The 71,566-nt window shown below is 42.0% G+C and overlaps 4 protein-coding genes across 4 annotated transcripts; 2 read left to right on the top strand and 2 right to left on the bottom strand.

Moving 5' to 3' along the window:
• The first annotated feature begins 41,324 nt into the window (after nucleotides 1–41,324).
• lrfn1 (leucine rich repeat and fibronectin type III domain containing 1) lies at nucleotides 41,325–48,388 on the top strand. The gene is made up of 2 exons (XM_062385210.1): nucleotides 41,325–42,700; nucleotides 45,267–48,388. The coding sequence occupies exons 1-2, from the start codon at nucleotides 41,325–41,327 to the stop codon at nucleotides 46,165–46,167; spliced, it is 2,277 nt and encodes a 758-aa protein (XP_062241194.1). The 3' UTR covers nucleotides 46,168–48,388.
• Nucleotides 48,389–50,648: 2,260 nt separating this feature from the next.
• Nucleotides 50,649–54,458, bottom strand: nkapd1 (NKAP domain containing 1). The gene is made up of 7 exons (XM_062386775.1): nucleotides 54,363–54,458; nucleotides 53,915–54,268; nucleotides 53,729–53,827; nucleotides 52,421–52,509; nucleotides 52,125–52,265; nucleotides 51,982–52,035; nucleotides 50,649–51,630 (listed from the first exon to the last, which is right to left on the bottom strand). The coding sequence occupies exons 3-7, from the start codon at nucleotides 53,795–53,797 to the stop codon at nucleotides 51,174–51,176; spliced, it is 810 nt and encodes a 269-aa protein (XP_062242759.1). The 5' UTR covers nucleotides 53,798–53,827; nucleotides 53,915–54,268; nucleotides 54,363–54,458; the 3' UTR covers nucleotides 50,649–51,173.
• A 3,488-nt stretch (nucleotides 54,459–57,946) lies between these two features.
• dixdc1a (DIX domain containing 1a) lies at nucleotides 57,947–68,068 on the top strand. The gene is made up of 16 exons (XM_062386847.1): nucleotides 57,947–58,090; nucleotides 58,358–58,544; nucleotides 61,932–62,089; nucleotides 62,200–62,345; nucleotides 63,827–63,916; nucleotides 64,198–64,251; nucleotides 64,351–64,401; nucleotides 64,657–64,761; nucleotides 64,878–64,931; nucleotides 65,025–65,117; nucleotides 65,842–65,919; nucleotides 66,398–66,559; nucleotides 66,664–66,730; nucleotides 66,901–67,009; nucleotides 67,163–67,271; nucleotides 67,517–68,068. The coding sequence occupies exons 2-16, from the start codon at nucleotides 58,522–58,524 to the stop codon at nucleotides 67,598–67,600; spliced, it is 1,383 nt and encodes a 460-aa protein (XP_062242831.1). The 5' UTR covers nucleotides 57,947–58,090; nucleotides 58,358–58,521; the 3' UTR covers nucleotides 67,601–68,068.
• Nucleotides 67,784–70,629, bottom strand: pih1d2 (PIH1 domain containing 2). Its single transcript, XM_062386848.1, has 5 exons — nucleotides 70,392–70,629; nucleotides 69,492–69,618; nucleotides 69,148–69,381; nucleotides 68,747–69,021; nucleotides 67,784–68,600 (listed from the first exon to the last, which is right to left on the bottom strand). Exons 1-5 carry the CDS (start codon nucleotides 70,572–70,574, stop codon nucleotides 68,466–68,468), a joined length of 954 nt encoding a protein of 317 aa, XP_062242832.1. The 5' UTR covers nucleotides 70,575–70,629; the 3' UTR covers nucleotides 67,784–68,465.
• Between the last annotated feature and the right edge of the window lie 937 nt (nucleotides 70,630–71,566).

Raw genomic sequence — 71,566 nt, 5'->3', positions numbered from 1 at the left:
ACACTGGCTCTAGTGCTATCTTATCTGCGGTGTAACACATCGAGAATAACTTATTACAACCATGAATATTTCAAGATCTTTTCTTGTAAGAGTTTAAGCAGCGGCGGAGGAAGATGCTTTACTTATGTAAGCAGAAGGATACTGCAGTATAAAGTACAAGTAAAATGCGTGCATTCAAAATCGCACAACTATGAAAATGCGTGCACTGTGCTGTATGAGGTGTGACCACTTACTTGTATTGTTTTATTATTTAATGATGCTTCTGCGAAATAATGATTAAGTATTAGTCGTAAGCTAAATATTAAATACTTTCCACTGGGTTTTTTTAACTTTTGCTGAAAATAACTAATCCTACAATAAAAAAATATCCTTTTGAACATTCCTTACAAACAGGCACAGGTACAGTTGTACTAGAACATTGTGTGCTTGTGCATCGACGTGCACGGACGCCATTTCAAAGGGTTCATGACGGACATGAAGAAACGGCAGATGTGGCAGCCAGCAGTGCTGATATTGGAAAGGATGGTTTTCAGGTGGCTGGAGTTTACACAATGTGGCAGCGTGAGAAAGACATTGATTTTTCCTGCTTCAAACTATTAGTCCTGCAAGATGCTTCTGTGCACAGGGCGATATGTCTGGCTGCAGTATCGCAAGAGGAAGCAGAAATCGTCCGTATGAGATAGTTTATCAATTGGTGTAGAAATAGAAAGTTACTAATCCATAGTATGAGCAACAAAACATCTAAAGATTGTGTACGTGCATTAGTTATTATTTATTTCCACTGAGAGATACACAAAGCGAGAGACCACGCTTCTTTTGTTTTAAAGGAGCCAGCAGGATACTATTAGTGAAGATGAGGCTGTGATGAAGAGCTGGTTGTTAAGATTCTTTGATGCAGATTCATTTAGGTGTTTTCGATTAAGCCTTCAGAACCTCAGTCACAGAATAATTTTGGTGTGTGAAGTTAAATCAAACACAAGTCGCTGACGTGAGCATGAGATCACTAATCGTATTCGTCATATACAAGAAGGGGACTCTGGTCTTTTTCTTGCTGGGAAATTAAGTGCAGGCAATAGGTTTGACAGCTGTGACATTTTAGTACCGGGTCCAGGTGACAGTATTCTCTCACGAGTTGGTCCTGGAAGAGCAGCTTCACATAGAGAGCCTGCACAGAAGGGAGGGTAGACTGGTTAAAGTGATTGTTGTTTCCATCATATGTCTGTCTAACGTGTTGAATTCATATGGAGTTGTTTTAGGTCTGTGAAAAATGTGTAGAAAGCTCAATAGGAACCGAGCAACGAGGAAACTGCTGCAGACAGGAAGCGTGTGAGAACAGGGGATGAAGAAGATTTCAATTTGAACACTTCCTCTGTATTCGGAGAGAAAAGTGAAAGGGAAGAAAGGAAGTGATTTGCACATTCAGATGTTTTTTCATTAGATGTCCTCCTGCTCCGACTAAACAGATGTAAATTGGTGTATTTGTTATTTCCTTTGTGCAGAATCAAAGATGTCAATGCAGATCAGTCAAAACAAATCCTGTCTGTCTGTGTGACCCTCTCATCACAGAAATTATGAGGTTAACAGAAAAAAAACTAAAATATATTTGATGATGGTCGTGTGAGATTGCAGCAGGTAAATAAATAGTTATGTAATTTAATTAGCGCTGCTGCTTTGCGATGCTGCTGAAATGCTTATTTAACAGTTCTCCTTCCCTGAAGTTGGACAAAGGCTTCATTTGCATTACCTCAGGTTGTGAAAATACTCAGTGTTTTCTATATAGAATAAGATCATTACCATAATGCTTAAAACAAGTTAACGAGCCCCAAGGAAGGTATTTAATAAATGATTAATCATAATGAGCAATGGAGAGGATATGTGTGAAAATTTTACTTCAAAATGTATTACTTTTTATTCAACTCGCTAAGATTTCAGTCCTTCAGTGATTTTCATTTAACTTTCATGTCCCGAAGTAAATATTTTCCTCATGTTATCTTACGGCAGTAAGAAGTCCAATCAATTGACACAAGTCTAATATCTCACAAAAATGGGAAACACTCACAGATTAACGAATTTTCCTGCCGGCCCAACGAAATATGGATTTTCCACTCATTCTGAACGAGACTCTCTTCATCCAAAATAGCTGTTTGGATGTTTTTTTGTCTGCATCTGTTGCTTTTCTCAAGGCGCTATAATTAAACAGGAGGAGGCCGCAACACTTCTTTATTCTGTGTCAGTTTGAGGAATGGCTGCTGCTCGACGCACTGTGTCAGAGTCGGAACAACAGCTACATTTCACACAGCGGAATCCCAGTTTCTCGGAGAGTGTCTACGTGAGGATTCTTGAATTCATTTCCATTCCAAAAATAAAGTCTGTGGAAAATTTGCTCAACAGCATCACACTGTGATTTCCATTCATCTAAGAAGTATCAAATCTGACAATCAACACTTATTGAGACACATTACAGCTGACAAAACCTTTTGAAATGCTCAGATCCCTCCTCCCAGTAATAAACTTAAACCCTGACACCAACAATTACAGATAAACGCATTAGAAACTAGGGGTTAACATCAAAGAACCTTGAACTTAATTCAATTGGTTTCCCAACATTTTCGGAGCCGCACTCCATCACAAGATCAGTAATCATTTTGAATTATGGATTAAACTGACATATTTTTTATTTACTCTCCTCGTGTCACCGCCCAGGTTTACACCCACAGCACATCCCCTTAATCTGACAACGTCCTGGGGATGACTCTCATGTATCATCATTACGGGCCCAGGCACTTTGTCAGAGTTTGCAGTCCAGTGAAAAGGTACAAAGGGGGGGCAGAAAATAGATCTGTTTGATGAGCAAGAGATTATGATGGAGAGGTGAGCAAACATCTCTCCTCATTCGCTGCCCACGTGTGCAGAGCAGCAACACTCACCGTCTCACACACAGATCAGCAAATTGCCGCCTGATCCCAAAGACAAGCTGCAAATGGGACATAATCCTCATGGATCTTTGTTTTAAAACTACAGTGAATGTGAATCAAGCCTCTGTTCAGAAAACAAGCCTGAGACCTGTGTTTCCGGAAATAATCACATGAATTTAATGAAAATGAATCAGCATATTCAATTTACATATATTCCTTATTTATAGTTCCATCATATGTGCTTAAGAGGCTATTCACGTACACTTACATTCCAAAGAGAGGCTTTCTTTCACGCTCCTGTGTGTCTGAATTATCGGAGCATCAGCCGCCTCTTTCAGCTCGACTGCCATTGTTGTAATAAGACCTGGAAAGTCTGACATTAAGATTGCCACTGTGCTCTGTGAGTCAAGAGATCTCCCTGGATGGTTCTGCTTCAGCTCCGGTCCGCTTTACGGGTTGGTGTTGTTGTTGTTCTTTGGAACTTTGAGGGAGGTGTGTGCAAAGATGCTGATGACTCTCAAGTGCAATAACATGTTTTATTGTAATATACCTGAACTGATTGAAAAAGCAGAGAGTGCATCGCTCTGCCAACGTTATCTCACCATGTTAAACTCTTATTTGGGTTCCTGTCTTCAATTTGTGTTATTACTTGTAAAGGTTTATATCCTCTAATGTTTTGCTCTAACTCAAAATAATTTAGCCCTACAGTTGAAACAATGCTGATCGACACAGTGTAAAGTTTTTTATTAAGGATTAATGCAAAGCGTCTATATATATATATATATATATATGTTTTCACATATATTTCATAAATAACCCTTTTATGTGTATGTATCTGTATGTAAGTAGGACAGTAAGAAGCTGTTTGGAATTTCCCAAGGCGACATGCAGCTTATTTTGTTCTACTATAAATATTCCATACGTTTGAGTTGAGCTGCTGAGGAAACATGATCATGTACGTACATTTATCAAAAGAAAAAACTAATTATCTCAGTTCAATCCAATTAGAGTCTTTGTAACTTTAGGCACAGATCTAAAAATATAAATTACTGGGATTTCTTTTGATTATTTATTAGATATGGATTTATTATTTACGAAATGTTTCGATTTCAAGGCTATGAAACCTTTGAATTGACCTTTATCCTGGACGGACATCGCAGATACGACTGTTTCTGCTGATCTTAACCTCAGTGTGAGAACGAGGTCTGTGTTCAGTGTAGTGGCTTATCTTTTATAAGAAGATTAAAGACTGTCAGGTTGTGAGTGGGTGACAGTTAAACAAGGACATACTGTGTATATCCTTGATGTTTTCAGTTACATCCATAGTCTCATTATCCTCATGTCAACTTCTAACAATATATTATCACAAGACTGCTCCCGCAAACATAGTAATTACATAGAAATGACATGGAAACAGAAATTTCAGCATTGTATAAATTCCTTGGATCATTGCACATCTACTCTATTTTTCAGTTTATTTGGAGGATTATTGTTTGTACATGTTGCACATATTTTTGCAAGTAGGTAAAACAGAGAATTAAAGCCTCATTATTTCAGCTGGAGCAGGAAACTGCTGGAACTGGGCGGCACTGGAAGGGGTTAGTTGTTGAAGTAATAAGGAGGCAGGATGCTGCATTTTCACACTAACCTGCACTTAGCATGTTGTGGTTTGTTTCCCCCACTGTGGCTCACGAGAACCTGCTTTAATTAACATGAGTTTGATGTAAATATGTCAGGTTCAGTGAAAAGGCTAATTATCCTCTCTATAGTCGCTGGTCACGTGGCGGTTGCACACAAACAAGCCGACACAACACGATCAAGGACGCAGATAGAACCTATTAAATCCATCAGGGACCCACGGGAGCACATGCACCAATCAGACTGTCACAACAAGCGACGACATTACTCCCCACACAGGACTGTAGTATTTTGTGAATGACGTGGCAGACACAGTAATGGCAGAACGGGGCACTGTAAGGTTCCCTGCTCTGTTTGGATCTGGGCTGTTAATAGCTACTCTGTCTCTGTTTTGTTCAGGTTTGTCCAACAAGGCCAACTTAAATAGTCATTTGAGCCTGCAGCCGTTGACTCACACAGAAATGCAATATGTTGTCATACTCAGAGGAAGGTGTGGCAGCGGCAGGGGGAGAAAAAAAACAATCTGCACCAAGCAGTTACATTTTGCTTTCCTTTTACTTATACGGGCTGTATTTTTTTCTATCCTGTATTATTTATTTTTTTGCAGTGTGTTGGCCTTTTCCTGCAGAAGAGATAATAAATGTGTTGTGCCGTGCTGCTGGAGTTTCAGTAAGAAAAAAGGCGAACAGCCTCTCAGTATGAAGTCTTTTACACGAGTGCCACGTTTTAACGGTTCACGCTGTGAGTTTCTCTGGAGAAGTGTGTCAGTGAGACCTGGCGTCTCTGGAGAAGTGTGTCAGTGAGACCTGGCGTCTCTGGAGAAGTGTGTCAGTGAGACCTGGCGTCTCTGGAGAAGTGTGTCAGTGAGACCTGGCGTCTCTGGAGAAGTGTGTCAGTGAGACCTAGCGTCTCTGGAGACAGACGTCGTGGGACGTCCCAGGCTGCAGGAAGACGAGAGTCCTCAGATAGAGGGCGCACTAAAATGCAGCTTTTCCTGCTGTCTCATTCCAACACCCACAACTGCTGTTTTTTTTTTTATTTATTATTTATATCTAAGCAGCTCAGGCGGCAGTCAGCGGCATCAATTAGAGCTACATGTCAGCAGTTTGATACATCAGATAAGATAATTCGAATAAAGATGAAAAACGCGGGGGAGCAGGATGAGGACTTGAAACGGAGCAAAACTGAAGCTCACAACTGACACCATGTTCCCTCAGTTCGAAATGAATCTCCCCTGATTGTGCAGCACAACAAGAGGGGCTATCAATTATTCAGGTGCTCCCCGATGGCTGCGCATTTACAGCCGCTCACGAGCTTCTGACTGGACAGATTCTCCTGCCCATATTCCTCAGTGATCTGCCCGTGTTTTAAAATGGCAGCAAAATGCATGTGACCTCCGAGTAGGACTTTGCCTTCACTCCTAATGCTTAATTTATTCATTAACCTGCAGCCTCTATTGGGTACATGCTGCAAAGCCCCCCCCCCCTCCCAGCCGTAAATACTGTAGGATATCAAAATGAATGTGAAGGGGAGCAAACACAGAGGATTATAACGGCTCTATGCAAATAACAAGGTGAAATATGTCTCCGTCCTCATGGCAGTGCCAGAGCAGCAAGGAAATGGGCGAGAGAGGAATGAGAGAACGCAGTAGTCAGATAATAACACCATTTGCTGTATCAAAGCCCATGAAGGACATTTCTCTCTCCCGACAACCCGACTTGTCATCTTTCCTCTGCTGCTGTTCCTTCACTTGGGGGGGGGGGGGGGGGGGGGTTGCTGTAGCGTGTGGCGGAGAGGGGAGATGGCTGAGTGACCGCTCTGTGGAGCGTCGCTGCTTGCAACTCCACATCAAGCTGTGGATACTGTTCAAGGGCTCAGTCAAGTTTTTGCAAATATATGTTCATGACATTGGAGAGTGGCACACAACAGTAGATTCTTGCAGGGCGTCAGTCTGTCTCTGGAGATCGTGCCGTTTGTTTTCAGTTTCCAACAGGCAGTCAGTGTTGTTTCATGTTTGTCATGTTCATTCCATATCTTAAAGTAGAATAGCTCCATCGAGGCCCCACTGTCCCCTAATGAAACCATATTTAAATTCACAACACTCTTATTTTTACATAACACTAATCTCATTTGGCTGACGCTTTTATCCAAAGCGACCTACAATAAGTGCGTTGAACGATGAGGGCACAAACCCAGAACAACAAGAATCAATTTGGATCTGCACCAACTTGCACACACTCATAAACATCAGTTGCCTATTATGCCATAGGTTCCATAAATCATGTTCTGAGAAATCAACGAAAATGATGAAAAACATTTATGTCATCTCGCAATGTTGAACAAAAGAGGGAAAGAAATCCTGAATCCTGCCCGCTGATCCAGATCTGCACCGAAATTGAAAAGGGGATTTCTTGAAACCACTTACTTCCTCCAAGGTTTAATGCCTCCAGTCGTGTTTTTGGATACTCCTTTTAACTAACAAACAATGAAAACACAATCATGCACAACATAGTAATTGAATATATACATCCCCTCAACTTAATGAAGTGCTCATTCCAACCCAAACTCTTATTTTCCCTCTAAACCCAACCCATCGTTTTTTGTGCCTAAACCAAACGTAAACCAGAGCCAGTGTTGTCACATCATAAAAACTGATTTATTTTTTCCACAGAGATTTGTGACAGATTCGGAAGATTAATGCTGATGCCCGCTGATCGAGGCGTCGCATCAGAGAAACACTTCTTTATGTTTGTATCTCGAGGGCACGGACAAGTGACACACTTTGTCATTTAATTTGAACGACTTGTTTGGAATTGCCTTCGGACGGACAAGAGAGACAAGAGAGGAGACGATGGAGCCTGTTCTCCGACTTAATGTCATTGATAAGTGATTTCTGATTACACTGTGTTAGAGCTGTATAAGTTACTGCCGACTCAAACTGAATATCTTACTGCTGCCTGGCTTTGGTTGTGAGGAAGCCAAAGGAAACGCACACATTAGCTTTAAGACTCTTCATTAAAAAAACTGCATCTAGATAAGAACAGTCATTTTCATAATTATTGACAGCGGACACATTTTTTTGAGTCGTCGAAGAAGAAGATAACGAACCCCCCCCCCCCCCCGCTGTGATCTGCTGTTGACTGGAGGAGAAAACTACCAACGACATCTGCAGCAAGAAATTAGATCATGTTTCTGTTGATGGAGGACGTCTGATAACTGCCCGACTCCTTCATTAACATGGAGCGAGACTGTTTCGGCTGCAGCTTCAGATAAAACTGAACGTCTCCTGCTCACAAATCTGAAAAAAAATGTTGCACAGTGAAATGTCGTAAATCTCTTTTTAAGATGCTGTTCCTCCTCCGTGACACACAAGAGAAAAAAACTCGTTTTAAACAGAAAACTTTCCTCATTTAAAATTCGCCCATTTCTTATCAGCTTCGCAATATCACAGCGAGACACAGACTCGGGAATATGATCTCTAATGAAACAAAAATGAGATCCCCCTCCTACTCTAAACATAATGTGCCGCAGTATAAGTCATTTACTCGTTCACATATTCTGCACTTGACAGTTATGTGCACACCATTCGAAGGCAGACGAGAGAATAGGTTTTTTTTTTAACGTTGATTGTCTATTTGATCATTTGCTGAGTGTGATGTCATCGAGGGACTTAAAGACATAATTCGAGGTCAAGTCCGCTCAGTTTGAACAGAGACGCTGCCCAAATACATTTATGAATATCTCCTTTAATTGCTTTCTCACTTTGAATATGCTAAATTCTCTCCTTTGAATCCCTAATGAGAAATGTACCCTTATTTTATTTTTTTTCACACTGACCTTTTGCATGAGAAGATTCGAGGCAGGACAATCCGAAACGTCTCATCACCGAGTGGACAGTGAAACATGTTTTTGAAAATGCCGCTGAAATTGAAATGACCTTATCCGTTGAATATTTATCAACATTGCCTATCCTAACTAAGTGTTTGTCAACAAAACTTGTCAGCACGTTATGATGGGAGTTTGTCTGAGTCATTGATCATTAGTCGCAGACCATTTCCCGTTCCAGGACGTGCGTGTCCTGGCGAAGCGAGCGGCCGCTGCTTACAGAGCAGAACCAGTTTCCAGCATCAGGGTGCCACCGTGATTAAATTCCTCAGCCGGCGCTCGTTCCCCTGTGTCCTCTCCCTTTTTGCCAAATAAATTGGAGTGAGCTGACCTTTAATCAGATATGCACGGCAAACTTGAGTGTTTAAGCTCGGAGAACCAGACATGTTAACTTCAATTAATCAAGTGAATGCCATTACAGCAGGTTGCGTGTACGTGACGGTTCACTGCACTGTCTCCATATTTTTACTCATCATCACTCCGAGGCATTGCTTTCCGACGGTTTCCGAGCGGACGTGGGCCGATCACTGGCCCCCTGCGCCGCTGTCACGCTCTGCTCTGCACTACTCGTCTGTGTGTATGTGCGGACTTCTCTGCTTCTCTGTCGTCACGTGTTATCCTCAGTTAGGGTTTTGCGTACAACAACAGTACGGTTGGCCGATATTGATTTGCAAGACTCCACAGATGCAAAAACAGCCAGAATTTTAATGCTGCATATATATTTTCAAACAGTACAAAAAAAAGAAATCCAAAAGTACAGAGACCCTTCTTTCTTTTGAAGGCTTTGAAACAAGTGAACTTCAATTCTTGATGGTCTGTGCACCGGTGCATTTCAGGATTTGGTCGAGCATTTCACGGAAACATAACTCCCCGAACACGACCAACTGATAATAATCTGAAGTGTACTAAAGGAAATGGGAATTTCCACTTCACCTGGATCGCACGAATCAGACAATGTTTTTTTTAGTCCTGAATATTTTTCTACCAACCTCAAAGAGGAGAAGAGGAGCGAGCCCTCAACTGTACGACTTTAGATCTGTTGCCTCCATAAGCAACAAACGATTCAATCCTCCTGTTTGGTTCTTACAAGTTTATTGTTCAAACTTGAAAAAGCTGTGAGTTTTTAAAGATGAGTGATTGAGGCTTCATTAGCGTATTAAATCATTGTGAGATAAAAGTAAATAAACCAAGTTGAGAAAATGTTTCTCCAAATGTTCTCCATCTGCTGTAATCTGCAAGAAGGGGATTCCCACAAAATCTCATGAATCAATGATAAAAGGCGTCGCCTGGCAGCTAACAAAGAAAATGTGTCCGCAGAGGTTTTGTTAGTCAATAAATCATTTTAGAAATTTAAGAACAGATGCCAAATATCTCGGCTCATTTAGAATAAGATGATTTTCTACATTGTTGTTTTTACTATTGTGTTCGGGCAAAACAGGACATGAGAAGATGTCACTGTGGTTTATGTGAGATTGCGATGTGATACTTTGACTGTTTTATGACATCATATATACTTGAACAATTCTGAATTAGTGCAGCCGGCTTGATTGAAACTTATTTCCAGCCCTCTATTGAACACAGTGACAAGTGATGCTATAACAGGGTTTCGTGGCAGGTTCTTCGGAACGGAAGCTCAACCGCAATTCCAATGGGACATAATTAAAAAAACACAAAAAGAAAACATGATCAGTGCAAGTCAATAAAGTTCCAAGACTAAGTAAATAGGCAGAAATTATTTTATAGAATGGCAAGTAAGACGGTCAGGGTAAAGTAGAAGCTAATTGCAATCACTGTGACAGTCTGAAAATGTGATTTATTTTGTTATTTTTTAGGAGCTGATAGTTTTACCCACCAAAGCTCCTCACAGTCTTGAGGGGAAAAGTTAAAAATATGTATCATCAGTGGAAAAACTAAGGAAGCTCTACTCTAACATCACTTAATTGGGGCAACTGTGATCCTGCCTCTCTGATCGCCCGACTGCAGATGTGTATCTGCTGTTATGAGATGTGGTGACGAAAATGAGATGTAATAAAAGCACGAAGAACTTTCTATTCTTTACGGTTGGATGAGACCATATTTTCTCGGTACTTATAGCAGACGGAACAGCTCCTGACATCATGAGACGCTTATGAACAGACATAACAGGGATATCCAGAAAGGCTGCAGATGTTTTTTATCATTTTTTTTATAGTCGGATTAATAGAGCTGAGTAGATGGAAGTCAGCGATCATAGATTCATTATCATTAGCTTGCAGCTTAGTGATGTATCTCAGTTTGGAGATGTGACCCTATTTCTGGAAGCAAATCATTGAGGTGAGCCTCCTGCTGTAATTGGAACAGAGGATTCGCATGTAATCGTTTCCTTACAGATGAGATATGAACCTCTTTTTGTTTTTTATTTTTTAACGTTCTATCAGTGCGTTGTAAAGGTTTCGACTCGTGGGTGCTCACCGGGGGAAATGGATATCTTGTTTTGCAAATAATTTCTCATGCATGAAGAGTAAGGTGTACCTGGGAGTGTAGATAGAGGGGGTGTTCAGGGGGTGGAGGCAATTCACTTGTAGCTGAATGGTTTGAATCCGTTTGTTGCAAATGTTATCGAGCAATTTGGATCGGCCTCCGTCGCGTATCGACAGAACTTTCTCTCGGAATAATTCAATTACAGCAGGAGCCTTATCGCCGACGTGTTTTTCACCTTGATTTAAAGGCTCTTTTGTAATGAGCATTTAATCAAGAAAGAAGCTGAAATCAATCCACGGAAAAAACTAAATCCATGAAATAAAGTGGAGAGGAATGCGAGGCCTCTAACGGAAGGAAAAGATCCATCAGTAAGTTATGGTCTGAACCATCTGAAGCGTGGGTAACCGTGACATAAGCCCGTCTTTTTCGAGGAGCTCAAGCACGATGGCCTGGTCCGTGGTGTCAACTGGCTCACGGAGATCAGAGAGAAACAGAGCAGTCACGAGCACGGGCGGCGACGACGGGAGCTCGAGGGGAAAAACAACTTTGGGCCTTGGAATGTCTCAAAACCCCATTTAACCTTCTCCACACATTTTCATTCAAAGCACGGAGCCGTTCGGAGAAATGGCATTTTCAGACCATTGGCGAAATAAACATTTCAAATATGTAAAAAGAAGACTGCTGTATATTAATCTATAACATACTGCGCATCTTGAGATTAAGAGGAAGATTTACTCCAGGTTATTCAATACTGATTGGCTGCTCAACTCCAAGGGGAAGAGCTCCGTATTGACTCACATTTAAGACGGTCATATTTCCTCATTGCGCTCTGATCTCTCTGAAGGCCTGGCAGTGAACGATTGACATGTTCGTACTTCATGCTCTGGATATTATTCATGGGAATGCAGAGTATGTTTGGAGACGTCCATTTTAACATTTTATCAAGTCCCAGCATCTCACTTGAGGTGACTTGTTCCGCCCCACACGGCTCCATATCCATTATAGATGGGCGGGCTCAGCCGGGCCGACAGTATACATATGTTTACAGATGTGAAATGCAACATGTCACTGAGAGGCCTTTAAAAAAATACCCATCTGAATTGGATGGATCCCGAACACCTTGTTTGTAACGTTGTAACATTATTCTCATGAATATATCAATAATAAATGCAGAGATACATGTATAGAGTCAAAAACAGGACCATGAGGAATCTTATACTATTTGTTAAAGGTGTTGGTGAGAAAATCATTCAATTAACTTCTTAACTAAATCCACACTTTTTGCAAATCATTGTACTAACTGCAATTATTTTTTGTAATTAGTTAATATACATAAAACTTTGCAATTGATGAGAATTCAGGTTTCAAATTTATTGGATGAACAACGAAGGGTGGGCGGAGGGAAGAGTCATGTATTTGAAAGAAAACCAAAAATCCTTAATTCCCTATATCTGCTGAGGAGGCTGAATAAAACTTGTTTTTCTGAAGACAGCTCGAGCCTGAGTGTGAGATAGTGTTGTTGTGTGAGGTGAAAACAGAAATGACCGTGGAGTACATGAAAGTCGTCCCCCATTTAAACCCTGTTTAAAGTGAAAGTTCCCTTTGATTGTGGGGTTCAAATCCCTGCCGGGCAGTGAGGTGTTGCTGGTCTTTCACTTTTGGGCACACAGCTTCAAATGTGATAAATAGTTAATGTATTGAGGCTGGAGGTTCTCAGTATTTGTTTTAAGGGGCTGGGGAGGATTTTTACACTTCCAAGATAGTCAGCGAGACTTTGTGGAAAACTCTATTTTTTTTTCATCTTAAGGTCTTTTATTGAAAAGTTTGAGCTCATGCAGGATTCTGCAGGATGCACAAGTCAGGCAGGAGTTTATTTACCTAAATGTAATATGAACACATTTAAAAGTCAGCAGGTGAATGTATAGAAGCTATTTCTGTCCTGTTATGAACCGGAAAATGAAGGTGCTGGCAAACACTGAAGAAAAAACGAAACCCTGTCTCTCAATACGATGGAACTTATTTTGTATAAAGATTGTGTTTTTAGTTCAAGTTAAGACTGCAAGTGCCTAAAAAACAAAATGAAGTTGCTACAAAGAAACATGAAGGGGGAGGCTTGTATGAAAAAATGGGCACATCAGAAGACACCAGAAGACACCAGATTAAACCAGATTAAACCAGATTAAAGGTAACACGCCGATAGATTCTCAGATTAATTCACAAAGTTACTTGAGAGTTTGCGGCCATGCTAGTGGTTCTATGAGGCTAATAACAGTGCTTTGAGCTCAAGGCTAACCCCAGCATGCTAACGCTCACAGTGATGTTAACGTGCTAATGACAAGCAGATGATGCTCAGTGTCATTGTCGAGTTTACAGCTTGTTAATTTATGTTAATTAACTTTAAATACAATCTAAATCTGAGGCGGATGGGAATGAGATTAGTTCAACAGGTGTTTCGACTCTGACAGAATGAATAGCCCTCTCTTCACCCTCCACTTCCAGACATGAAGGAGAACCTGTGGCCGCCCTCAGTGGTCGTTAAGAACTCTAAAGGTGTCTGGGCTACTGTAAAGAACCTGTTGGACCCGCTCCTGATCTTAATATAAGGTATTTTAATATAAAGGGTCCATTCTAGGGTAAAGAAAACAGCAGTTTGCATAATTTAGATGAAACACGCTAACGAAAACATCACTGGGTTTATTTTATATTCAATTTCTGCCTCAATCCTACACACCGGACCTTTTTGATGTCATTTCAGGATACAGGAAACAAACAGGAGGAAGATCACAACCCATAAGTAATGACAACGTTCCAATGTCACTGCTGCACAGTCTGAATGACAAAGTAAAACACCCGGGTTGTGTTAGCAGGAGGGAAGCTTTTGTTATTTTCTGATCGAGTCGAGCTCATGTTGGTTTTGAAGCCTCTCAAATCCCAGAGTTCTATCCATCGAGTGAATTTCTCCTTCACCTTCTTAACCTCCCCCGACAACAGGGCTCTCTCCAAACAGTCACTCTGTTTGTTCCATCGTCTGCCACTTCCACTACCAGGGGAAACGAGTTCTCCTCTCTTCCTGGTGTAGTTCAGCACTCTAAATCGAGGTTTCGTTTCCCCCAGGAGATTTGGTACCCGGTGGCATCAAGGTTTATAGCGAGCTAATCCAAAAGCAGATGGTGTCATTTGTAGAGTCAATTGTCAACGGGAATTCAATTCTGCAACTTAAACATTTACCTCTTGATAATAAGAAGTTGTCTTTTGCCGACGACGACAGCAAACATCACCGATGTAAAAAAAAGCACATCACAACTTCTGTAGCTAATGCGTTTCCCAGTGTTCTTGTAGTGCTGCTATGTTTATTTAATTTGTGTTACAAAAAAGCGACTAAGGAAAAATAAACTAAATACATTTTTGGGGGATTCTGCACCAGCGAGAGCGAACCGAGGAAATCAGATCTCCTCCCTGTAATCTTCTTTTGACATATTGCAAACGATATCATCAACGCTCTCCCTTCCTGTTTGGTCTCTTCATCCCGACGTGCCTCGACAGACAAATCCTGCCACGGTTTTGCAATAAATTCAGGAACGTAACACGATATCACAAAAGCGCGAGTATTTACCAGCCTGGAGAGAATTGGGATGTTTTCACGAGGGGAAGGAAATGAAGAGTTTCTTGTTTTTTTTTAACCTGTTTTGTTGATGACTGCTGCACCGCCACCTCCACAACCTGTCAAAGTGACAGCTCTGGCAGCGCTCGGGCCCAACGCTGACATTATTTGGAGATGGTAAATAAGGAAGAAATATCTGGCGAACTAAGAATGATTCATAGTTAGTCCCAGCTCCTGTTTCCAGACGACTTGTCACATTCATTTAGCAAATTGTGCTCGTGCTCGGGGCTCTGCAAAACGGTTTGTCCCTCCCACCTTATGGAGGAGAGGGCGTAGTAAGAATAATAAAAGCTTTTTTCTCTCCCCAGCTTTAAAATCTGTTGACTTAGAACCCCCCCAGAATCATTGATCCCTATGAAGGGATTATGCAGCAAAGGTGCCAATACTTTTATTGCACATTTTTCCAGGGTATGTAATTAATTGTAAAAAATTTCAACCAGCTCAAGGCAGCTCCATTACTCCCTCATAACCCCTGCTTAGAGGCTTGTATGTAACACGATATGCTAATACTTGTCGTGCTAAGCCCTTGTAATCTTCATGCTTGAATTTGTGAACAGAGAACCAAGTCTTTTCCATATACTGTAAATAGTGATGGCGTCTTAGAGCTGTGTGTGTGTGTGTGCTTAAATTATCCCAAAGAGCAAGAAAGTGTGATGGTGCAGCACAGATGTGCAAGATGAATGCGACTGAATTATTAGGGATAAAGGTAAGATTCATATGCATAACCCCCCCCCTCTGTATATTACATTTTTTTTCCTGGCGACTGCAGTCCATATGCGTATGTGTTTGTCAGTGAACCATGAAATCACTTGTTTTTCATGAAGTCGATTTGCATTTTCAGGTTAAAGCTCAGTGGGGCAGTGGAGGCAGCTGTAAGACCTTGATTTGCTGCATCAAACCAGGCATTTCTTATTAAAGCGGCACAAAATCATCAAAGTGTTATTATTGCTGATTTGACGCCACCTGCTAATGGCATTAGACACCACCTCACACTGTTCTTTAACAAAAACAGGGTGATCTAAATTTGGAGCGTTCCTCGTCGTGAGCTGTTTTGCCTTCGCTGTTTGCAAAATTCAATGAAGTGAGATATATTCACCTAAGCAGGTCACGAACACAACACAGCGAAAATAATAGAACAAAACTTTAGATTAATTATTGTTTTGGGTTTTTAATAATAGCTGCTTGAGTGGTGGGAGCCCTTGTTTGCCATTCATATTAATCTTGTCATGTCAGCTCACAGCCACATGAAGATTCTGTTACTATTCATTCGTTTAAACCAGGGTAATAAATCCTCCTGTTGACGTGACATGAACATGTCAACCCCCCCAAAGATTTTCATAAACTGCACCGTGCAGACTGGTGCCAGTGCCAAAACCCGTGCACGTCGGAGGGAGATGTACAGACCCGCCTGTGGAAGGATTCTTTGTGTAATTGGTGGAACCGCATTGCAAAACAGTCCTTTGGGAATTAGGGGAATGTAAAAATCTAATCCCAGTGCGCAATTTGTTCTCCAGGGAAAATATAGCTTGAGTTTGATCCAACAACACTGAGACTCACAGGAGATGGATCTGCTGGCACACAAGCTTGTCTTTTAAAAGAGTAATTCACATCCAACTATCATGCTTTATACTATTTTTTACACATTAGAGGTATTTCCTCTCTAACATTTGGCAAACATAGCCAGTGAAAATTATATGATGTGTTTAAAACCATAACAAATGCAAGTAAGTGTTTTTTTATTGGTGTTGTAAATGGTTGAAAATAACGTTAGTGTTTTTTTGAGTAAGTGTAGAATTTGTGTAAAAAGATACTTTACTTTATAAGCTGAATGAAAAACTTCACTTTACCATTTATGTCAACTCGCTGCAATCTGTGGTTAAATGATTCATAACTCACCAGTTGCTTTGGATTAATATCACATTAGGATGTTTGATGTGTAGTAAGCTGTGACCTACTATGAGGTTTTACAAGCTTTTGGCTGATCATATCTCTAAATCATGTCCACTACTTCCCCCAAAGTATTTGAGTGTAACTGGAGCCAAAAACGATCTTAGAGACATTTCACAGAGCCATTTGCACAAAACCACTGAGATCTTTCTACTTTTACCCAAATAGCACTGCTTTATATCTCCTGTTCTGTCCTTTTTTCATAACTTGGATGGCAGAGTTTTTTCTCCATTATGTCCCACGGATTCTGTCTGAAGTGAAAACATTAATCAATTGAACGATTAGTCAATTCAAACACTTATCCTGGCAGCAGGGCTGTGGCGATGGCAGTATCAGTCTGTTGGCTCCATCATTTTGAACCAGACAGAAATGTGGAACCTGTCTACTGGTTGGATTGACATGAATGTTTGTGCAATCTTTTCTTGTCAATCCAGACAACGAAGCCTCTTGATTTTTGATGATCTCTGATTATTCTTTGAGCCACACAAACAAAAGCTGTTAGGTAGATTGCCTTGATATCTGGTGCACGTGTTCATGATCCTTTTGATTTTTGTGATCATTACCTCTAGAACCATCTTAAAGTTAAAATGTGCCTTTGTGTAATACTTTGTTTTATGACAAAGTAACTTGCTGTTAATTTATGTATTATTTGAACTCCTGTAATTATAAAATTGAAGATAAGGACATTCTAATTCTGTAATTCCTGCGAACAATAAATAAATGTTTAATAAATGACAATTCAATGTGTCATAGCTATAATCATATATGTTGTATTTAGTACAAATACTTATTTAATGGGACACTAGTCTATAAATAGTAGATAATGTATCAACATATTATCTTTATTACAATAAAATATTTCCAGTGAATAACCTCAAGCGAACCATGTGCTGGTATTCGACTAATGTTAGTGCTGTTGTTACAAAGAACTGATCAGAACATAAATAATTAATAAGCTTAATAATTGCTTAGGAAGTGGTACAGAAATAGCAGAATCAATGATTATTCTTATATTTGTTCAGACAGCATCTCAATGATTAAAATCCCCTTTTCTAAAATAGATATGACAACAAAAGACAATCACAAAAACACAATCAACGAAACAAATTACACAACGCAAGGAACTAAGAGGAAAAAAAACATTTTTTCATAATCAAAACACATCAGATAATAGAGCTTTAAAACGGAAAAGTGGAAGACTCCAGTTCGAGTGCAGTTCGCAGTTCATTCCATTTTAATGGTGCATAGCCTGAAACCAGCTCCGCCAACATTAGTGCGTGCATGAGGGATATGTAAGGTTAAGTAGTTACTGGATCATTTTCTGTAGATATGAGCTTTAAATGAGAGAAGCGATATGAGGAAGTCTGCAGAAGCTGCAACGGGAGAGATGGTTATTTCATCTCCACTGTAGGGAGATCCAGCCCACTGTGTGATACAGAGAGCACTGATGAGTTATAGGTCTTAAGTTGAATACGAGTCCTGAATTATAGTGTCAGACCAACTAGTGAAGTTTTCGTTTGATTCTTCAGCAATATGGATGCTATTAAACATATTTTTTAATGGCACCTCACTTGAGGAGGTGGAGAAAACCATTTTTGTATTTGTAACATGTTAATTGGTTATTAGAGGAAGAGCAAAGTTATACATAATTACCATACATAATGGAAAGGGAACATTGGAGTGGAATAGTCTTTATTTGCTCATTATAATGAATGTTATTGTAAAACGCAGTGTTTTATAATTTCAAAGGTGGAACAGTAGAGTGACACGCTTCTTTTTCACTCACATTTAAACACAGCTTTTCATATAAACAGATTTTTTATTCGGTAGCAGCCTGTGTTGTCCGTGCACGTGTTTTACCCTCTGCTGCTTCTATCCTGTGATGTTATGAGTAATGTTTTAATAGTTGCATTATTACCAAGCTGAGTCGGTTTTAAGGACCTTGGGGAGAAAAGCCGCCTCAAGGCTGAAGCTGATGGGGATCCTGATAAAGTGAAATGATAACAAACGCTTGACTAAATTTCCTCAACTCTCCATGACAACTAAGTCAACTCTATTCACATGTGAAGGCCACGCGGAGCGGCTGCAAGTGGACCTTCAGGACCAACCTTGAGGTCCAAGTTTTTTATGATTGTAGATCATTGAACGCTGCCTGGGAATGATTAGTATGTGTGTAAACAGTTAATGGGATATTAACAGGATTTGTTTTTATGTGTAATCATAAATCACCATTAAGTAGGGCTACAGCTGTGTTATCATCCGTGCATACATAGATTAATAAAGGAGAAGTTATAAATGTTGACAGAAGATATAATAATGATAACATAATGGATTGTATTACTATGGGATCATTTGTAGTACAAACAGCTTATTAACTGTTTATATACTACTTTTAAAAGCTGGATTAGTGTTAATGGTGACTGTTTGTATTATATCTTTGTAAATTGAATATCTTTGTATACTGGTATATTGTCGGTCATTGTGAATAAATATTTTAGGGCTCCGCGGGTATAATCCTCTATTTTCGGACATTTCACAGACTGAAATATTGCTGTATAAATTAAGATAATTGGCAGACGAGTCACAAGCTGCAGAATAAGCTCTCAATGAACTGCACTGTAAATTTCCAATCACAACGTAATCACTGGATTCGAGGACCAGCCAACGTAAGCAAAAACTAACTCTATGTCCAGACGTTAAATCAAACCCATGCTGGTGTTATTTCGAGGAAGAATCTCCCGTGTGCGCCTCAATGCATTACAGATGACCTGACCATGTGATCCTGATCCATCGCTCTTGTCTGCTGGACCCGGCCTTAATTAACGCTGAGAGAGGGTTTTTTTGTGATCCTGACCTGCTTATTTAGTTCCTTCACTTGGTAACCTTGCCCTCTATAGCAGCAGCACATTCTTGGGTATCGATCGGCTGAGGGACACACACGTACGCAAACAACACACACACACCCACACATGCACACCCTGCATCTGTTCTTGACCTCTCAGGCCGAAGGTTTGTAGAAGTTAATAAAAAGCTAACTATTCAATCAAACGGCTCCTGCCAGCAGTTTTCTTTGAGACTGTTTTATCTCATTTGGAGTACAGCGCTCGGTTCAGTCGGAGTCAGGCCGGTGGGACGGCGGCATTCATTAGAGTCTGATGGTGTTTCAGATTAGCAGAAATGGCCCAAGACAGAAACAGCTGCTCGTCCTTGATAATCATCTCACTTCTGTGGGTTTGTCCCCAGTTGACTCTGAGAATTTCTGCAGAAAACAGGAATATATCAGAGGGATTTAAACTCACTGTGTCTGCGCATACAGTGTCTTCAATATGCTGGCAGTCTGGGGTCTTTGCTGTTCATGCACACCTAGTTAGATTTAATTAGGCTTTGACTGTGGCAACACAGTTTCTGAAAGGCCATGAATGCCTGAAAATACTATGATTGATATCTGGCCATATAGTGTTTGTGATCCGGTGTGTAAATAAAGTCATTAATCAAAGTGCTGACGTGAGGACGAAATTACAGTAAAGCGCTGGAAAGGGGGGGAAAGCTCTAGTGTTCAGTTCCACCGATCTGCTGAGGATGAGGTTGACCTCACTGTTATGACAAGTATCGGGCTACTCTACCCCTCTGAACAGCATCGACGTTTCCTCAACGAGTGGCTCTGTCAGTCCACTGCTGAGTCATGATGACATTGAGAATGTCCTTTTTAATAAGCGTGTTTCAGCAGCGGCCGCTTTATTACTCGTCTTCATCTCAGGCCCAGCAGTCGCTATAGATACGGAAAAGAGGAACTCGTTAAAGAAAAAATGTAATTCTGACCCAAACCTTTACCGCAGTCATTTGAAAATAATGAAAGTGTGTGTGTTAAATACACCGAACCCTCTTCACAAGGCTCTGGTTGAATTAATTTCCCACACTGCTGTCGTCTTTACACCCTAAGGCTCCTTGCTTACCTGCCAGTAAGGTCAGGAAATCCCATCACCTCTGTCGATATCTGGGAAATGGTGCACAAAGAAAGGCGACTTTCTTTCAATATGAATGCGTTCACTCAGATCTATAATTGATTGGAGCTCTGAGGCGTGCTTTTGTCTCCCTAGATGGTCAGCAGGATCAGATGTAATGAGATGCGTGAAGGTTTTTTGCAGAGGTTTCCTGAACTGCTTTTACAGAGCGACTGCATGAAAAGAAAAAAGATGCTCCCTCTCCTTGAGCCAGCAGGGAGACAAATCTGACAACATTTTCTTAATATGTAATTTGTATTTTAAATGCGTTGTCAAAAAGTTCATATTGTATGACATCTTCCAAAAATAAATCATCTTCACTCTATTCCGCTTATCCTGTTACTTGCTGTAGGCAGAGGAAATCTTTAATTCATAATCATACATCATTCTTATAAAATCATATTTATTCACTCAGCAATCTCATTGGTATATATATATATGTATATATGAAGATGATGCTTTCATTGCAGAAGCATTCAACTGTTTATGTTCAAAGTCTATTTGTATCTCCATGAAATATATATCGAGCGTCATTCTTTTCAAGAAAATGTATTCATTATAAGGGTGAAAAATCGAGGTTACGGATGTTTTGCTATGAAAGAGCTTAAAAAGAAAAGTTTTTTCATCATTCCAGCATCTGTCTGGCCTTATGTTCCTTTATGCAGCACATACCAAGACGTCTCTCTGTGAATTGACAGAATATAACTTTGGTGTATTGAAAAAGAGAAGCCTCAGCCGCCCCTGTTGTCAAACCACAGTATTCCAAGTTACAAAGCCGGCAGCAGTGGAGGCTGTCTGTCTCCCTAACAACTGTCTTTGTCTCGCTCAGATAGGAAGGAATCACAGTGATAGATAATGACTTGACGGAGAACGTCCTTCGGCCAAGGTTGCCTGGCACTGAGGATTTTAGTTTCGGTCTTTTTTCACTTCACAGAGGGACCAGGAGGGGAAAGCAAAATGGAGAAATGGAGAGGTAGAGTCTTGTGGCTGGGAGAACAAAATGGAGCAAGGTAGTAGGGTGTTTGATAGAGTGAACAGGAGACATGTTGGAGATTAAGTGAGAACGGCTTGTCCTGGGCTGACACCCGACGTATCACACAAGGCCAGGTGACGATGCAACGCTTGGAAATGAAGATAAGAATGAAAAATCCCTTGTTGGACCAGTCGGGTCGTGTAAAGGGCTTTTTGTTTGAAACAAATTCAAAACGTCATGCACCTCCCTCCCAGTGGCTGCTCACTATAACATCCCCGTCACACCGCTCACTGTCACTCTGACTGCCGCACACACACACACACACACACACACACACACACACGAGTGGAGGCCCTGGAATGATTAACCCTGGAATTTGTGACACTTACAATCTCACTTTGTTTCGCTCCCTCATTTCTTAAACTCTGACATGACGGCAGCGACTCAAGCCCGGGATGATTGAGATGACGTATCAAAAAAGCAAAAATCTTGCATTATAAATACTTCATTGGATGGATGAAAAGCTGAAGGTGACAAGCCTGAAGTCCCTCTCTGAATACAAATTGATGTACAGTCGAGCTGGAGGAGGAACCTGAGTGGAGAATTCTGTTTTTTAATGCATGAAGGCTCTCTGCAGACAAATGCGAGTGATATGGTAATCTCTCTCTCTCTCTCTCTTTCTCTCTCTCTCTCTCTCTATCTCTCTCTCTCTCTCTCTCTCTCTCTCTCTCTCTCTCTCTCTCTTTCTCTCTCTCTCTCTCTCTCTCTATCTCTCTCTCTCTCTCTCTCTCTCTCTCTCTCCCTCTCTCAGATTGTGTGCTGCTGAGCTTTTTTTCAATTTTTTCGGGGACAAGTCAGATACTGAGGGCCTGTGACCTTGGCAGTCACCTCTGTCCGGTGTGAGGAGGAAAAAAAAGAAGTAAAAAATAGTCCAGTGATTCCTCATCTTCATCCATCTTCATCAGTTGGTGCAAAGACCGCATGTTAAAGTGTGCAGTAATTATTTGGCTGCATTAATCACCTTACTTTCTCCCACACAAACTCCCACCGTGAGCAGGAGACTCGCCCGTTTCTTTGTTTTGCAGGGATAAATTCCAAAGCCGTGTCAAAACATGATTAATTTTTCATTACGCTCCCCTTTACACTTTGTTCTTCTTCTTTAGCTACAATGATGCAGTGAAATATTAATGACAGGACACACATTCATAGTCAGGGTATCTCCAGCGCTGTTTTTCTGGGGCCTCTCCTGCTGCTTATGCTCCTTTCCTGTTGTTTCATAATCAGATCAGCGTACATATCTCACCCAAAGCTGCCAAGTGGAAATGAGATTATGAATGTATGACTGCTTTTCCGTCGGCTGAGGAATGTTGCCTGCATCCTCCTAGAGTCCTGACTCGAAGCAGATGATAAACAATCCGGAGATGTGTTTTTGAAACCACCAGACTCCTGGCAGCTCTTTCAGCGCAGTATGCTAACTTGGGTCCCAGGCCCGATGAGAAGGCTAAACATGTTTTTTCTCCTTACAGGTGCTGTATTTCCTGTGACACCCACGGGAGTCACCTGCCTCAGCGTTGAACCTCTCGCCGCGAGTCGAACAGTATGCTGATGTGAAACCAGCGATGGAGACCAGGGCTTGAGATCCGGTGAGTGTGTTGTGTTTTCCCCGGCGCTGCACGGTGAGCGCGAGCGGCTGCAGCTCCGCCCCCAGCTGGGGCAACTCTGCTGAAAATGTTGCGTTAGCAGTGGTGCATCAGCAGATTGGAGACGCAGTTCTGTGCAGATCACCGGTGGGAATTCATTACAGGAAAGACAATGAAACCACAGGTGCAGAAACAGAACTGGGGCAAATTCTTTCCACAATTTCCACTTTCAGCTGTGTTTCTTTTTCCGCACACACAGTTTAAACCGCCATATGGGTGGAGTTTGTTTAATCCTTATCAGCTTTGTTGGCCAGGTATGTTCAGACATGGAGGGAAGTTGGCACAGGTTGTGAGTGGCTGCTTTCAAACACTTCTGTCAACAAGCGTATGGAAAGATGCAAAGCATACATGCATCTACACAAAGCATAAATCAAAACAGAGATAAGCAAACGTTAACATATGGCCGTTGAACACGTTGAACACACACAGGGAGCCTCTGTCAGAAATAATAGAGATATATACAGAAACAGCAATGCACAACAGCACGTAATGTCTGCAGGGTTATAGAGTGTGTGGAAGTGTGTGGGAGTGTGTCTCTCTATATCCGAACAGTGTGTTGATTTTCGACAGACTATTGAGCCTGCTTTGACGATTCGAGATTATCAGAACAAATTGTACATCCAACAGATCTTTTAGAATTACAGAGTTAAGGTGCTGGGACTGTTTTAGATTCTGATAAAACATTTGCGTTCACACCGTAGACTGTTTATAAAGATGCACGACACTTCCTCCCACCATTCAGAAATCAGGCTAAAATATTCTGGATGAAAACGCTGTCATCTTGCACGAGTAGGCGCCGTAGCGATCGAGGTCCCGCTGATACACACGCTTTATCAATCGTGAGTCAGCCTCAGCTGTCAATCACGGAAGTCTCACCTTGTTTTTTATAGAATCAAATAAGTAATTAAACCCAAACTCACTGGAAAATGAGCAATTGAACATGAATCAGTGGGATAAAAATTACCTCAAATGAAAGAAACAGGAAAATGTCTTCAGCATGTTCAACCCTTCTTAGTTTGACTCGTGTCTCATCACTAAAACAGTGGCAGGGTTTGTGTCCTATACTGTAACCAGCCACCGAGTAGCGATCAAGATTCTGGCTTCACTTTTAGGGAGCTGCCATTTCGTGCAGAGGCAGGAAGTGACGTATTAACTCCACTGCAGAGGTCACCTGATTTTCTTCACACCTTCGTCGGCTCATATCACCACAAGCCCTCATGACATTTTCGTCTGTGAGATATTTATTGTCTTTTCGTTGTTTTGTATTTTACGTCTGTCTTGGTTACAAGCGTCATTAACCTGAAAGCAGCTACAGTGCACAGCCCCTGCCCGGGTATCAAACCGATGCTCCGCCTCTCTGCCACTCACTGAACACAGTAGAAGCACGGGGAGGTGTGCCTCTCGCTCTCAGGGCATTCGAGAGAGCAGCTAAGGGTTTGTCCACAAAGTCACCAGATTTGTCAGTAGGTGCTTTTAGAGAAAAGGAGTCACTAAAGGAGTCTGACCCTGAAAACTGTTTGCTCAGCTTCATGGTGAAAGAGAGACGGCTAATGGGGACACTCCCAAAACGATCCTGGTAGTCCGGTCATGCAGCACTCAGCCGACCAATAACGATGAACTAAACTCAACTCAACTCAGTGGATCCCTCTGGGATGTATAATGAACTATATGCAGATGAAATGGTCCTGCAGAAATATTTCCAACCCCCACCAGTGACTTAAGGGAACAGAGATCTGTCTACACTGAAAGGGAAGACTCGGGGCAAAACAAGGCCACGATGCTCTCTCTCCTCCACCACTCGTTACTGCACGGTAAAGTTATTGCTTTGAGCCTGTCGTCATTTTCATCATCTCTTCTACTTTGTCATTGTTACAGTGAGAAGATACTGTCGAAAGATTTCAGCAAGTAAAATGCCTAATGACGCACTTCTGTGCTTTTGGGGCTCACGGCGCTCTGTAGTACCTACCAGTGTAGAGCCGGGTCCGAGGTGTAATTTCACTGGCTCACTTTCCTGAAGTTGGGAGTCGCACAAGTCCTGATCTTCTCGGTTCTCGTCCTGTCGGATATGTTGGCCGCTCTGTGATTAATTACTCTCTTTCCTAGACCACTTAACAAAGTTCGCCAAGTGTTTCCGATGAAGTGACCCATCAGTGATACAAAAAGCTTCTCTCCACCGACTGCGTTTCTAAGTAACCTGAAAGGAGCCATGAAACACTCCCTGAAACACTGCAGCAACACATAAACACAGTTTCATGTTTTAAATAGTACATCATATAGCACAAAACTATTAATTAAAACCCGGTACACGAGAGGACAGAGTTAATGATCCGTACTCTGTCTTCAGAGAGCAGTCAGCCGAGAATAATTGCGCGCATCTGAAGTGCAGTAGGTACCTGTATCCACCAAACATCTGTCTTGGGTGCTCAGAGTAGGTTTGAATCTCCGAAAATGTCACCGCTCCGCATCTAAGCCCTATATCGTATTCAGCATGCAGCCTGTAAGTGTACACTGCTGAGGGCGTATTTTTTCGTGAAAGGGCCGGATAATTCCCCTGGGCGGGGTTCAGTAAGGAAGGCTGTGAGAGGTGGGGTTATTTTGCCCACCTCTGAGCCTCTGTGGTCAGACCCTGTGGTTTCTGCAGCCAGGGGGGAATCACCCAGTTCCGAGAACAAAGAAATATGATGGCTCCCACTTGTCCTCTGCTGGTTCAAAGGGAATGGCAGGGCAATGCTAATTAGCCAGCTTGTGCAGCTACTGCGTGGAGCATAACTGCTGTTGCCTTCTGTGCCCCCCCCCCCTCCTCCTCCTCCTCATCGTGCGTCTAACAAGCAGCATCTACACCAGTCATGGACCCTGCATAACTCTGCATATCGTCTGCACTGTGAGTCACCTCGTTCCATTTCTATCCTAAAAAAGACAATAATTCCCGTAGTTAAATGAATCCGTTCTAAGGGAACTGACTTCACCAATCTCATCAAATAGGAGCAATTTGAGTTTTGGAAAGTACGGCAAATTCGGCCCATATGTATTCATCCTGCAGATTTGCCCAGCTGTTCTTTTGAGTGTAGTTTAATCCTGCTTGTCGAGTTTGAGGGCGATAAGAGGCGTAACAACAGGATTCCCCACTAGTTCATCTGGGATCGCACAAAATTATGGTACTACAGCTGAAAAAATGGCCGTCCATAAGTACGCAGTGAATACATGTTTCTAATCGGGGATCGAGGGGAGAGTGAGGAGGAGGTCAAGCTATTACCCTCGCATATTCCGGATTCCAGTGGCGGCGCTGTGCTCGCCTTGCTCCCCTCCGCTGTCTCGTGCTCTGCTCCTCTTGTCAAAGTGATTGTAAGGAGTCTTGCAGTCAGTGTTTCCTGGAATACCAAGTGTTGGAGGCAGTGGCGGGTGGTGTGGGGCAGCGGCTCAGGGCTTTCTTGAGGTTCACGTCACATGTGAGCCCTGTGCAGATCCTCGTGCCCGATTCTGTCGCTCCAATCAGCCACAGAAACAAGCTGCAGAAGCCACGTCATCTGCACGTCTGTGACTACCAGTTGTTGGTTCTTTTGGGGAATTTGAAATGGCAGAGCTGAGGCCATATCTCAAATAATAGTGGTAAAATCAAAACACACCTTTGTGCGTGTGAGCACAAGTCAGATACAATGGATGCTTCGCTTCAGGGGAGTCGTGCTCTGTGTCTGGCTGCTTTCTTTCTCTCTCTCTCTCTCTCTCTCTTTCTCTCTCTCTCTCTCTCTCTCTCTCTCTCTCTCGCTCTCTCTCTCTCTTTCCGTCAGTGCAGATGCTCTCAGGGTTGGAAAGACATTGAAGACTGAGTCACTTAAACAGCCACATCTTGACACACAGCTGACTCACACTCAGTTATTTTCCTCATAAATCATATTGTTTTGTGCAGTTTGTTGTTGTTGTGTGTGCGCGAGGAGGGAGGCTGATGTTTGAGCTTCGCTGAGCCACATATGTTTCACCCGGAGATTCCTGATTTGCAGCATCGCGAGATAAAAACTGCACAGGTATGTTTAACGACACATGGAGGTGGAGACTTGTTTCATAAGCATCCTCCATTAGCCACAAGGAACAGAACTGAGTTTAAGAATGGGCAAGAGTTGCACTGTTTGTGAGCGTAAATAAAGCTTCTCTCCCACAGCAGAGAAACAGAGAACCTCAGATCTGTGTTGTCGTGCGTTTGTAAAGCCCGGAGCTCACTCATTCAAAAATAAAAAGGTGCATTACATTTCCGTGTAACTTTTACCGCAGTGCTGAGAGGCTCTTAACCTAAAAAGGGATCCGTAACCACAGACAATTCGTATTTTTCTGCTCATACATTTCTTCCCTGTAAATGTATCATTTCATTCACTTTGGCAGAAGTCAGCAGGGCATTGGAAATTACAGAGCAGGACAAACCGAGACAGAAGTTAGTGAACAGAAGAGACGGAGGAAAAAAGTTCATCAACACAGACGGATGCATGCTCAACTAATTCAGCACTGAAAGTAAATGGTTCTCCCTGGGGCGACACCAAACCTGCAGTATATTTACACTAGGCTTACACTAATTACACTTTGTTGTGTATATTGTATGAATATTGTATGGCTGTTGTATGTTTGGACTCATGAGGATCATTTGAGAAGCAATGGTGGACTCGGTGGAGTTTCGTTAATGAATAATATATTCCGCCTTTTCAAGAGATTCAAAGCTTTTCTCCCAATGTGGTAAATAGAATTCCCATTGAATTATGATATGATCTTTAAGGCAAATAAAAAAGGGGTGTTTATTTAAAGGGATATTTTTAAATAAATACCATAGCTCAGGGGTAAGGGCTTTACCTCATGCTGTGCAGGCAAACATGCAGAAACGCACCTACTGTGCTTCCCTTCCCTCTACTTCATCTCACTACATGTGAACCTCTGAGCATCTTTCCCCAAGTCTCATGATATAAAGTGGCCATCTGTGCATTGGTCTTAACAAGGCCGTGACAGGAGCCCCCTTCCCTTCATATCATTTACCAAACACAGTGCATTGGAGGAGGCTGCATGATAGTGGCAGACCAGGAGCTGGTTATGAGCCACAGCTCCTCCATTGTCTAGCGGGCTGAGGAAAGAGTGGGAGCCCCTAAAGAGGCCTGGCAGAGTCCCCGCTTCCATCTGCCCGCACGCCTCACCATGGAGCCCAGCTCGCACCACTTGAGATTATACTCACGTCCAAGCTGTTACTGTAATTTGCACTGGCTCATAGTCAGAGAAGAGTGAGAAGTGGGAGGAGCTGCACATGAGGCTGGGATGTAATAAGTGGTCCTGGCAACACAATGAGCTTGCCTGGGTCTAATGGACAAGCCACATGGGCAGAGCTATATTAAAGTGCAATAATGTCAGTGAGCCGGTTCCCCAGATGTCCAAGATTATGGTCTGTGTTAGTGTCTGGACTATATTATAGATAGGTAGTGTTTGAATTGTGTATGCTTTATAGATACATTATTCTCAGGCCCTTCTCCCTAACTGTCAGTTACAATTCATGAAATAAAATCGAATGTTTGCCGTTCCAAAAGAAGAACATACTATTTGTTTGGTGTTCCACTAATTAGCCAGGGATCTATTCTTTTCTTTGAATCCATTTCCTGAATGAATGCTCACCTGGAGGAAACCCACACAAACACTGAGTAAATAAAGAAAGTCTACAGAAATGGGCCGGGGCTGAGAATGAAACCAAAAGACATAAACACATGAGCTCCAGCGCTGCCCTCTCTTTTTCAGATCAAACATCAAACCTGGGCACGGATTCTAAAATGTATTCAAATGCAAAGCAGCAGTTTTATTTACAAACAATTTTCTTTCCTGAACAGACGTGTGCAGTGAATATGGCAGGCGGCGCAGCAGCAGCCGTTTTGGGAGAAGCTGAAAATGTGGAAACTGCTTGATCTGTGATTCTGAGTTAAATTCACATTTTACACATAGAAATGGGAAAAACAAACAAAAAAAACCATTTCTGCTCAATCCCACTGAATTCTCTCTGGTGCCATTTCCAGGCGCTACTTTTATCCTGAATTGATTGCATTTGGCCAGTAATTTGGTTCAGCGCCGAATTCATCAAATTTACTAATTAACTATGTCCGGAAACTAAGTAAGCACAATGGACCCATGGTCTTCTTCTTCCTTTTGTCCATTAACACTGGCCGGTATGATTCCTCATAGTCTTACTCCATTTGCCATCTTTGAAAGACATCAACAACTTAACACTGACTTTCCACAGATGACTAAAGGTTTTACGGTTTTATTCACAGGATAGAATTCAGTTGTATTAACTTTGTGCTCAGCACAGCCCGAAAATTATAGATAAGTATAGGACTGAAAGGAAAGAGCTAAATGTGTCTCAAATAACAGGCCTGACAGGTTTGTGATTAGAGACTCTCAAAGTGCGGCATGAGCTCATCTGCAGTCATTCTAAACATTTAATTGATATAATTACTAATTATACAGATATGTCATGGTTTAAAGCCATTGACCCCATTTCTCTAAACAACTATGTCTGGAGGTAGAAATGGCAAATAAGGATCTAATTCACCGGGGGAATCATTCATATCAGTGCTTTTCAAACACAGCAGGTCAAATGTGATCACTTTGAGATATAAAACGGAGGCTCGGGTCTTTCATTTTTACTTCCCTAACATGACGGGATATTTAATTATGAATTGTTATCATGGTTATATAGACCTATTTGTTTGATTAAGCTGCAAACTTTTCTGCAAAGTCCCCTTCCAGTGAGTGGTATATGGTCACATGGTCACATGTCCCCCCTGTATCTTTAATGATGAAGTCTTTATTTTTGTGAAATAAGCAGTTAGAGACATGTTTGAGTATTTCCAAGTTAAAACTGCAGTAGACTGTGAACAGATTAGGGCAGCCGGGTTTTGTGAAGTCACAAACCCGAGAAACCAATCTGAAGGCTCCTCAGCTGCAGGCAAGCACTGTAGTAGCATACTCAAGTGCTCTCAGTGATTTAAACATCTCTATGCTTTTTCTGTATGTAATTGAATAATGTAGTTATTAGCACACAGCTTAACTTGAATACAGTTCAAACAAGTCTGGATTGCCAACTATAGGCAAAGCTGGCCGCGGCTCCTCCAGGGGGCCACAACCCCCAGAGACCATGTGTGTGGTAGTAACTTCTATTATTATCCTTTGACTTTTTGGTGCTTTGATAATTTGATAATTAGTTTGATAAAAAAACTCAGAAGTGAAGTAAAAACAGGAACGTAAAGCGGCTCCTAACATATCACACGGCCCTACTGCAGATGATACTGTGCTTTCATGTGGTATTTAATCAAATATTCCTAAACTATCGGAACCACTGAAAACTTCCATCACACTGGCAGGGGGCCGGTGTGATGGACGTTCTCTGGGAGCTGGTGAAAGGAGGCCTCAGGCAGCAGCCGATGTTTCAGGCAGTTTAATGAAGACTTGATGCATCAAGGTGACCGGAAGGTGAAAGAATAAATCAACGTTAACAGAGTAAAATCTTTGCAGATATCTCACACAGCACTCCAATTTAACTCCCCCCCCTCCCGCCCCTGCCTCAACCATTACAACAACGCGTCCATGAAAGTTTGGAACTGCTGTCACTCTCTCTCGCCGCTCTCAGACAACACCTACGGGGTAAAATCTGGAGAATTGGCTCCTGACTTTACCGGCGGTTTGCCTTTCACTCATGCACACCACAGCGGGAGGTTCTCAGCACAGGCGAGTTCACAACAGCTTCAAATCCTCTGCATTATTCAGGTGAGAGGTGGCAGCAGCTGGGTGCAGCAGGCGGAGGCAGGAAGTGACGTGTTCACTCCGCTGCCGAGAACACGTGACGATGTTCACAGCACCAGGACATCGCCGTCAGCTCTTATCCCCACAAACTCTCTTGACATCTCTGACGTGTATATGACGCCACTTTATTCCCCTCTGAGTCATTTGTTTCCTTTCTGTTTTCCTCATGTTGTGTCTGTCCCGAATAGGAAGTGGCATCAATGAAAGACACAGGCTTTGTTCTCCTAATGGTGCTGTACAGATGTAATGTGTGAGGATGGTCAAAAATCCCTTCACAGCCTGTAGGGGCCTGCAGTGGGTTATCCTCACACTTGTGAAGGATTACATTAAAAAAATTACACATCATGACCACATCTCCCACTACTAAAGTAAAACAAGCTCCAGATGATACAGACCACATTTGTTTTGTTTCATTTTTTCATTTGTCACACAGAACAAATAAAGGAACTTGGTAAAAACGCGACTGTAGATAAATCCACACCATAATGTGCATTTGCTGCTCCACTGCCACTGGGAATGCATTTTCCATTGGGAGGTGTTTTTTTTTTACCCAGAGACCAGATTAGTGCGGCTCAGACAACCTGTAGTGCATATATGAATATAATACCTGACCAGAGTTCTGCCTAAACCGGCTTTTTGCAGGCTTTCCCGCGAAGTGTGTCAAATTGAAGCCGCGTGGGTCCATTATTCCAGTGAATCACACAAAGTCGTTGCTGCCTCATCCCGCGGCTGTTACTCTCTCTTATAAGCATTACAGCCTTGAGTGAATTTGGACCGGTGTCCTCTATATCAATTAGAGCTGTGCAAAGTTTTCATTTTTTCTACAGCAGATTTATTTATGTGCAGACCGTAAAGGTAATAAATCTCAATTGATTTTTGTTAATTAAATGATGCTTCAGTCTCAAAGGAGAAGGTGCACGTTGGATATGTACTTTGTGTTTGACTTACAAAATGATGAATGGGGTCGTGTATACATTCAGTAGGTTATAGGCTATGTTTAACAACACTTAAAGGGCCAGAGTTTTCTCTCAGGTAGTGAAATTATTCCTTTCAAGATGTAAAACTTGATTCTCCAATAATTCAGGCATCAGGGGGAATTTGGCTTCTACTGGTGAATGGCACACAAAACAGAAAGTAAGACATAAATCCTTACCTGGAATAACATTTCAGGAAAATACTTAATACCGCATAATAACAGGAGTAGAAATTTAAAATAAAAGTAAAAGGGCCGATCATCTCTATATCTTTCTGAAACTGACGACACCCACTTCATGCTGTGATTTTGATCCGAGTCTGATCGCCCCTCTCTCTTCTACCTTTAATTCCCTGGACACAACCATTTCCTACTTTTCATGCGAACAATCAAAAGCAACACAATAAACGTCTCATAGCAGCGACTGTCTGGAAATGTAGGCCACGTCTCCCTCCTCTCTATGACAACAGGCTTTTCACTCTGCCTTCAAGTGCAGCCGCTCATAATGACTATGAACAGGTTTGACATCACATGGTATGAACTAGTTGTGCTCGAGTAAAAAAATAACCTTTTAGGAGTATATACTGTAGCCCTGCTTGGAACAGCATAGCTTTAAGCTTAAACGCTAATGTCACCCAATCAGTAAAATATTTCCCAGTGGCACAAAAAAATCCCGTTCTCAATTCATTCGATTTATGTCGCTGAATGGGAGAAGAAATATTGACCTGCTGGTGGCTCTAGATGTAATGTCAGGGAATCACCAGAGACATTAAGATGCATGCTCTGGATGGATTCCCATGAAGTTGCACAGACAATTCAGTAAAACCCCAAAATGTCAACTTAGCGCCGGCACCAGAGGAGGAGAAGCAGGACTAAAGTCATTACCATGCGTCCCCTGGGGATCCTGAATGCTGCAGAACATTCCAGGCCAAATCCCTCCAAGTTTAGCTGTTGAGATATTTATGGGTTTAGAGAGTGTGCTTATATTTGTTTTTAGAAAATCTAAATCTGCCATGTTTTGTAATGGTTGATTTAAATTAATTAATTGTTTGATTATATTAGTTTAAAGTCTCAATTGTTTGTCTCAGATATGGTTCCTTTCCATAAGCCGGTCAGTAATCCATCTCCAGTGGTTTTAAGTTCAGCCATTTGATACAGACGCTCCCCACAGTGGATCTGCTCTTCACAAGCGTCCGCTGTGGCAGTGCGGCACATAACAGGAATACATAATACCTTCCAAGGGTACATCCAGAGTGGGATCAATGCTGTATTGGAGCCCAGGGAGGGGGACTTGAAACGTGAAAGTGTGGATTCTTTAGCACAACTGTAACACAAAGTGGCACCACAAGGCACCGATTCAGGCGTCTGCTCAGCTCGTCCTCACGGAGCAAGGGCGGCCAGGAGCTGCAATGCCAAGGAAACAGAGGACAAGAATAAAATAAACGAAGTCAGTGGATACAATGATATGCCGATAGAGGAAAAACAAGCATGCACCAGTGGGGGAATAACACAAGTGTCACCACATGGGAACACACAGGCAAGACAATGGTGCAGCCACAGTGGTTATAATGACCAGTTCCTGTCACTGACCCTTGCTGGATTTCCCAATATATCTAAGAACAGAAATAGAAATCATCATAAGCTGAGTGTCATTGAGAATCACTGTCCGACCTAATACTGTTTGCTCAAGCAACACCTGCTTTTATCGCAGCTTGTTTATCCGTGTGTGTGTGTGTGTGTGTGTGTGTGTGTGTTTTTTCTCCTCTTTTTTTGACGAATATGCCAACTGTTCTTCAGCGGTCTCCTGGAAGGTGTCAGAGAAACGGCTACACAGAGAAAAGAGTAACAGCCCCACTGTGTATTGTCGAGGTATTTGTTGATGTCAGGACATGCTGCCTTCTAGAGGAACTAATTTAGGCTGGGCCCTGAGTTATCTCTATTGTCACTTATAAGCACACATATGTTGATATATTGTACCACATTAGCAGACTATAATAGGAGAAAGTGTATTTTAATCACCTCTGCCCATGAGGTTATGTTTCCAGCCCTGAGGTCGGATCCAGGACATTTTGGTCACTTTCTTTAGCATCGCATTTTTCATTTATGAGTGCGGTAATTCAAATAAAAGTTGTGGATCCAGTGAATTTAAATGTGGTTTCATGAGGGAACTGGCCTTGGCAGTAGATTTATACCATTGTGTACTTCCAAACTCCACCAAATTTCAAGGTGAAATATTTTCCCCTTAACTTTTCTACATTTATTTGGCATCTGCAGATAAAGTTCATTATGCAAATAGGAATACTTATACTGACAGAGCCCATTTTGACTTTAAGAGAATTGTATACTTCATTATATTTGTGTTTATATTTTATTCAGTCACTATTGCCTGTTAGTATAAGTTGTTTGCCGACTTTCAATTAGATGTTATTGCCTCTTGGTTGCTCGTAAAGCAATTGGTGTTTGAACTGGTTGGTATCGTCTGTACTGAATAAGTTAGTGAATGCCCTAAACTCCCCTACTTCTATAATTTATCTAACATTAATTTCACTGTAGTCAAATTTGGAATCCGTGACTGAGTACTTCAGAATATGGGTTTGGCTAATTTAATAGTCAGAGATACTTTAATACCCGATGTCATTAAAGATGAAGCAGCTGCAGAGTTCTCAGTCCAGAGTGAACATCAAACCGGCCCAGAATCCTCTCTGAGTGTGAAACTCCGACAAAAACCTGTCACTGCACATCTGAAACAGACAAGTGGCCGTTGTAAATCAGAGGCCGGTGCGTTCGGCTCTTTATTCTATTAATCATGACGGATAACAGATGCTGGCAGAGGGTGTTTTTTTTTTATTTTGCTATGGAGGCAATTTGTGAATAAAATGGATTGACTGGAACAACAGCATAACAAATAATTCCATTATGCGTCATATGGCCCTTGTGATGGAGTCTGTTTCACCGAAGACTTCAGTGGAGGGATGTGCAGTAATCAGGAGTCCCTGCAGAAATGTGAGACTTTAAAAGAAACAATCACTTCACATGAAAAGGCGCTGCTGTGTCATTCATGTCAATCACAATCATTTCCACTGTAATTATGTGTGCGTTCTGACGGGAGCTTTATATTAAATTATTATATTTATATTTGTGAAGATTGCCTGGTGCGGACAAAGTCTTGATGTAGATAATAGATCTTTTATCTATGGTTTACTATTAATCTATTATATAATATTTCAGGTTTTTTTGGTCATCTCTGATGGTAAATTGGACATTTTTTAGTCTGGGACTGTTCTGGCACATATTGTTGGTCATAGTTGATAATTATAATTAATATGATTATTTGTCAAAAAAATTGCATTTTATAAAAGGAGCTATTCATTAATAATACAAAACAAATGGCAGATTAACTAGAGCCCTACAATCAGGAAGATTTGTACATAACTGGTGCATATTATCTTCAGGTATTTTTGTGTGAATAATTGTAACTTTTAGCAGATAATATTCAAGGGTGTACTTATGGAAAAGCAGAAGAAGACATTTGCAGATCCTGCATAATTATCATTAGTTTTAATTACAGCAGCCATTTAGGCTTAATTGTATCTGAAAGATGAGTTATTTAAAAATGTAGCTGGTAAAGAATAAATGTTCAATCGACAAGTGGCGTGCACGCCTGTACTAACACTGTGCCAGTGTAATCCTAATGCTCTCAGTCTTGTTTAGACTCTTACAATTAAAGTTTATGGAGCTGCATTAGTTTGTGCTTCTCATTTCTTCTTCATTGAAAGTTTTAAATGGGATGTAATTGAGAAGACAGTGTTTGCATGCAGACATAATTATAATATGCAAATGCTCCTCCTGTTTACGACGATACCCCCCACCCCTCTTGATGATATGCAACCAGAGATCCCCCCCAGGGCTGCGGAGCCTCCGTTAAGGCGTCAGCTGGTGGAGACTGAGCTGACTCCGATGAACTGTGCCTGTCAATAATTATGCCTGAATCCTGACAAGAGTCACACAAGGGCAGCTCGCAGTTCATCGCCGGCACCGTCTAATTGGCATCTACTGCTTCCTTGACAATGTCATGTCCAGAAAATATTCCTACAGCGCACCTGCCCAGGGCAGATGTTTGTGTTTTCCATTGTTTGTATTGTGCTACTAACTTTTTACAATGTCACATTCAAAATATGCATGAGTCTTAACTCCTGTAATTGTAAACATGGGCTCCCACTAAGCATTATTGCCCCCAGAATCGTTATAGATCCTTTCAAAACATAATTAAACAGTAGAAAATTTTCATAATTTCCCAGAATTTAATTTAACTCGGTGTAAAACAAAGAAAACCAGAAAAACACTTATGTTTCTCTTTTCGTCGGTCAATTCAATTTCGATTTCTTGCAGTGCACCTTGGTTTTTCCCACCCTCTCACTCCTTTGATTGCTTTTCACCGAAAAATACAGAAATAATTAACTGAGTAAGAAACCGCTTTGCACATTTTGCTGATTTGAGACGGTGAAATTAAGGACTTTTAGGCATTTTTGCAATAAAACTCAGAACATCGTGAATAATGTTCAGGGCAAAAGCATGAAATCTTGAGTGACATCTTCACGTCTAAAATATTTCCGGGATAGTTTGTCAAAGGGTTGTTTTGGCTCACGGCTGCGAAGCTGGAATTAGAAAGTATTGGTGAGTCTTTCAGGTTGATGCATTTCCTACTGATTGACTAATAGCTTCACCTCTGGTATAATCTCACACAAGGCCAGTGGTGGCTCTAACAGAAAAAAAAAGCACAAATTCTTCTGAGTCATGCTTTCCTTGTAACAAGAAGCTATTGTCACCACATCTCTGTCGAAACTTTGCATCAAGTGAAGCCATTTTTCATTTGGAGTGAATAAGCTGCAGGTATAATGACTCATTCCTGTACAGTTTAATGATGCTAGTTAGGACACATAGACATTATTCTCAGAGAGGACAATAATTAAGGACACATGGTTTTAGCTGTGCATTGATTTATTTATACATATTTTTTGGTGAAACTCTGATGTGTTGCTCTCCTCGCTTGACATCTCTGTGATTTATGAGATACCCTGAGTTGTCTTCAGTTGTTCACTTTGTAAAAAACATTACTTCTCTCTGGTTATTTAATCATGAGAATATCCTGGAGGATCCACGGGTGCCCTAATTAAAACATTTCCAAGGTTGTTAATGCCGCACTTGCACCGCAGTATCTGGGCGTAACGGAGCAGGTGAGGGGTAAAAAGCAAAACAGTTTTTTCATTTAGCTGTTAAAAGGAGAATTTACCTTGTCTGAAGTTGTGGAGATGCGTTATCGTCCCCACAGCTGCTCGCCCTGTTTAATATGTAAACTGGATCCTGTGTGTCGGGAGTGCCGCTGCAGAAATGTGTTGCACATTCAGATCAGGGGATGAGCATCTTTCAGTTTTCATTAGAATCACACTGCATTATTCAGGGCTCTCTCTAAGTTTGTGTTTAAGTGAGCATCTGATTGTTTAAGGATTTGCACAAGCACCTGCTGCAGTGTGCTATTTGAACAGAGCCTTATTTTGAGCGTGTGAACCAATAAAACACAGTCTGTCTCAACCAAGACATGTGAAGGGCAAATTTATTCTCCTTTTTCTTTTGTTTGTTTGTATGTTGCTGTGATGTATAGTTCCCTGTTTGTGTGTGTGTTTGTGTGTGGGTGGCTGGGTAATGTTCCAAAGTGTACTGCACATGCCTTGTACTGCAGAATTAAGCGTCCATGTAAATATGGAGAGAACATTCTCTCATGTCTTCTAAAAGATAATATATATACTGTTCGGCTGGCTCAGTATGTGTCATGGGTATCCTTGTATATTTTGGGTGTATGCAAATGTGTGATTTTGCTGTAACTATTTTTCTTTCAAAATACAACACAATGTAAATGGAAGCTTTTCTTAATTAGAAATGCAGGTGTCTATATAATCCCTCTTTGGTTGGCCTTTGTGCTCCTGCATCACTGGGCGCAAAAACAAACCTTGACTCCGGTTCCCCTTGTGCTCCCTCTCATGCTGTCTACGTATCGATTTGGCAGCCGGCACTAATGCTAAGCAATAAAACCGAAATAGAAATGTGAGGTGGAGCTGCCCTTTTCTTTTTAATTTACTTGCCCATTCAGACATCCGTTCACGTCCCTCCTTGCCTCCTCAGCAGCCCATTAAGGTTGATGCTCCGCTTTGAAGGCGGCTCGACATCATCTTAATGAAATTCAAAGGGCCATATTCTACACCAGAGTTGCCGTGGCAACAAAGTTTCCCCCTTCAATCCCTTCAGATGCTGAAAGATCAATAAAGTTTTCTCGATGGTGTGGCCTGGACATGCTCTGGCACAGATGGCCCTCTTGAGAAACCACGAGCTGTGTGGCGCGGCCACTATGTGAATACTAATAAAACAAACCCGCGAGGTCACAATTGTGTTTTAATTTAACAACGTTGGGTAAAGAGATCGGAACAAATCTGAACCAAAGATCTTGGCACTGTTAAAATTCACCTACTCTCCTGTATATATAAAAGAAACCTATTTTTGAGGAAGTATGACCTGCAGTGCAACACACTGTACTCAGCCTTAAATACAACTTTGACTTAAGTTATTTTGAAACAAATAGCCTGCAAAGAATTAAAAAGTCTAAATATAAGTCTTCAATATTTTCTATTTGTTTTAGATTGCATCTACTGTCAGATATGATCATAGAAAAGGGACCTATCTTTCTATTTTGTAGCTAAAATCTAAAAGACATTTTTAGATATTTTAAGAATTGTAACTGTTTATTTGGTTTTTAAATGAATCTGTTGTCTTCATTTTCACATTGTCCAGATTCAAGGCTATCATAGCTGCTGGTTTACTCTTTATCCCTTTATACTTTGGCCACAATGATTGTGAAACAGGTATTAAAGTTTCAGTGTGTAGGATTTAGTGACATCTAGTGGTGAAGTTGCATGTTGCAGCTGAATACCCCTCACTTCACCTCATCCTTTATATTCCATTTCTGATTTTAGATTCACCTACATCTATACAGACTGGATCTTTAAGTGGATCCTTAATTCAGAGTGGACTAATAAAGAGAATCTTAACTTTAACTCGTTGAGCGCTGCAGAAACCCTGTTGTCTTTTTTACTTTCTTAATAAAGGAAATTGGGAGGATTAATTTAGACAAGGCAGGCCCGCTGTGCTGCCAACAATAAAGGAGTGTTGTTAAATAAATAAATCCTCTCTGGGGGTTTGGAATTTTCCTCACTCAGTGTACCACCTAGTGTGTATCTTTGTACGAGTAAATGGTTTAACCTCACTGTAAATGACTGAACACAGACAATGTGTGCGTGTTGTATTATTTTATTTTTTTTCTGATTTCAAACAGTTAAGGTGGATCTGTCTCAGAGACGGAGGTGTAAGCCGAGCCTGCAGAGTCACAACAGAGAGGGAGGGGAATGAAAACACAAATCCCAGCAAAGGTTCAAATTTGCGAATGGTCGAGGGAAATGTAGAAATAAAGCGGAAGTAATTCTGTCACTGTCGATTGAATCTCTGACAAACTCTCCCACTGGTTTGAACTCGTGTTTCAAGCTGTTCTACTTCCTTCAGAAAATGACATCATACAAACTCAGATTTTTAATGAGCGCCCTGATTGGACAGCAGCATCTAGAGCTAACGAGGGGCCCTGTGGTCTGTCAGACAGTGGCCAGTGTGTGAGTGCGTGTGTGCGTGTGCGTGCATGTGCGTGTGCATGTTTTTGTGTGTGTGTGAGAAAGAGAGAGAGTGAAAATGAGGAAATAAACCACTGAGAATTTCCATTGCTGGCTGGCGAATGCAACGCGGGTTTGTAAAACGACTTCAGTGCACCGACCATTTCTCACGTCTGCCACTATCTTGAACATGCATAACAACAGCATCAGGCCAAGTGTATTAGGTTTAAGAGGTGTGAAAACAGTCTCTGTGCACAGCAAACCAATACGTTAAAGTCTGAGGAGGGAGAAAGAGAGCTTGGTTTACACTTTCCTACGAAATTTGACACGTGACATTGGAAATATTCTTTAAATTAAATAGAGTTTCATTAAGGGGATATTGGTACTCTGAGCATTAGTTGCTTTTGCTGTTGGCATCATGGGGGACAGAGTCAGTGTCATTAAGGATATCAGCCCCCCCCAGTGTGGTGGAGCATAGATTGAAAGGCTCATATTAGTCATGACAAATTGGACGGTGCACCCGAATTGCTGAAAAACAGACGGCAATTATCTATTTGTGTTTGAAATCCACGGCCAGCTTCTCTCGAGTGCATGTGAGATAATTTCGGGTGACCTCTGGAAAAACAGACACTGCTGTTGATTGAAACATTGGATCTGGCGGGTATGAGAACTGTCGCCCTGTGGGATTGGATGAGGTGATAGGCTGCAGCTCTACCCGTATGCCCTTGTCTAAACCTAGAGAAGGGAAGTCAGCTGTCATCTCTTTAATTTGTCAGCGTTAACAGGTACTCTCATCAACAGTGAGGCTCAAGGCGTTGCCAATGAAGATGGATGCCAAGGAGAGCATCAGCACACCACTGCTGCTGCTCCACTGGGGTCTTTTATGGTTATTACAGCCAAGGATCAGTTTTTACCCCTGTCACCACAGGCGTGTTCTCCTCTAGACTGAAATCAATAAGTCTAAAGGGGAATCGGAGAATCAGAACATCCTCCAAACCCCAGACTCATCCGATTATTCCTCCACCACCGGATGGGCTGGCAAAAAAAGGCCCCATTTCTGGTGATCTCACCTTTACATTTTGTTGCTGTGATTTACATGACAGGTTTCTGTCTAATGTTGCAGCACGCCTCAGAAGCATCGGGTGAACAAAGAGAATGAAAAGGTCGTAAAAAAATCCTTGACCGCTGCTGACAAGTGCCCTTTTCTTAATCCTCTGCCCTGAGGTGGGAACTCAGCGCAGGGAAAACGCACAAGTCTTGTAATGTGATGGAAATGCACACGCGTCTCACCGAGACCTAATATGGGAAAACTGTTGTGTTATCATTCACGAAATGATATGGTTCAGTAGTGATGCAGCCTGGTGGCACAAAAAAATTCTGTTATTTCCATTAAAAGGCTACAGAGACATGAGCTCCTCACGGGGTTGGTGCAGCCTTTCATCATCCCAGGTGCCATTATTTCAGAAAAGCTCCATTTCATTTTGTGATTGATACCTTGCTGGCAGCCTCAGCAATCTTGGTCCGACTCGTGGTTTTTGCAGCAGGCTCTCATAAAGGCCATGATGCTGTTTATTAATTCAAAGCTCTCCGCTTTTTGTTTTACTCAGTGTCTCTCTCTCTGTCTCACGCACAGGACCTGGACACCGATCGACGATGGAGCGGCTGCTTCTCTGCCTGCTGCTGTGTGCAGCTCTGTCGAAGGGTTACAGCTGCCCCGGCCGCTGCACCTGCCAGCACCTCTCCCCCACTCTGACTCTGCTCTGCGCTAAGACCGGCCTGCTGTTCGTGCCCCCCACCATCGACCGCAAGACCGTCGAGCTGCGGCTCACGGACAACTTCATCACCGTCATCCGCAGGAAAGACTTCTTCAACATGACTAGTTTGGTCCACCTCACCCTGTCCCGCAACACCATCAGCCAGATCAGCCCCCACGCCTTTCTGGGCCTGCGGTCCCTGCGGGCGCTCCACATGGACGGGAACCGCCTCAGTGCGATAAAGAGCGACCACTTCAAGGGCCTCATCAACCTGAGGCACCTCATCCTCGGAAACAACCAGATCCACCAAGTGGCCCCCACCTCCTTCGACGAGTTTGTTGTGACCGTAGAGGACTTGGATCTTTCCAACAACAACCTGCGCACCCTTCCCTGGGAGGCCGTAGCCAGGATGACCAACATTAACACGCTCACCCTGGATCACAACCTGATTGATCACATTGGAGCGGGGACTTTTACCCTGCTCACCAAGCTGGTGCGCCTGGACATGACCTCCAACAGGCTGCAGAAGCTGCCGCCAGACAGCTTGTTCCAGCACGCCCAGGTGCTGTCCGACGCCAAGAGCTCCAGCTCGTCCGCCCTGGCTGTGAGCTTCGGCGGGAACCCTCTCCACTGTAACTGTGAGCTGCTGTGGCTCCGCAGGCTGACGAGAGAGGACGACCTGGAGACCTGCGCCTCGCCGGATCACCTCATGGACAAATACTTCTGGTCCATCCAAGAGGAGGAGTTCATCTGCGAGCCCCCGCTGATCACCAAACATCTCACCACCAAGCCCTACGTGATGGAGGGCCAGGGTGTGACGCTGAAGTGTAAAGCCGTGGGTGATCCCGACCCAGAGATTCACTGGCGGTCACCAGACGGCAAGCTGGTGCATAATAACTCCCGTACCATCCTGTATGATAATGGCACCCTTGATATTCTCATCACCACGCTGAAGGACAGTGGTGCATTTAATTGTGTGGCGTCCAACGCCGCGGGCATCGCCACAGCTGCCGTCGAGATCAACATGATCCCCTTACCCTTGTTTGTGAACAACACGGGCCACATGCGCGAGGACCCCGGCCTCTCGGACATCACCACCTCCTCCAAATCTGGCAACGACACCAAGGGCTACGACAAGCAGGACAGGAGGGTGATGGTCGCCGAGCTGACCTCCTCCTCCGCTGTAATCCGCTGGCCGTCTGAGCGACACATCCCCGGCATCAGGATGTACCAGATTCAGTACAACAGCTCGGCAGATGATACTCTGGTGTACAGGTAAGCCATGGAGGAGTGGGTGGGTGGAGGGAGGGAGGGAGAGGAGGGTGGTAGAATAGGGACACGAGGACAGGTGAGACATCTGGAGCTACCATCTGCTGGGTGACACGAGGCTCCAGTAAGACAGACTGACGGATCCCAAAGATGTAAAATGATTAAGTATGTCCAAAAATAAGTAGAACCCCCCCACAGTGTACCCAGATGAGTACTTTTCCATATATTGAAATACAACTGAATGTATTGATGTATACAAAGAATATACAGTTTAATCAAGATATTTACAGATGGTAGTGAACAAGTTTCAGACTAAAGGGTCGTGTCAGCATCGTAAAAACATGCTATGACGATAAACAATAACACCAGGACAAGTGTTTCATTGCATGTTTCTATTTAGATCATTAGCAAGTGTCTGCATTAATTGGTTTCAACACAGAGTGTGATTAGATGTGGTTGTCTAATGATGGGCCTGGCTGCCGCGGTAGTATTCAGATCAGTGACTAACAGCGTGTAAAAGGAGCAAGACCGAGCTATTATAAAAACTTGTGATAAGTACCTGCATTTACATTTTTTTTTTTTACTTTAATAAAAGTACTATAAGCATTATAATGAGTCCATTTGTCCAGCGGTTTTCAAAACGAGCGTTCTTTCTTTTTTTAAAGGGTCACAAGATAAATGTGATGGGCGGTGAGAAGATACTTGTGAGAGGAAGGAAGAGCAAATACACTTTTACTACTCTCTAATCTGGGTATTATTAAGAAAATTATAGTATTGGGCAACTTTTATCTCTTTGTGCATTAAAATATAAATGAAAATGAAACCATCTTTGATGCTGATAACAACCTTGAAATACTGTATCTGAATTATGATGAGGGACAACACAACATTGCAAATATAGCTGAAAATGGCACTGGTTTGATTTCTAACTGGATTATTGTGTGTTTCTTCATGTAACATATATAGTAACAACAGTTATCAGAGCTTGTGGATTATTGCCTCTGACTAGGCTTCTGTTTGTTATTTAGCAGCATCACTCAGAAACTACTGAAACGATTTCCAAGACATTTTTGTGGACGAGTGGTGCATGACCAATGGAAGAATGATGGGATCAGACATAGGGCTTTAGCCTTGGTGGAGGTGTGCGCTCTCTGAAGGGCCCTTCTGGTTTCCCTCTGAAATGTAGTGAAGTAAAAGTTTCAGAAAACAGGAAAACAAAATAGTGCTTTACCACGGTTCTTGAATAAATGTACTGAAACAGTTTCCATCACGGTTTTAATATCAGCAACTAAATTTTATTAAAATGTCAAATTTGCTGCTGACAGAGTTAGATAATCACTGGATCATTCTTACTCTGTATTTACGTGTAAATGTTTTAAAGTTTATTATTTATTTTCTGCTACTTATGGGTAGTATACATATATATTTTAGATGCTTTTCACATGTTTTGCTTGTAGAATCTTAATCTGAAAAGCAGCTGGTTATATATAGCTTTGAAATGAATGCTGTGGATTAGTGAGTCGAGTATAAAATGAAAAATCAACTGACTTATGAACCAATGGTTGGTTGCAACAAGAACAAGGTTAATATCAATAAGTTTGTTATAGTAAATTAAAATCTACCCTATTAGTTGAGATGCCAAGTCAAATATATAACTTGCGTCCATTGAGAAAATGAAAGAGTGAATCGCGCTTAGTTACAATGAAAAGCTGAGTCATACTTTATAATTAGCACCCTGTCTTTAAACGACTTTTGGCTAAACTTATTAGCTTATGTCTTAAATAAAATAATTAATAAAGTGTGTTTCTTAAGCAGTATGTGACTCACTTAAAGCGAATCTAGTGATTGAGGATTTATGTATTTGTGAAGGGAGTTAATTACAGTGGTCGACTCACTTCTTATTTTTTTTATGTTTTATTAGAAATAATGAGTTGCTCTCCTGTATAATTTTCTCATCCAGCTAAGGCTTGGAGCTGAGTGTTGTTTTGTCTTTAGGTGGTACATTATTACCTACAAATGATAACCATCAGAGTCTCCCTTTAGGGAAAAGGAACAAGCTTCTAATTATATTAACGCCGGTGTTGACCTGAACACAATGCCTTTCTGCTTCCTCCTTAGAGTCACGTAATCTCGCGCTTGCCGACAAAATGTGTCCTTAGGTATTCACACACATCCAGTCGGCCGTCACGTCATGCATCACTCGTCCTGCAGCGGCCAGCTGCTGGGGCATATTCTTTAGACACTTCTGCCTTGTTTATCACCTTGACGTTTACCTTTCACTCTCATTTCATACACAAGCCCAATAGAGCGGCTTCTCGTCGCTTTTTTGTAATGTAACATACTCCCTCATAAGTCAGCTTTAATGGAGCGTGGTTCCTTTTTATGCTCGTCTCCCGGAATGAGCGATATTAAATGCCATGGCTGCAATGGCCCTGTTGTCTTTTTGTTGTGTGGAACGGACACCTTTGTGTGATTTAATACACCTTATGCAAATCAGGCTGTGTGGGCGTCGTAATAGCGATGATTAATCCTCTGTGTCTTCACCACCGCTCTGTGTGTCTTTCCTCTGCAGAATGATCCCATCCACCAGCAAGAACTTCTTAATCAACGATCTGGCCGCCGGACGGGAGTATGACCTTTGTGTGCTGGCGGTTTATGACGACGGCATCACATCCTTAACAGCCACACGTGTGGTTGGCTGCGTGCAGTTCCACACAGCCAGTGAGGTCAGCCAGTGCCGCTTCATGCACAGCCAGTTCCTGGGAGGCACCATGATCATCATTATCGGTGGTATAATTGTTGCTTCGGTGCTGGTGTTCATCGTCATCCTGATGATCCGTTACAAGGCCTACAGCAGCCCGGAGGACAGCAAGACCAAGGTCAGCTCCAGCATGCACTCCCAGACCAATGGCAGCCAGCAGCGGCTCCAGCGCTCCGTCTCCAAGCAGCCGTCGGATGAGGGCCAGCGTGAGGCCCAGGTGCACAAAGAGTGCATGGCGCTGGTGCTGAGGGTGGACAGTGGCAAGAAGGAGGAGCCAGCCGCCACTACTGCCATCCTGGAGGTGGAGCTGCCTCCAATGAGTGTAGACAAGCTGAAGAGAAGAACCAGCCTGGACGCACAGTGCTGTGGCCCCCCGTCTGAGGACACGCAGACAGACAGTAGCCTGACAGGCTCCACCATGTCCCTGTGTCTCATTGGTCCCAGCGCCGGCACCAAGGAGGCTCCCAGGCTCAAGGACAAGAAAAGTGCCCTGGCTAACATGGGTTTGCTTCCCAACGAGCTGGCACGAACTAGGCATAGGTTCTCTTTTGACGGTGGGGATTACTCCATATTTCAGAGTCATAGTTACCCGCGCAGAGCGAGGACGAGGTGGCACAAGTCCACCAACCAGCTGGACATGGAGTCGTCTCCGCTCGCCAACCGGAGAGTTACGTTCAGCAGCACTGAGTGGATGCTCGAGAGCACAGTCTGAGGAAACCAGTGTCGCTGAAGCGCGGCTCGGCCACGCACGCAGACACACACGTGTAAAAACACACAAACATAAACCTACATGCCATATGATGCACTCTTTTTCCTGCACACAGCGAACGATAAACACAAGCACATTTACTTACACGTGAAAACTTTCTGTGAGTTGCTGGAGAAGAACAGTCTCCCCTCATCCTGCCTCCCCATCATACTCCCAGAGAGGTTTGTCGGCCATGTCCTTTCTTTATGCAGCAGTGCCTTATTCTAAAAGATGTACGAATGGAGGACGCTGCTCACTGTAGTCATAAACTTTCCTCTCTTATCATCGCCTCCCGCCGTGATAATGGGGGCGCGTTACTTTGGATTTATAATTTTCTCCTTTTTCTGTGACATGCCAAGGGGGTGTGGCGTTTGGATGTATGTAACTGTTTAATTGTTTAAAAACAGAAAAAAAAAAAAAAAAACTCATCATAACTGTAAAGTGAACAGCCAGGTATCCTGTTATGTCAATCATGTTTTGGGTTCTTTCAAAAAACAACAACTAAAAAAAAACTTTTGCACAGAAGACACGAGATACGAGGACAAGTATCAACCACCAGTCTATAGAATAATAATAATAATAATAATAATGAAAAAAGAAGAAGAGAATTTTACACATGCCAGTTTCTAACGTTAGCGCAGAGAGGACGGACCTGGAGAGCTGCCATGGATTCCTCTCCGGCTGTGGGACTATATGATGTTTAATAGGTATTGTTCCAGATGTGACTGTATATTAATCGGTACTGTATCTGGCTGGTCTAGATAAAAAGACAACAAACAAAAAAGACATATATAAGTATATTAAAAAACATTTGGTGTATGTGTACTAACTATGTAAAGTAAGTAAGTCATATGTCACATGACTTTTTACAAAGCATTTGGGTGTTGGCTGCAAGTTTTTACATTAAAAACCTGTGTCATCACACCTCGCCCTATTTAGTATGTCAAAGTTTGGACCATTTATCCCCCTCGCGAAGGGTATTAAATTTTTGGTGTGGGTTAACTGTACAAGTGGTGTTTCCTTCTTGTGCTTCGGGGCCAGCGGTATTTGTGTCCACTGCAGGAAGGGACGCACCGGTTGAGACCATATCAATATTTTATTTGCCCGGTTACTATTCATAAGGCCTCGGGGAAAGCTGCACCGTGGCCGCGGAGCAGAGCTGGGGCGCAGAGCGACCAGGGACATGATGACTGGAGGATGTTGACGCTGAATTCAAATGCAGCCAGCTGTTTCTTTACAAGGGTGCATCATCTGGTGCTTACCACTAGGGGGACACAACAGACAGTATTATGCCTCATAAGAGTTTTCATGACAAAATCCATTTTTTAAAAACCGAACATGTCCTATTGTCTGCGTACAACTGTATTAAAGTGTGTTATAAACCATTTTAATTGTATTTGCACTGCACATAAATGCTAAACGTGGGAGAGGATTGATAAGTGTGACAGTGGGAGCAGATACAATCAGGGTAGAGGAGGGATATTTGTTTGCTGGTCTGGAAGCCGCCCTCTCCTCCTGATTGCAGCTCCTTAGAACCGGCTGAGATCAAACACAGCGGCGTGGACTTCACAGAGATAAGTCTCACTGGAGCTTCTTCAATCCTCTTGACTCTGCGATTTGCATCCTCAGTGGCAGAGAGGATTGAGTCGAAGAACGGGGTCATCGCTTTTTTTTTCTTTCCATCTCCTGTTTACCAGTTTCCAGCCAAATCGGTTCTACTTTTTTTTCCAGCAAGGAGAAGACTTCACTTCAGGGTGTAAACTCTCGGCTGCGTCCGTTCATCCATCTCCTCATTAAATGCTGATGCTTTCTGCTCTGGAAATGCGCTGCTGACCATTTCTCACAGCAGGAGAGGTACTTCTGCCTGCTCCTATCTGTAACCATCATTCAACACAAAATCTGCTTAGGTAGGAGGAGGCTGAGACATCACCCAGGCTATGGAATTGGCCCAGACAGCCAAACTAGTGAACACTGGGGATGGAGCAGAGTGTGTTGTGTCTCATCAGCAGTTCTGAGTAACTGAAAAAAATAAATGTGCCTTGACTGGGTGTGTGTTGGGGTTTTTTCCACTAAAGATCCCATTATATGTTTAAATCGCAGATATACCGTGTGTGTTTGAAATCTTCAACGTGAACCTGGTTTTAATGTGTATAAAATGTAAGGTCTGATTCACACTATCACCATTTTTTTCTCATTCCTCATTGTGCTGACCCTGCAAGTTTTCTTCGATGGTTTATTTATGTCATACTTCACATATAAAACATTACTTAATTTCTGGAATCTGTTTTCTCATCGGCAGATATCAGATCGAGACATTATACAGTTCCTGTGGAGAGAGCTGAAACTGAAGAACAAAATTAGATTTGCTACGATTGGGAAGTTCAAATTTTAGCAATTGTAAAAGCAGATTATTTCCTTACTCTGCTGTTATTTCATCTGTTTGAGGGGCCTGGTGTTACAGCTATTATCAAAAGCACGGACATTTGTATTTTTGTTTGCACTCATTAGTCTCTTAGTTCTCCTAACTCTGAGACCATGCTATAGTGGTTTAATGAGGCCGTAACATACATCTGCAGAATGATAATGTGAATATGCTCAAACTGGCCAATGCTGTCACTGATGTTGAGCAGAAAATATTTACTGGGTAATGTTTATAAGTTTATTTAATCAGCACTAAACACAAAGGACCAATGCTCTCAAAAGGGGGAGGGAGACTGAGTGCTAATGGAAATCCATTCTCCACGAATGTCTGAACATATTTTTTGTTTCTATCCACATTAGCAGCACCACAGTGATGCCATTAGTGTAGCTTAATGATGAACTGATAGTCTGACATCCAAACACCCAGAGCCACAAATCCTATTTATAAATCTTTTTCTTAATAGTTGTTTTCCGAATAAGTTGTCCTAACTCGAGACGCAGCCATAAAACATGGATTTTCTGTTTTGCCAAATGCAGTTTAATCTTAAGAATCTATTTTAAAAACTTCCATCAACACCGATTAGATGAGTTGTTTTTCCTCTTCCAGGATTCGGGGGAGTTTGATCCGAGCTCAACTCGGCCCACACAGCTGCTTAGAAAAAAAAACCTTCTGTCTATTGACACAGACTTAACAAAGTGCTTCAGGCTTTTCCAGTACACACACACACACACACAAACACACACACACATACTTTCAATACAGTTTACCAGCACCTACTCTGCATCAGATGATCTGACAAAAAAGAAAACCCAGATGGGACAGGGCTACTGCTTATTACACGATTTACCAAGTGCGACAGGATGAAACCAGAAACAGCGACCAAACGATGAGGTTCATCTGTTCAGGGCCGTTTATGGAAATATAGGAATCTTTTTCTCAGGCATTACATTTCTAGTTTAGCCGTCATAGAGCACTTCCACATTTCCTCACATTTGTTGTGACCGTGTGGGGCGGCTTGTTAAACTCCTCTGTATCTGTTGCATATTGAACAGACATGCACGTTCAAGCAGGGACTGCAGTGACTGCATGGATCCACAGCGGCCTCTGTTTAATTCTTCACCAACAGTTTGGCTAATTAAAAAGTCACAGCACCTCAGATCATACACTCTTTTTCCTACTGCTGTCTCAGATTGTGAATTATTAACTCTGTTATCTGGACTTACACTTCCATCTCATTACATTACACCGAATTAAACTGGCCGGTGAAAACAGGTTCCTAGATTTACTTTACAATATCTTCAGGTATCCAACGATAGTGTCCGACCTGTGACACGTGGTAACACATAAGTGGTGTAAAAGGGGTTTTGCAATGAAAACATTAACTCAAAGTTAACATTGTGTTGGTTTATCTCTTACTTCTGTCAACTTATCTGTGCACAATTCCCCCCCCCCCCCCCGACTGCACAAATCTCCAAAGAATGCTCACGAATACATGGGTTTATGTATCCTAAAGAAGTCAATTTCTTTCAGCCACTCTGCTGCAGGGTCGGAACACATTACTCATTCAGGAGGAAATTGTGCATTTGTCTGGGACTATTTTTATTTTCAGCTCTATGAATTAAATTAACACACATTTGGTGTTCGAATGAGAACTTGTGGCGGTGGATGTGGGATCAGCTTGAAAATAAACGACAGCGTCTATGTTTAGTATAATGACGGCACATGACAGCCTGTGATTCATTGGTGCGGTTTCATTTTAGATGGAATAACAGAGGTTTGAACCTTGTGTTTCACTCTGGAAAAGAAAGTCCTGCCCGGAGGTTATTCATGTGTGTCCTCTGTATGTGGCTGCGACTTCACAGCAAGTGGAAGTTGTTTGATCAATTTATTAAACTAAGATTCGGCTAAGAAAATAGATTCTGATTTTACTAATAAATCATCTCGATCAAAACAAATCATTTATGTACAGTCCCTAAGCTATATGATGTTTGTTTGTTGCACAAATTTTTTTTAAACAAAACAATTTAAAAACAGCACATTTGATGTTTATTTTTCACCAGGGTAATGCACTTGATAAAAGTATTAAAATTGAAGAAAAAAAAATATACAAAACAAAAAACACATTCTATCATCATTGGTGAGAAAAGTTACATGATTGTAACTCTTTCACTTTTTAAATAAAAAAACCCACGGTGGACATTTCAGGACAGAGGCTCTTCACGTGAGACAGACTGAGCAGAGACATGGTGATTAATCAATGAGCCGGCAGCCAGCGGCGTTCTTCATCGGGCAGGTGGCGGAACCCCCCCCCATCTCTCCTCACGCTGCCTGTGCTGTCGTAATGTGCGTCAAGACACTGCAGCGGTGATGAGATATTGCTACAGCGAACACCCTGGGAGAGGGCTGACAGCACAGGTTTGTTGAAGTCTAACAAAGTACAATAGAGAGCGGCCCTGCAGAGAGAAGCCCTCCGTTAAGACGAGCAGAAGAAACTGCTGTGGTTTCCCTGCTCATTACCTGAGCTGTGTCTGTCCACGTTCTGTGGATCTCAGTCAGCCGAGCTATCAGCCGAGCTCCTCTCACCTGCTGCTTTCCAGTTTTTCCTCTTCTTTGTTGAATTCAGACCCGTCTCGGCGTCTTTGTGGAAGTCCTGTTTTCGCTTTTTGCGACTGTGCGTCTGTCTCTTTCGTTCTCCATCATCGCTGCCCCCTGAGCTGCTGTCATCGTCTCTCCCTCTGGGTTTCAAACTCTTCTTGTCTTTGTGTCGACTCTTGGTCCTCTTCCTCCCGTGCTTGTCTTTGTTGCTGCTGCTCTCTCCGCTGCTGTCTCCGCTGCTGCTGCTCGGACACTTGGCTTTCTTTCGCTCCCCGTCCTCGTCTTTCTTCTTCTTCTTCTTCTTCTTCTTTTTCGTCTTTCGAGAGGATTTCTTGGAGTGTCTCGATAAGCTTCCTTCTGTGTCAGACTTGGACTTTTTCCTTTTGTGGCGTTCAAGCTTCTTTGTAGATCTGTTCACACACAAAAAAAAGGAATTGACAAAAAATAATCGTGGGCAAGAATAGAATTCCCATGTTGTTCCCATGTTTATGACGCCAATGTAGATTAAACCAGTTTCATGATACAAACTATGGTTGTTAAATTATGTGATTGGTGCATAATTGTTTGTCAGATGTGATCATTATTTACAAATTGGACTAGTTGCATTATGGGAAATGTAGGATCTACTAAATTTTTTTTATTTATTTATCTTTTGTGACACCAAACGCTAGTTCCCTGGACCACACCTTTAAAATCGAGTTGCATGTGTAGCTCAGTTATAATCTTTGACTTGTTGGGTGTGATGCAGCATTCTTTCTTACCTGTCCCTTTTAAACTCCTCGGGATAGAGCTCCTTGAAGCCACTGTGTCCCCATCTGTGTGGAGATACAAATGAATTAGCTGCAGAAAGTTGTGCAGAATGACTTCAACAGCATTGAACAGAGCAAGAGATCATATACTGCACCTGTCGGGATCTTTGGCCTCAAACTCGTACAGTTTGCGTGTCCAGTATCGAGCTTCTCTGTCATCGTGTTCCGAGACTCTCTCTCTACTGCGCCTCAAGTCTCCAGTTTGATCTGCCCCTCGGTCACAGTGCATCTGGCCCCTAAAAATACAACCGCTGTTAGTAAATAAACAAGCCATCACATGGTAACAGCTCCCTGAAGTGAGAGCTACGTTATGAAAGACGCTCCCTTATGAGCTTTGGTGTCACTTGTGTGCAGGTGGCTCAGATTAAACTGGGACATTCACGGCTCCTACCTCGAACACACTGTGTCCGATGATTGTTTGGGGTCGGTCCTCTGGACCTGCCAGCCTCGCATTTTCCACATCTCCTGTTCTTCTTGGATCTGCCGTGGGAAGATGTCAGTACATTAAAAGCTGCCCCCACACACACAAACACACACACACAAACACTCTGACTGCTTTATTTGAACTCACCAAAGGGGAAAGTATTTAAAGGATTCCAATATTTACACAGGTTGTGAATAGAGATGATCTGATACCAGGATCACAAATACCTCGAAAACCGAATGAGGTGAGTACACAAGTCAATCTACTGCTCGGATACCAAGATTTTCAAATGTATTAGTTTCAACCGGATAAAACTGAAATCCCTTCTTCATCACTCAGTAGTTGAGTTGTACTGTAAATGGCACGCGCTGCTGTTAGAGCAGCGAAGAAAAGCTCAATTCTAATAGTGTGGTGTTAGCCAGAGCTTAAATGTCAGCAGTACTTTGGTTTCGAGGGCTGACACACTCCAAAATGTGTTGTGCATCCCTAGATTCAATTAACCATGTTCTTCTTTGGTTATGGCTATCAAACTAGAAAATAAAATCAGTTCTATGACTCATTCTCTATGTATTGCACAGGGTTTAACCTGAGCCAGGCCATACAGCCATGACAGCAGACATCACTTCCATACAGGGTTAGTAGCATACAGCTGCTAAATACCTTATACCATTTCCTTCTTGAATACCCTGGTATCCAGTCAGTTCTTGGTTTAGGCTAATATGTGAGGTCCAGGTTTCGTAAAGCAATGAATGGTATCGTAACCTCTAAAAGTGAACATTCAACTTGTAGGTAGGGAAAATACATCTGCAAGTCAGTTTGTGTTCACGCTCAAAGCTGCCAAACATCAGTATCACCGACTGGACAGAGAACCAGATGGCTCTGAGTGTCAGGAGGTTCAAATCTGAAGGGAACACCTTTAGGCTTTGGGTGATTGTCACGCACCCTTCACTCAATTGTCTGACATTTTCTCCAAAAGGAAAATTAATCAACAAGGTGATTCTGTTTCCCCTCCACACAGCCAACACTCAGCTACCAGATCATCGTGTTGCCTGCTCCACCCTCATGCATCAGCACTAACTACATGACCATAGAGTTGTATCAACATCTCTCCATCAATCTCTCAAGGGGACAGGATTCCCAGCTAGGTTGGTTTGAGTCCGCTGTACCTACTAAACCGAAAATAAGGAGGACCCCTGAGGATCACACCCCTGGAAACGGATGTCGCTACCAGCTGAGTGTTTCCCTTACGTCATACACATGTTGGATGTGTCTCACCTTGTTGTGAGCGTCCGTGTGACGGATCACGTTCCTCAGCAGCGTCTTCCCCAGCGGCTGAAAGGACATGGTGTCTCCGGACAGGACCCTCGTGTGAGTCTGGACCAACACAAACCAGAGATGTAAACAAACAGTTCAGAAGAAACCAGCTTCTTCTTACATGGTGGCGGGTAAACGAGCACTCACCTGTTAGCCTAGCTAGCTAGCTAGACAACACTTCTCGGTATTCAGCTTGAAGGACGAAGTAGAATTAAACGGTGTACTTCTGACAGTGTCTCCACACAACACGACACCAGTACTACCAGTACACGTTCACTGCCGGTCCGTGAGTGTGTACACTGTGTTCCAGGACGTGTACATTTCAAGAGGAAACACACACACAAACACAAACTCGGCTCAGAGAGTTTCCGGTGTCGTGCCTTAAAGTGATCGTCTGCCAGAACCTCATCTCCGTCCACGGGAGCGCGCGGGCAGCATGTGGAAGTTGTTTCTCCTCCACGTTAGTGTTCGTCCACAGCTGCTGTTATCAAACACACAAGTCTGTTTCCGCGGGGACAAAGAATGTGTTAGTGACAATTTGTAAACACAACTGACGCACAATTCGGTTTGTTTGAAGATCGATCAATTATCATACATTGTATCAATGTGACCGTCCGAGATCACAGACATCATCACAGTGGTACTGTGAAAAGAAGTGAATGTCTTCTTCTGCGATTCATTGGCGGTTGGCAACCAACGGCCAGGCTCACTACCGCCACCTACTGTGTGTCTCCGTTGGTTCCAGGCACCTTGACGTTTGTTGCCAGCTACCAATAAACCGAACAAAGAAGAAGAAAAAGAAGAAGCCGCTTCCATCATATATATTTATATATCTATGGCTTCCATAAACTGCTCCAGAAAAATAAAGAATGCAATCGTGACTGTGATGGCAAAAAACAAAAGATAATTTCTTTATTTTAACCCATCCATACGTAACTTTAGTTACGGTGTAGTTTCCAGATATTGCCCAAACATGAATGATAAACATAGCAAATATATATAAAAATCTGAGACGATCACAACACAATCATTTCTGACTTTGCGATTAACTTCTTTGGTCTCAATTGAGATAATTAAACGTTAAATGTTTCACAAACACATATCTTTGTTATCACAGCAGAAATAAACATATGTGTATTGAGAGTTATAACCCCCACTGTATGTCTGTCTTCAGCCGTCATGTCACTTCATCAGATTTAGTTTGTTTCCTCTCACACTCCAGTTTATTCTCAATGTGCTCGGCCCCTTCAAGTATCCATTACCGACTGCTGTTGACAGTTTTTGACACAAATTACTGCTGACTGATGGAAGTACTTCCTTTTAAGAAAAACTGTATCTTTTGATAGTTATATTCTCTCAAAATAGATCATTGGTTCAAATCAAACAAGGTCCTTTTAGTCTTCATTGATCCCGACAGGTAAAAAACTGATTTCAAGTAATTGGGCCACAGTAGTTTAATATACTCAATTTCCTCAATCTTGTCCTTCAATACAGTTTTTAGACACTTTTACTTTATGTATTTCCATGTTTTGTGACTTCATACTTCTACTGTCTTGTAGCTCTTACGCTATTACATTTATCTGACGGCCACAGTTATTTGTTACATTAAGGATTAAAGTCTTACAGATGAAAACTAGGATATGGTTCATGTTTAGATAAAACCAATAAAGACACAGTACTTTTTTGTACTGCTACATTTTCTTAAGTAATAGAATGTAAATATTACTCCCAGCATTGCGATCAAATATAATTTTTGTATTGATCTTTTGTCAATAACTATTAAACTAAAAATCCTTTTCATGTGAACATTTTACGTGATACAGAAAGATGTGCATTTGGCAGAGATGATCTCTAAGTGCTTTACAATTTCCAGATAATTAAAAGATTTTCAAAGGCAGATATTTGGTGCACAGATATTTTAGACTGCAGCTGCCTACTGACATAGAATGACTTGTAATTATTTGCCACCCTATCCACTGTCATTACCCGAACAATAACCGTAAATCGCCTCAGTATTCCTTTACAAATTGTATCTGACAACAAAAACGTAATGGGACTCCCAGGGACAAAGGCTTATCAGTGTGTGGTGCTCGTACGTATCTGTTTGAAGGTCAGGGAAATAAAAAGAGACGAGTGCCTCTTGTTTCATTGCAGGCACACTAATAATTTACAATAAGGATCCACGGTGACCATACCAACAATCTGTTCTATTTCAGCTGCTCATTTGATTTACAAATTGGCCGACTGCGTGCCGTCCCTGTGGCAAAGCGGCTTTCTTCCCGCCTCCCCAGTGGTGGAATGACTCTCCCACCACTCTTTGAATAGCAAAGTCACTCCTTATATATCAGCCACACATGAATTAAATATTCTCTCTGTTCAAATAAACATCTTGGTTTTGCTATTCCCTCGGTCACATCTCGGCGTGCCAAGTCGTCATTGTCTCCATGCTTTGTACCTGAGGTCGTCCTTGTCCCTTTTAATTATGAAAAAATATAGCACTGCAAAGAATAGACATTAGAGCAAAAAATAAAAGGTAAAAACTTTATGAGGAAGTTCCTCAAAAGTTTTTTTAGGAAGTTACTGAACTTGCCAAACTTATAAAATGCTTCCTCCCAGTATTCATGCCCCAAATTATTCGTTGGAAACTACACCTGGACTAGGTTGAGTGTTGGATGCCCAACAACAGGGGGCATGGATTAGACTCATACACTCATTTTTCTTGTGAGTTCCAGTCTGAAGTTGAAGTCTGACTCCCGCCACAATATTGTATAACTTCAACCTATGCTAATATATTTTATTTAATTACTTTTCAGACTGAGATTACTTATTCAAGGTATAATCAACAAATATATTATCCTGTGTTGGTATAGATTAAACTATAAAAAGCAGTATGTTAAATATTTTAAAAAAATAGTGCTGCCTCTACCTGCTACAATGCTTGAGGATGTAATTTTTTCCAGTATTATGATATATAGATATATATATATATATATATATAGAGAGAGAGAGAGAGAGAGAGAGAGAGAGAGAGAGAGAGAGAGTGTGTATAATATTTAGAGGGGCTGAAATACAAGTACTTTGGAGACCTATTTCACATTCTTGCTGATAACACCAGCAGTGGCAGCATAATGACAGGATGCTCAGTCGGAACACTGTTCAAGAGTCTACTTAACTCGCGTCAAAGAAATCTGCTGCCTGCTGCGCACGTTGTGAAGCTTTTTCACACTATGCTTTTATCTGCTGGCTCCAGTGGTGCTTTTTCCATATATTGAATGTTTTTTAAAGCTGTAAAAATGAGGCTCACTACACACAATACATGGTAAATGTAGCACTTTTCTAGACTTGATGAGCACTCAGAGCACTATACCTCACAGGTGTATTTGCCATTTGCCAAATCTCCCTCAAAGCAGTAAAAAGAGCTGAATTGTAAATGCACTCTTTATAATAATTGAAATACATAAAGCTGCAGGTTTAGGCATTATACTTTATGGCATATGATACATGTACAATTTTTTTTTTTCGACTGAGGATTCTAAAAAGAATTACTCCTCAAATGATGACTATGTATTAAAGTTTACTTATTAAATTGCCTTATAACTTTATTGCATATGTTCAATGTAAATGTAGACATTTAATGAAGGGTTTTCCATCAGGTTGAGTTAGCATGAATAAATCAAATCACTTGAGAGTGTGATTTGTGTGATTTGATTTGTGTGTTTAATGTGTATATTTACACTTTAACCTCATTTGATTGAAAAGCCCTCAAGTTATTTGATTTATTTAATTTCATTCCATTAACTCCACATGAAAGAGAACACTTCATTAAAAGTGACCCTTTACATTGACCTCATGTAATAACCAGGAGATTTAATATTTAATTGAAACACATGAAGTCAGTGGTTATGCGTTTCAATGTTTTGAGTTTAAATACCTTCTTGTTGTTAGTTTATTTTTAGATTCTGACTCTAAACCTGTGATTTTAGTCAACAAAGAAAAGATTCATCACATATATCTAACGTATAATGTTTTCCATGCATGTGCTGGCTCTTTATTTTAGCCACAGTGAAATACAGTAGAGAGATCAAAGGGAAAGCAAGGAGGGAGGAGGAAGAGGAGGAAGAAAGATCCCTCCTCCTCCTTGTGAAAGGAGAGAGCAGCAAGGGAAGGAGGGAGGAGGAATGAGGGAGAAGGGGGAGGGTAAACACACCAAGGCAGACAGAGCCATGTCTGACATCCTCGCTCAGTGAAAGAAGGGCTGATACAAAGCCTGGGCGACCGAGCAGAGGAGCGATAGAGGGAAGGAGGCAGGGAGGGAGGGCAGAGGTAATACATGCACACAACAAGAAAAGGGCTGAGAGAGATGCACAAGGGCGGCATCAGTTCTCGTGCAGCAGGAACAAAAAACATTGTGTTCGTGAATGGGAGCTGGTGGTGAGAGCAGTGAGGAAGCAGCAGCCAGTCTCCAGCCTCTCATCTGTGCCTGCAGCCTCATGATGAAGGGCTGCTCTTTGGGATCGGGAGGTTTCTGTGTTTTCAGGGAGATGTTGCAGGACCGGATTTGAACGTGCTGTTGTTTGTGATTGAACACAGTTGTGCGACGTGGAGGCTTCCTGTGGCTGCAGCTGCTGCTCTCGGTGCTGCTCCCCTCCCTGCTGCCTCCATGCTCCTGACAGGGAAGCAGGGCAGCATCATCATCACCATCAGCACCCAGATGCGGCGCCGCTGTATGGGAGGTTAATCCTGCACACACCAGCATGGGAGCCAAACAGATGAAATGGTAAGAGAGGATTTTATATAAATTGTTGTTTGAGCACTACAGGCTGCTGTTGTGTGTCTGTAATGAACGAGAGCATTCAGGATAGAGAGATTTGAGGCCTGAAGTCAACACACTACACATTTTATTCATCATGTTCATCAGCATCATGTGTCTGAGTGGTAGTGTTAAAACTAAATATCACCATAATAACCGACGGATCCTCATTCTGCAGGTTATTGTTCAGTGTTTACAGTGAGGTAGGTGTGGGTGTGTCCCTCTGTGTGTGTGTGTGAGCTGAGCTGCCATAGCTTTAGCAACCTCAATCTAACTTTCATCACCGGCTCTTCCATTTCATAATTCAGTGGGCGGGTTATGAATTTAACATTATTTTAGAATTATAAATACAAGATGTGTGGGGTTCTTTTTCCTTATTTTATTTTTCAGAAAAAAAAGGATGACGAATTTATTATTATTGATTACATGATTAGATTTACAATTTCTGCTGAATGAGGTGAAGCTGGATTTAGCTGTTACATTTATTGTCCAGTATTTTAGTTCAGTGGTTTTCCAACTGGGGATTAGGGCCTCTCCAAAGTAATAACATAAATCTGAAGGGATTTAAGATGATTCTAGTGGCGTGAAAGTTACGGTTCTTAAATTTGTGAACATTTTAAGACGTTTTAAGAAATTCAATTATGGGTGATTTACCTCTTTGGGGCAAAAACAGTTATTCAAATAAAACCAGCTGAGAAGTGCATTGGGGAGACTTTTCTTTGGTGGAGCTGCTAACAACTAGTACACGTCTGAAATGTCCCAACAAGACTCAAACCAATAAGCTGCTGAAGCACTGATTTAACTTTCAGCAATAAATTGTATATCTCACAAGATGTATGTATAAACAATACATGTGTATAAAAACGTAAAGTTAAATGTACAAAACTCTCCTCTGAAATAACATAAAAATGTGAAGTAGCATAAAACAGAAATACTTTAAGTACCTCAAAATTAAACTTAAGTACAGGGCTGGGGTAAATATATTTAATAACTTTCTGCTGCTGCTGATCGGATGATGTTAAACTGATGCACTGAAGCTCATCTCTCGCAAATCCCAGCGATTAATCTGCAGCTTAGCCCATATGTTCCAAATATATAAATATAGACTTTGTGCTCTGTTGGTGCCGCCGATCAACAAAGAGCATCTAAGATAAATGTGTTGTAGTTGAACTGGACCCGGAGACATGACAGAGGGTTTCTCAATGACATGATTAGTGGGAGGCCGCCTCTTTGTGAAGAACACTGAAGGACAATCACAGCAGCATCTGATAAGACTTTTTTTTTGTGTGTGTGACCTTTTGCAATGACTTTTTCAGAGGAGGTTCAAACTACCAGACGTTTCTCTGTGTGGTGATTGCAGCCTGAAAATGTCACATGATTAAACTAAAAAAAGTCCAAATTACAGGCCCCCAAATTATATATACTTTTCTTTCACCAAGCAGCAGCCTGAAGGCAATTTCCCCTTTCATTAGGTTCACTGTGAGTCCAGACTAAAATATCTCAACAGCTTTTCATAAGTGACCATGCATGCAATTTTTTCAGTTTTATTTACAAAAGAAGAGAGAGCAGTGAGGGAAACTGCTTCGTCACGTTTTTAAGGGGACTCGCAGACATGAAAAACATAACTTATACTAACAAATACACAAATAGCAGTAATGATGATACAATAAAGATGAACAAAGCAACACAAAGCAATAGGATAAATGATGAAAACTTGACCAAAACCACACCTACACACACTCAAGGCCTCTCCTGTGATCCCAAAGCAGACGCTCTACATCTCAGTCACAAGTGTCACTGACGTGGAATGAAATAAATGGTCGCTGCCAAACAAAGTAACATTCTGTCAAGTACTGACTTGACCTATAAATCAAACAAGAAGATCAATACAATGAAATGCTTTAAGAAACACAGTCGAGCTAAACAAGCAAACATGTGAAAGAAACAGATCTGAGTGAGTTCAGTGAATTATTCCAGTTCTATGATGTTTTTAAATGAAAATCACAGATTCTATTTACTTTAGGAATAAATGTAAAACAAAGAAAGGGTGTTCAGTATTTAAATAGAACTAAAAGTTGATTTCCCACAGAAAGGATAGTTAAAGTAAAAGTATTTGAAAACCATCATTAATGTTTAAAGTTATCAGACATGACACAATCATGTATAAGATAAAACAAATCAACAAATGTTACATGTACAGTTCATTTAAAAGATGCAAATGTGCTTCAGGGGTTATATAATACCACAATAATAAACTGATTGTATTATGACACTATGATACAATCTATAGCTTATGTGTTAATGAAAAATTTCAGAACCAATCCAATTTCGAGGTATGAAATATATGAACGTCCATAAGGGGATATGAAATATGCATTTGAAACAGAAGATAGGTGCATATTTAAATGAATATATATAGATATATATATCTATATATATTTATTTATTTCATACAGAGTCAATGTGAACATACAAGTGACAGATTATAGTTTTACTCTCTGTGGGGATATTAGCTTTTGCTGAGTAATGCTGTTGCGATCCCAATCTTGCATCCTGGCACATGTCTGGGAGGAACATGTCCAACCAGGCAAATCCCTCAGGACATTCATGGGTTTCTAAACGCACTTTTTATTCCACAGTTTAATCCACAGTTTGTTTTTCTCTTCTTATTTTAGCCCCAGGAGGAGAATCAGGCATTTGGTTGCTTTTCTCTCTCTCTCTCTCTCTTTGCTCGCACGCAGTTTAGATCGGTTTCCACAGACGCCGGCTTGTTTTCCCACGCAGACACAGAGGGAGAAAGACGCGCTGGCCTGTTAAAGCACCATGCATAATGCCATAGGTCACAGGTCACAGTAGCTGTATACTATTTCCACAAACAGATCAGATGGAAGACGACAGTCGGCCTGAACCTCGGGCTTCGAGCGATGCTCTGAGAAAACACACAAAACACAGTGTATTCATACAAGCTGCAGGAAATCCAGCCTTTCAGGAGCCACACAAACATTATGTTTTGAAATTATGGCTGAAGGGGGGGGGGGGACTATGTGAAGAATTTCCTGTTGGAAATTGACAGTGTTGCAAATTCCTGCCATCGCTGACTATTCTCTGAACAGGTTGTGGTTCGGGTCTGTCCTGTGTTTACGTTCATCTGAATATCTGTTAGTCTGTGATATGCTTTAAAAACAGTTACGGTTTAAATATTTAGCCCTGATAGGATTCATTGAATTATTTTTGGTGCTCTAGACGGGGAAGTTGTATATGTCCATTTTAATTCAGCTCGGCTTATTCATTGCTGCTCATTTGGCAGGAGAGTCAAACACACTGACTCCTGCCTGTGCCCACCATCTGTTTCAGTCTCAGCTCGGCCAGCCCTGCTCACTCCCCCAAAGAGGAGTATGTCATCACCCAGTTCAGTGACACCCTTAAAGAGGAGGCCGTCCACGATCAGGCCGAGGACCATGGGGACCCCCGAGAAGACAAATCTGAGCTGACAGAGAAGAAATCTGTCGCAGGTCGGTTGGATGCACGTCAGCTCTTGTGCAGTGAATCTGAACATCAGAAAAGAAATGAAGCTCCCTCGCCTCATGTCCTTATGTTCCTCTCTTTCCTCGCTTCCTCACAGAGGAGGTGTCCCTATGTGGATTGTGTCCCTCCCTCGGGCACAATGTGCAGGAGGAGGAGAAGTCCTGGGAGGAGCAGCTGGACGCCCACCAGGAGCATCTGGAGAAAGAGATGCAGGAGGCCAGGAGGATGGTGTTCCGCCTCCAGGTAAGTTCCTGGTGACAGAACACTTAAAAACCGAAACCACGTCGCTCAACACACAAACACAGAACGCACAAAGACTACAGGAACATCAGAGGACGGCAGCAGCTTTAATTTAGCATCAGTGAAATTATAACCTGGTTTCCAGTTTACTCTGATTAGCAGGATAGCGTATTCTCTTTATATTCTATTTCTATAATATATTGTTATGTGTTTGTGGAAATATTTGTAGATGAATGATGATGCTACTTTGAAGTAGAGACAGTTCAAGAAGACTTCCTGATACATGAGTGTTTTGCCACTGCCCCGCCCCTTTAAGAGACAAGTGAAAAGCCTAAAAACGGATAACAGCTGATTGGGGTCGGGTTAGAAACTTTCAAACATTTTGACCCTAAAATGTTTTTTTCCAAATCAGGACAAACAGGAGCTTGGTTTGAGATCCGTCTCAAACCAAGTTCCTGTGTCAGTCACACTGTCTCATGAGATCTGTCCACAAAGATGTCTCTGTCTCTCTGCTCTCACTGCTGTGCTGCTGACGTCACTTTCCAATGGATAAACAGAAATTTAAAGGGACTTATACACGGAGCTGTAAAACTCAAGATCTTAAAGCTCGTGGTTCTTTGCTTGATAATATCTTAAGTTGGTATTACTACTATATAACTATTCTTGGAGGGGAAAGAGAAAACTCACATGATCCTTTTTTATTGGTAAATAAGCTTGATTTTCATGACCTACATGAAACGTCTGTACGTGTTCAGAGACACAGGTTTTGAAAAGTAAATGCACTGTACAATATTTAAGAAAAGACGTTTGAGGTGGCCTGTACAGAAATAACTCTGTTTAAACCACTTGTCCAAACATACAACACGTCAACTTGTCTTTATCTGTTTCATTCTGAGTTTGTAGCCTGGTTCCAAACCTCTGAATCTCCACAATGCAGATTGTCTCAGTAATTCAAATGAGTCGAGTGAAACAAAATGAGAATTTTTTAATCAAGTGACCAGATAAATTAAATCAAACTCTTGGCAAATGAAATACAATATAGAGAATAACACTGCTGTCAGATAAATGAGCAAACAAACACCCACTAGCAAATGTCACCGAAAAATGTCCATTATTAATTAACAGACTCACAAAGATCTCTTTGATAAGTTTGGTAATTCTGATTGTTTATGAGGGGATGGTTTGATTTCTGTATGTGTGTGTGTGTGTGTGTGTGTGTGTGTGTGTTTGTGTGTGTAATGGAAGTGAGAGGATGAAGTCAGTGTATACTTCTGTTAGCTTTTCAATTTGATTTCAATCTGATTCAGTCGACTGAATTCACTGGATGGTTGTGCAGCCGAGTAAAAAGAACGACTGCATTTACGAATACAAACACACAAACATATATGAGGCTCCTCTACCATGAAAATTTAATTACGACTGCTTGCTATCTGTACTCTGTGTCTATATACAGTTTATATGTGCTTGTGTGTTTTTGTCCTCAGGCGCTGCTGCTGCACGGCTCCCTCCCTGAGGAGGACCAGGTTGGATCCTTGAGCTTCGGCGAGAACCGGGCGAATGCTGAGCAGCAGCTGGTACGGTGCCCTCTCTCTGCTGACTCGAGAAAAAACAACACTCTGCCTCGCCATTCTGTGTGTGAAGTGTCAGTGTCAGTCCGTCTGTTGTCATGAGCACGGCAGGCGTCACTCCGCCTGAGAGGACTGAAACCTTTGTCTGATTCGCGTTCCTCTCAAGAGGAGCACGGCTGAATCTCTCTAATCTGCTGGTGCTCTGTCGTGCAGGCCTGACGTCTCCTAGTGCATTCTGACATTTTTCCATCCTCTAATTATGTTCCCCGTACTCTCTCCCTGTGAAGGTTCTGATCCGCAGTCGTCTGGACCAAAGCGTGGAGGAGGCCCTTGATCTCAAGGTACAGTAAGTGAATGTGATCGGGTTTATAACAGAAGCGCTGCCCTGTGGGCAACGAATCCCTCTCTCTAATGTTTCTGTGCATTTGTGTGGCTTTCAGAGGGATCTCCTGAGACACAAACAGGAGGTGCGACACGTCCAGGCCATCAAGGTAAAGCTCTCACTCTAATATTGTCCTTTGTGTGCAATCTAAAATAGATTAAAGGATATAACTCTGACTCGTCCGCCTTCCTAAATTGATGATTCTGCAGTTTCTCTCTTGCACACCATCCATATTTGATCTCAGTACAAAGATGATAAAGTTGGGAGATGGGTGTGTTCTGTCCGTATTGCAGGTGGATGCAGTTGATCTGCATTCAGGTCTTCACCGGACGTTTCTTTGATCTCCTTCTCTGTCCCTCATTAGGATGCTCTGCAGCAGCGCCTGGCCGTGCAGGAGGACGCCGTCCTGCAGCTCAAGCAGGAACTGCTGAGATCCAACATGGCCAAAGATCAGCTGGAAGGGGAAAATGTGAGACAAGTGATGATTTCCGTTTGACACGATATAATATATGCCCTGCTTGACCTATGGATGCAGTGACAGGGCGGGAGAGCGCTCGTATATCACACTGATGTATCTGTTTGCAGGTGGAACTCAAACACAAGCTGAGCGAACAGAACAAATTGCTCAGTGAATATGAGGTATCGTTTTTTATTGTTTACACTTCAGTGCATTCCTGAGATGCAGACACGCACACAGAGATTTACGCCGTCCGTCTTTCGTGTCACAATTAGCAGCAGCTCGGGAGGAAGGAGAGAATACTGCAGCAGCAGCAACAAAAGCTGGAGGACGCTCAACATAAAGCACACGGAGTCAGCCTGGCACGGGTATGGAGCACGACACGTTTCAAGCATTTACTATTCATAGAGCGCTTCTCAAAACTTATGTCAGCAAATTGAAATCAGGGAGTTGCAAAATCAAACGTGAAATTGAATCAGCTGACAAAATGTATTATCCATTATCTGGATCAGGATAAATCAAGAAGAAAGACAATTTAACAATAATTAAGTTTGTTCTTTAATAAAACTACGATACATTAAGAGATTTATCTTTTGTGTCCACTCACTTGTGAAAACCCACCGTTAGTAGCCATGTTTTATTTTAGGATCCCCCTATCACTGCAACAGCTGTTTTCAGTTGTGTAGCAGGTGAGCATGTAGAGCAGTTTGTGTGGTAAAAGGTTGCAGTATACTCTTTTTGCATACCTACTTGACAATAACACTCGTGTTTGTATATAACATTTTTTTTAGGATAATTCCTAACTTAGCACCTCCTGTAGTTTATATAAATACAGATTGTAGTAGGTACTCTGGGACTACTTTCAGCTGTGGATTAATACACATTTGGTGCCCTAGGGAGTATTTTTGGCAGCAAAAGGGCCTGTGAGAGTTAAAGTAAAAATAAACTACAGTACATGTATTAATCATAATGAAGAGAAAGACTGTAAAACAGAAAACAGGGTTTAAATTGGTTTTACCACCTCTATTTTTTATGAGTCTTCTCCACATTGCTTATTTAGCATTTATTTATGCAGTGTCATCTGTTTTACAGTCATTCAGGAGTGAAAGTGGTGGGTACAGTAACTCAGTGGCTTCAACATCTCCTCCATCATTCCAACACACTGCACCGGTTTGTAACCTTCTTTATTTCAACCTGTTTATCAGTAAACACTTATGTTCAGTTTGATATTTTAATTTTGATCTTATTGTATGGAAGAAATGCTGAATTAATTCAAAGATTCTCTGAATAGAGAAGACATATGTTTTCAAAATGTTGACTTGAAATTCTATATTGCAATAATACTGCATTAGGTAAAAATAACAATATGCTAAGTTAGATTTATTATAAGATTAGTCTTTTTTGCCGTACAAAGACAAAATGATGAAAAATAAAATTAAAACTGAAATAAGTCATAAATGTAACTGCCTATTAAACTTGAATGCATGAGTCTAAAATCTGATTTATTATCTCATGAGTTTGACAATGAGTGTTTTTATTTAATTTATTTGTATACGTCTCTTTGTGTATTGACATCGATATCTTCCTTTGTATCAAACAAATCGACATTTATAGAAAGTGTGTGACCCTAAGGAGTGTGTGTCCGCAGGGAGACGAGCTGCAGCTGGTGAGGGAGGCTCTCCGTAGTTTGAGGGACAGTTTTTCCGGCCACGATCCCCAACATCACACCCTGGACACTCTGGAGCAGGGCATGTCCAGCCTCATGGAACGATTACACACCTTTGACACGCAGCGCAGACAGGACAGAGGGGTAAACACAGACACACAACACAGCTACACATGTCACCTGATGGATGATGAGTCAACAACGATGAAATCTGTCAGCCTGACGTGACTTACTGATTCTTCTTCTAGGAGGAATTCAAATCACCGGGACGCAGAGCCAACCCGACAGACCGGGAGTCCTGGCCGATGAGCTCGAGTGAGACAAACAAATTCCTTGTTTTGTTTAGGATTTGTCATCGTCCCAACATTTCCACAAGAGCTGCTAAATCTTTGTACAGAGAATACCTCATTGGCAGTGGGGCTGGAGGCATTTTCAGAATCTGATTGTGGAAAACTAAATTTGATGTGTTTTGTAATTATTTCCAGAAATGGCGCACTCACACAGCAGCCCGGGGTTGGATTCCACCGTTTCAACCAAAGTGCTCTACTTCACCGATCGCTCGCTCACTCCGTTTCTGATCAACATCCCAAAAAGGTGAAAACAGGGTTTATTTGACAGTGTTATTGTTTGATCCCTCACCGGAGATGCTTCGGCGGCTGTGCTGGTTAAATGTTTATCCTTAGAGCGGCCTAATGCGTCTGTGGGTGGTTGTGTGTACAGACCATGACTGACAGCGTGTGTTCACAGGCTGGGCGAGGTGACACTGCGAGATTTCAAGGCCGCTGTGGACAGACAAGGCAGTTTCAGATACCACTTCAAGGCCCTTGACCCGGAGTTTGGCACAGTGAAAGAGGAGGTAGGTGTCGGAGCACTTCATTTCACATTAGCTTCAACATGATTGTAAAATGTCAGGTTAAGACTAAGACATGCTAGTAATAGCTTTGTCTGTTCTGTACTTCAAAACACGGCGAGGTGACTTAGTTTCATCCCAGAGAATTTGGTAACACTGAGCAGCTATTTTCAGTTCCCCATGTGGACCTCTGTGCTGTTCAGTGGATGAGTCTCTCTTGGATGTGTTAATGCTTGATGTTGCCTCTTCAGGTTTTCCAGGACGGAGCAGTCGTGCCTGGCTGGGAGGGGAAGATCGTGGCGTGGGTGGAGGAGGACCACGGAGAGCGGAGGTAGAGCCCGAAAACGAGAGAGCACCGCAGCAAACCTCAGTTGTTCCCACTGGACCAGAAAAACAAATACTCCTGATGCCATAAGAAACAGTAACACAATTAACTGGGACCAAAAGAGACGAATACAATTTCAGTGTAAAACAATGTTTTAAAAATGAATGTTTCATAATGAAGAATTTGACTTGAATTTCACATTGGATACTTTTGTTTATTTAATTTTTTAAATAATGCGTATCAGCCACTGTTTGCAGCTCATACATTAATACGGGGGACTAAAAGTTAACAATCAGTAAACTTGAATCTCTGAATTATATAAAAAGAAATGTGATTTACAAAAAATAACATGGGATGAGCTTAAAAAAAAAGAAGAAGCTGTTATCAGTGCTGATTTTTCACACGTTCCAGATTGCCAAACAGTGATGTTGTTGTTTCCCCATCCATTGTGATGTTTTAATAAAGGCAAATTACTGCACGGATCATTCTGTCAGTTATTCCCCCGGCGTGATGCACTGACACCGTACACCAGCTCCTAACCACTACACACCGCGACTTGTACACCCACACATTAATAAACAAAACCCACAGACTGTCATTCAAGTCAATTAATGGGTTTTGGGCTGAGAATTAAATTTGCTGCTGCAGATCAACCCACACAGTGAAATACAGTATTTGTTACAGAAAAAATTTCAACATACTATGAAAGAACCAGGTTAGAGAGCAGCTTTTGTTTTCGCTTTGCCAAAAAGGTAAATTCATTTTTAGGTATATTCAGTGTCAGGATTCACTCGTTAAGCTTCACAGCTTCCTCAGCCGATTGCAAGCAGGACTGATCATTTCTTCTACGCTTCTCTGTCAATCAAATCAAACGATCACAGAACATCCACCTTCACCGCAAGCTGTCGTTTCTTCTTGTTAAAGACGGCAGACGCAGTGTCTTCATCCACAGCTACTGGGAATTCCAGGAGCAAATAGCAAACATCCTCCACTTCCAATAACACGTCCTCCTGCAGAAGAAAATACATTCAGCACTTCACAGCAGCAGGAACAGGCCAGTTGTGTATTTTTAATGACATCCAACTAGGCTCTGACACACACCGGATTCTAAAGGGGTTCGTTATAACGTTGTACAGGGGAGTGTGTTTCCGCTAACCTTGGAAATCCTCAGCTGGCATTCTGACATGGAGTGAACCTTTGGCAGCTCCACTGTCAGCTCCACGCTGCGAGGAACCCCCGCTGTATCAGTTTTCACCTCCAGTCGGTGCCTTGGCTTCTGAGGCTGCACAGAAGTGCTGGAGATGACCTGGATGAGATCCTTCTTCTTGTTCTCCACGGGCTTGCAGATAATTTGGGCAGCCGGCTCGTCGTCTTGTTGCTCCGAGCGCAGGGAGGCGATCTGCTGCAGGAGGGAAGCCGGGGTTTGACTGGCTGTAAAAAAAAACAAGAGTGCTCAGGATTGTTAGAAACAGTGCTGCAGGGTAAAACTTGATGCCCCTGCAGCAGTATCAGAAAACAGTTACAACTTGAATGAGGGTGTGGGAGTTATTGCTCTACCTGTGTCGGGTTGTTTGGAGGTGTTGGTGGGCCACTGCTGAAATCCAAGGCGGCGGTTCAGGTCACCTTGACTACTTTGTGGGCTACATGTGATGACAGTGTACTGCTGAGATAACCTCAACCCATGCTGCTGCTGGGCAAAGGTCAGGGCCAGGGTATACAAATCTGATTTGTCCTTCTTATCTGTTTCCAGCACTGCAGGGTTTAAGGCCACATCCAACACAGTGTACAAGTCTGAGGAGGAAACACATCCAATTCATCAGCAACAGTAGTTTTCTCATTTACGTCATGAAACACGTGACCCAATTATTTAGCCTGTGCCGCAACACAGCTGGGTCATTCACCTTGACTTTCACTTGTGCCTGTTTCCAGTTTTCCTGAACATAAAGGTAATGGCTTGCTGGGATCCTGAGGCGCCGGCACACGTTTCCAGCTGCATATGTTGAGATACAATAACCCCTTGTTCGGCTCCTGTGGAGGACAAAGATTAGCTGTCTGTAAGAAACCTGATCTCTAACCTATAACAGGATACAGGTATGACAGCCTCACCGTGTGTGGGGAAAGTCAAATGTTTTGTATTTTAAGGGTCGGCAGTTGAGCTGGAAGGAATAATTAAGTGGACAGATAGAATATTAAATGGAAACAACTTTAATAATTTAAAAATTTTACTCAAATGTTCAAGTAAAAATCAGCTAAAAAATGACAGAGTCTAACCTCTGAGAGTGTGTGATGATTCGCCCTTTTACCTTCTTACTGACCAAATAATATGTAGATTAATCAACTGTAGATCCATGGGAGTCATTATATGAGGACTTGATTGTCACTTTGGACACCTTCATTTAACTACACAATTATAACACATTCTGGTGCCTATAGTAATTGGCATATTTTCAGGGATGAACTCGGGGACATGACGTGTTTCGGGTCCTTGACTTGTGTCCAAGTGGCGGTCATGTCCATCAAAAATCAATAATCATTTACTTTGTGCCTCATCTTAACTTGCGTTTAAAATATTTATTCGGAAAAAAAGAAATAAAGGTCCTGAACTTCCTCATGAGGCCACAGAACCTGCTGGGTCCAGGTTTGACTTTAACACCTGTTCACACCGGGCCCTGATTAACGGGACACAACTGAGCTCCCCCACCGGCTCTGACGTCACGTGACCGGCGTGAGGCGCAAATGTATCATACGAACTTTTTTTAAACATCTGTGGAGAAACTCTAAGAAGTTCACAGTGAACTCACCAGCATCTCAGAGCACAGACACGAGTCGAGCTCCGGCGGGCAGCTGAACCCGGCGCCCTCCTCCAGCTGAGTCTGGATGAGCTTGCGATAAGCTGCGGGGTCACTGGTGGACAGCTCGTCCATCATGGACCACAGCTGGGACACCTGCTGCAGGAGATCCTCTTTGCAACCGGCCGAGGACATCTTCACAGTAACAGGGACACACTCATAGATCTATGGACACACTCAAGTCGTGTCCGCGGTTGCCCCTGGAGACACTTCCGGTGTCAACAGAAACTGCAACTGACGTGTGAAGACGGCTGCCTGTGATGTCACACTGCTCAGGCAGCTGCCTTCGTTGTAACGCAAAAACAGTATTTGTGTTTCAAGACAGCGAAGAAAGACTCACAAAATGTTACTTTCCCATTGCATATAATTTACAGTTTTATTAACTATCATAATTAGGGCCCGAGCACCGAAATCGGTGGGAGGCCCTATTGAAATTGAAATGATGATGATATTATTATTATTATTATTATTATTATTATTATTATTCCTCCCTTACTAGAATTGGCTTTTTGAGGGTTTTAACATGCTCAAAAAGTTTTAATTACTATTTGTATTTACTATCATAAACCATATGAGCGGATCTCATAGGTATTTCCAAGGACATCCATATTTTTTTTTATATTACTTATTGTTACTCCTTCAACTTCAAACTCTTGTTTATGAGTTATGAACTTCTATGGTGTAAAAGCATCATTGCAGATTCTAACTAGACAACTGACTAACTGCTACTGACCTACTTCTTTTGAACTTTTCTCTAACTTTCTCTAAAGTATTTATAAGAATTCAGTTAAAACCCCATGGACAGCAATATTGATACAGGTTGGCTTATCCTGTTAAAATAAAGTGAAATGTACTGATATTTAAGCAAACTGTTATTTAGTATACTCTCCTAGTATACTTTCCTAGCTAACCAGTAATTTTAAGTAAAACTTCATAACTCATCATAACTTAAAGCAATGAATATAAGCATTGTCTATTTTATTGACATATTGTGCAAGTGATGATAATTGTTAATAATGGAACCTTGAAAAGTGCGATTGAGCTGCAACAACAGACACAAACAGCAGGTTTTACATTAGTCAGAGATAGCAAAGGTACTGCAGTAAGGACTAGGTTAAAGATACTTT

Source organism: Platichthys flesus, chromosome 4 (assembly GCF_949316205.1).
Source record: "Platichthys flesus chromosome 4, fPlaFle2.1, whole genome shotgun sequence".
Taxonomy (NCBI): domain Eukaryota; kingdom Metazoa; phylum Chordata; class Actinopteri; order Pleuronectiformes; family Pleuronectidae; genus Platichthys; species Platichthys flesus.
Note: the sequence above shows the minus strand (reverse complement) of the source record. Positions and strands in the feature narration are given on the sequence as shown.

Excerpts from the sequence above, each read along its gene's own strand:
- dixdc1a (XM_062386847.1), top strand. The coding sequence starts at position 58,522 with ATGGGAGCCAAACAGATGAAATG. Across the intron at positions 58,545-61,931 it reads GGAGCCAAACAGATGAAATG|TCTCAGCTCGGCCAGCCCTG; the intron begins GTAAGAGAGGAT and ends CATCTGTTTCAG. Across the intron at positions 65,118-65,841 it reads ACGGAGTCAGCCTGGCACGG|TCATTCAGGAGTGAAAGTGG; the intron begins GTATGGAGCACG and ends TCTGTTTTACAG.
- nkapd1 (XM_062386775.1), bottom strand. The coding sequence starts at position 53,797 with ATGTCCTTTCAGCCGCTGGGGAAGACGCTGCTGAGGAACGTGATCCGT. Across the intron at positions 52,510-53,728 it reads ACACGGACGCTCACAACAAG|ATCCAAGAAGAACAGGAGAT; the intron begins GTGAGACACATC and ends TTCCCACGGCAG. Across the intron at positions 52,266-52,420 it reads TCGGACACAGTGTGTTCGAG|GGGCCAGATGCACTGTGACC; the intron begins GTAGGAGCCGTG and ends TTGTATTTTTAG.
- pih1d2 (XM_062386848.1), bottom strand. The coding sequence starts at position 70,574 with ATGTCCTCGGCCGGTTGCAAAGAGGATCTCCTGCAGCAGGTGTCCCAG. Across the intron at positions 69,022-69,147 it reads CTCCAAACAACCCGACACAG|CCAGTCAAACCCCGGCTTCC; the intron begins GTAGAGCAATAA and ends TTTTTTTTACAG. Across the intron at positions 68,601-68,746 it reads GCCAGCTGAGGATTTCCAAG|GAGGACGTGTTATTGGAAGT; the intron begins GTTAGCGGAAAC and ends TTTCTTCTGCAG.
- lrfn1 (XM_062385210.1), top strand. The coding sequence starts at position 41,325 with ATGGAGCGGCTGCTTCTCTGCCTGCTGCTGTGTGCAGCTCTGTCGAAG. Across the intron at positions 42,701-45,266 it reads GATGATACTCTGGTGTACAG|AATGATCCCATCCACCAGCA; the intron begins GTAAGCCATGGA and ends TTTCCTCTGCAG.